Raw genomic sequence first — 70,282 nt, forward strand, 5'->3', positions numbered from 1 at the left:
GGAAGTCACTCAGAGTGACTAATATTCTATGTTGTGATTGGCAGGCCGAGGGGCTGCTGGGTAAAAACAGAAAGCAGAGGTGACTTCCATCGTACCTCAGATGTCACAAGGACAGACGGAAATTGGCTATCGACCATCCCATCCATCCGCAGCAGACAAAAAAGAAAAATCACCAAAAAGAAAATCTTTCTTTCCATTTCCACGTTGCTCTCTCTTGTATTAGCTGTCAAAAAGGGATCGCCACTGTAATAAATCACTGTGTCTGTGGCCTCAATAGGCACACAGTCTTTTCCGTCCGACTGAAAAGTGTGTGGAGGAATCAGTTTTCCCACCTGTGCCTTTGCACTCTATATTCCAGCTGCAGTTCCATCCGTTTCTGTTGCTTAGATTAGGAAAAGCCCAGCAAGCTACTCCACCGAGTTCCCTGAATGGATAGGGAAAATGCTCTCAGCTGGAAGACAGAGGAAGGGGAGGGGGGGGGAACTAAACAAAGATAATTAATGATTAATTAATAGGAGGATTTAACTGCTCGTGCTCTCTCTCTCTGTCTCCCCATGGAGCTAATACTCATTAATTAGTATCTCAATATCAAGAAACAGCTCTGGCACGAGCCAAGGAGAGGGGTGGAGGTGGGGAAAAAAACGGGCAGCACTCGAGCAGCTGAGCTTTTCATCAGAGCAGTGTAGATTACACACGGCTCCTAAGACACTCCACGCACGTGCAGGACAGAATTATCAGTTACATGGTTCACAGGTCTAATCCCTTCCCATGCCGGCTTCAGCTTTCTCCCAGGACCTTTGTGGCTCGTAAGGGCAAAGGGGTTAAGAGATTTCAGTGGAGGAAGAAGGTAGGGAGAGAGAGAGAGAGAGAGAGAGAGAGAGAGAGAGAGAGAGAGAGAGAGAGAGAGAGAGAGAGAGAGAGAGAGAGAGAGAGAGAGAGAGAGAGAGAGAGAGAGAATGAATGAGTTGATTGAATGAATGCAAAAAAAGGAAAATGAAATAGAATCATAAAGTGACCACATAAGGCCAAAAGGAACTAGAATTACCGTTTCACGTGTGTGCAGTACGACTGAATTTCTGGTTGACATAACATTTGGGTGCCAAGGCAATGCAATGCATAGATTATAGAGTTGAAAGGAATCTAACAAGTTGATCTTTTAGCCCAAGTGAACGTTGAAATGATATTTGAAGAATGTTCCTCAAGGCATTTTTGAGATAGGGCAATAAAAGGATGTAGCCAACATGTGTTTACAGTGACACTTTGACCTAAAAAAAATAAAATCAGTAAACATTCATACTAAATTTTAAGAATGTTCCTGAAGGCATTCTTGATATATTGCGGTCACAAGAATGGGACATATATGTGATCACAGTAACCTTGAACCTCTACAGAACAGATGAACGGACAACCCAAAAACATAATGCCTCCGGCCATGGCAATCGCTGGCGCCGAGGAATTAAAATGCAATGGTGTGTGAGCACAGGTGAAAATAAACGACTGTTGGGAGAATGTATGAAAAAGCAAACCCTTCTCTTTTTAACACACCACCTTCCAAGGTCAGTTATGGCACTTTCAGCCTCGTCTATTAAACCACTGACTCAAAAGTCAACCTCAAGAGCTGAAGGAGGAAGTGCTGTTCTGAAGTGTACAAGACAGTTGAATCTCTCTGAAAGAGTCATTTCCAATTGCAACTCTTTGAGCGAGTAGACATTACTTACTACAAAAACATAAATGCGATTTAAATTTGAATTGATACTGTGGGAAAGAAACTGACAATGGACGAAGGAGAAAATATGACAGGGTTAGAGACAGAGAAGAGCGAGAAAGGCAGAGAGAGAGAGAGAGAGAGAGAGAGAGAGAGAGAGAGAGAGAGAGAGAGAACACAATGTCATGGATGAAACGAGGCACCCTGGGGGAGCTGAGACTCATCAAACACTGTGTAATCCAGCAGGTAATGGATTTTGAAGGGTCAGAAAATGCAACCTAAAGACGGTAAGCGCTTGCCGTTTCACACTCAAGGTGACAGTGCACGGACACACCCAGGATGTGCTGACGGAAGCAGGGTCTGCTGCCAAAAACACCAGAAGGGGGCCTCTCACACCCACGGTGAGTCCCCACAAAGTCAGCCGGAGGACGGACCCAGCTGCGAGAACTGCGTGAAAGTGCGGCCTAGCGTCCAGGCAGCAGGCCTCGCCGCACAGCAGTGTCAGCGGTCAGCCAGCTAGCCTGTGAAAATATGCTCACACTATAGAGGCCCCTGTAATAGCTCTACGTTTAATTAAATTCACTCATTTATTTTATGGGCTATGATGTAAGCATCGGACAAGAGGGTAGCAGCAGCTATGAATCCAGTCATAAAAACAACACTGAAACAGACAGGGAATATGAGACAAGGAGATGTTAAATGTTTAGCTTTTAACACAAAAAACTACAAGATTTTTAAAAAGAGTGTGTGAAACAAAATACTCGATTTCAATAATTTATGACAACCCAGAAATAAAAGGCAGTGCTGTTACTATTTCTTCGATATCATTATATTGTTATTCACCCTCATACTCAAGTCAAAGAAATGAAAAGCATCAACTACACCCGACACTTAGCCTGAAGCCCCATGTGGTTGAGCAGAACCTCATCCATAAACATGGGCTATGCACAGCGTATTAACAATTAAAATCCACTACACAACAGGGATTGTTGTTTTAATCCATAGCCTGTGCAGCAGAGCAAAAGTTCACTTTATCAGCATCCACATCCAGCACACTGTTTCCTGCAGATGAGGAGTGATAGAGTGAAGGATGAGGATGAGAGGCAGCCAGCAAAGAGAGAGAGAGAGAGAAGGAAATAGCAGAGGAACGATATGAAACACACAGGAGGGAGCACGAGAGAGCAATGGAGAGAGGGAGGGAAGAGTTAGAGGGAGAGAGGAGGTACAGCTGGTTTATTTCCATCCTGCCACAGACACAGTCCCCCCGACTGAGCCGTCTCCTCTTCACAAATGCAGACGGCCGAGAAATCCCGGCAGGCCACCGCCGCTCGCTTTTGAGGCCGCCTCTCGCCCGCATCTTCAAAGGTCCGCTCTTTGCCATCCTCCCTCCTCCCCCATCCAAGAGCGGGTCCAAAATCCCATTATTCTACCCCGCTCTGTCCTCCAAGGCCAAGCTTTCCAAAAATACAGACAACAAAATAAAAACGCCAGCTGACTGCAGGAAAACTGTCAACCATGCGTTGCATCCCTAAATCAGTTAATGAGCTTATCCAGGCCTGACAGGACCAGAGTCAGTACTTTTTCTCTATCTGTTGATACAAAATGAAAAACTTACTCGAGTGTGTGGTACTCATTATGGATGCTCAAAGGCGGCTCACATCTTGCGTGGGGGAAGGGGCGAAATAAGAGTTAGCCATTTAGTGAGAACAGCACTTCTGTTTGCGAGCACACTGGAAGAGTAATTGTTGAGAGGCACAAAGGATTCTTCACAAACACCCACTGCTCTCTTAGACCTGACACAAACACCAATTATGCATACAAAACACTCTCTCTCACCATCAAACACACACACTGACCCTCCTCTTGCCAGCTTGTTGCATGAACACACATACACCCCAAGCAGGCGAGCTGGCGAGATCAGCAGTGTGGGTGGCTGGACTTTCACCTTTCCTCCCTCTAATGCCCTCTAACCGCATCCTGTTTACCATGCTACCCGAGTGCCACTCCTGGCTGACAAAACCCATCAGTCTGCAAGAGATTGGCTGACTCACCCCAAACAGTACATTGGGAGGGAGGAGGTAAACAACCACATACATTCAGAAAGCAACGGGTCAAGGACCAGCATTACAGGTTAGGCAGGTACGTGCACACCCAGATTTTTACTCTGAATGTTTCGACTTCTAAACTAATCTTTCTAAGTCTTTGAATATGCTCAATATTTCTGTAGAACCTCATGGGCCTAGCTCCCGACTACACCCACCCAACATTTTTGCCTGCTTGACACCCGATAGGGACAATAGTGAATACTTACTGTAAGAGGCTACACCCTTTCAAAGCCAAACCGGGTTATGGCTCTGCATGCTGCCACAACACATCTGACCAGTCATTTCTTCTTACAAATCCATTGGGTCATGCAAGGACATCTGACACAGGATAAAAAGCAGTTTCCCCTTCCAACACACCAACCTGACAAAACATTTTTTATAAAGGCTCTAAATACTGCACTTCCAGCAGCATGTTGTGCAGCAATGTTAAGATGCCGATGTTAATTTGCCAAAGTAATTACACAAGATATTCATTAAATCAGCCCCTTTTATTATTGCTCTTTTTTTTTTTATGTAAAAGAGCTTATATAAGCCTCCCCCACACTCCCGCAGGTTCACACAAGGTCAAAAAGCTAGCACAGGTCAAGTCATGTGTTGTGGGCCTAATCAAGACAATGGAGCCCCTTTTTTCAACTAGCACTCTTTGAAAGACATAACTTAGGCTGTTGGACATACGCAAGTTCTTTCCCCAGACAGATAATGCTTACAAACCCTGCAGAGTCCTTTTTATATGCATTTCCTGAATTTACACACTTGAAGGCTTTGAAAGGGACAACTAGGCCATGTTCAGCTTAGTCCTGCCCTCTACTGGCCATGCACTACAACAACCCTCAGACAATAAACACATCTTCCAATTTTTAAAGAACCACTTTATTTTTCAAAAATATATTACATACACATATACAAAAAAACAGAACAGTCCAGACGAACAAGACCTGTGAAGGAAAACGACACAAATAAGAATCTCATCCAGCTGTGCAAGCGAACTCCGAGAACTCGGATCATTTAACCTTTAAATCAAATCTCAATTAGTTTGAACAGTAACTTGGCAGCAAAAAGGCAAAGCATTTACCTTAAGACACCATTCCCTTTCCACTACGAGTCAGAGGAAGCCGCATCCTGTAACGACATTACATTTTGGCTCTAGGTATACAAGACACTATTGTATATTGTAAATATACAAGACATGTCTTCATTCCTTGTCCAACAAGTCCAGGGGCATCAAACAAAAGGGGATTGAAATCACTATATATTAACTGAGGCCACTTACCAATGGGACATCATTGATAACTATAACACCTTTGTCCACCTCAATGTCACTCTCTGTATTGTTGTGGGAACGGTACTCATCACTGTCTGTGACTATGCTGCTTGGCTGTGGATAGATGGAAGACCGGTTAAGCCACAACATGAGAAGCAGAGTCCCACACACCTAGTACAGATTTTTTTTTTTTTTTTTTAAATCCAGAAGACACCTCATAGTCAGGATCCTCTGGATCAGGTTCGTCCTCATCAGCCAGCTCCTGATTAAGGGCCTCCACCCAGGACTGCTGCTCTGAATCTTCATCGTCATCATCCACATCATCCTGCTTCCTCTTGCTGCCCTTTCCACATGGTTTGGTGGGAGAGGTCTGCACCTCTTTAGGATGATTAAACAGTTCAAACGTCCCATTACAATGCAGGGTAAAACAGATAATAAAAGTAACTTACCCAACGAAAAAGCACTGCACTACTTTTCCCAAATAAGTTAATCAACTATGTTTTGTATCTAGTAAAGACAGAGTTAATTAACTAGCTGAATTTCTACCTGGGGAAACCGTTCGGCCGATGCTGGTGCACACCGGGTAGCCCAAAGCACTCTGAACCCTACATGGCAAAACAGCAAGCAGGACGCGAGTTGCCCGCCACAATCGTTTACGGCCTGTGCGGCAAGGACGGGTCGGAGAGTCACCTTCAGCGGGGGCAATAGGCTTCTCTGGAGTGGAGAAACCGAAAAACCACCAGAAACCACGGAAAGCTCGCATCTACAACACATAAAGTGGAATTGCTTGATAAATGTAAACTTTAAAGACCCCCCCAATACAAGAAAACATCTGCTCTATTATGAATATATTACAGTTACGTTGTGGCAAACATTTAACTAATGTCAGTCAGCATGGTTAGGCCTTCCTAGGCCAGGTTACACTGCTAGGCTAGTTTAGCTAAAGTGGTTTCAGCAAACTGCGAAATTACCGTGAATCTGAAGGGCCAGAACTGGGAGATTCGACAGAGTACAGTAGAAACGACACCAACTCTCTTCTGTTCAGATTTATCCTGGGGGGGGGAAACAGAGCACATGTTAATCAAGTTTATGGGCACCAGAGTCCCAATCACAAACTTATCAACTAACTTTTGCTAGCTTGCCGGATGCCTAGCAAGCAATCACATGGTTCAAGTAACATTAACGTTGAAGTTGACACTTTAGCGAACACTAATGGTCAATTGTAAGGTACAACTTCTATCACAACAAAGACTTTAAAAGACACACAATAAACTAATGGCCCGTTGAGCAATTGCACAGTATTGGTCGTCGAAAAAAAGAAATGCCTATAAAATAAACCTCAGAAATTGTCTTCTCTGGCTCGATCACAACGCTGCTCTGCGATGTCATGATGCTGTCGTTCGGATTACTGCGTGGGCAATGACGGCAGTTTCGTGACCACCGATGCAGGTGTTCGCATAAATCCAGTGCCTGACAAAAGTCAACCAATCACATCTTCTGGTAGGCCTACAATCAATTTGCGGTGATCTCGTTAATTAACCTAATCAGCTGGCCGAAACTGTTCTGGTTTTATGTTTTGATTAGTCTAGCCTGTTTAGAAATAAATATGTGACATTGTAATTTAGCAACTTGTGTGATTTACCGGCTAAGCCTGTATTTAGCCCTATTTTTTAAGAAAATCTGAATAATAATATTGATGGATGTGCACAAGCCCTTTTTTACGGTTATTTACATTTAGTTTGTTCTCATAGACCGCAGGCTACATATAGCTTCAGTGTTTGGTCTGGCATTGTTGATGCTTCCGTTGGAGTATCTCCGTCACATTTACGCACGGCAAGTCTCATTCCTCTTCAGAGAGGCGAGGAGGGGCTTGGGGACCTCTGAATATAAAAGCTCCCCAACAAGCATCTCTTTCACAACACAGACTGTAGGCTAATCACTTTACCATCATTAACAGGAAGCCAGCAACGAACCGATCCGCGAAAATGAGTCGAAGTATGGCAGTGACACGAACTTTCAGTATAGGAAACTGTTCAGGTTCTTCGCGTGCTTCTGATCCTCAGGACATTCAGGGCGCACGTAGACACAGCCTTGTGGGGATGAGGGCGCACATGTGGGCAAACAACAGCTCCCACTCTCTGGGCTGGGAGAGAGTGACAAGCAAGGACAACATTCTCAGCAACTTGGTGACGCCCAGCAGCATCCCACAGTTCACCATTCCACGTCTGGCGGTAGAAGACAGCGTGAGGTCCACCGTTAATGATAAAGAGAGAACAGGGATGGAAGAGGATGCTGACATATATTGGGCAGATTTGGATGAAACTGATTTTGTACACATGTCTAAATCTCTGTCCTCTTCATCGTCATCACACTCAGGCTCCACATCCTCAGGGTTTGGATCCTCCCCTGCGGTGAGTCGAAAAGCCTGCAGGAGCATCTCAGACCCAGAAAGCCTGAAGGGGCCATCCGCACAGCGGAGGATCTCCAGAGGAGCCCAGCAGCACTATGACCCGGCCTCGTGTGCAGCCCTCTCTCTCCCTCACCTCCCCAAAGTCACCACACCTTACGGCTTCATTACACTCAGTCAGAGCCCCCAGATGGCCAGCGAGGAGGCCCTGCTCTTCCAGGCCGGGCTCAGCCGGCGGTGGGGCAGGCTGGAGGAGGAGAGCGCCACTCACCAAAGGCACTTCAAGCCAGAGCTGAGGAGAAGCCTCCCGCACTGCCAAACCCGGCCTGCCACCAGCACCTCCAGCTACACTCACACTCCTCCAGCACCCGCACCCCACCTGCTGCAAGGGACTGGCAATAAAATGACAGAGGGGAGCATGGCACCGAAGCCACATCACCCAGACAACAAAAGCTCAGAGAGCAAACCCAAGTGCAGGCTCTGGGGAGTCCTCCGCAAACACTTTGTCAGCCAGAAAGGGAAGCAGAGACAGGACAATGTATGAGGGAGCACCTCACCGCTCTCATGTCTATAATCATTATGCAGTTAAAGTCGCTCTTGATGTCATGTAGAGCAATGGTTTAGTTTGATGTATGCTATAAATATGACAATACCTGCTGATCAACAAAAAAAGATTGTGAGGTTGTGGATTGTTGCAATAAATGAGGTAAAATAAATATATATTTTATAAGAGACATCATGTGTTACTGGATATATGACTGTTCATTCTCTTCATCTAATCAACTTTATGACCTGACCTGACCAGGTGGTTGTTCCACACTGTTCTGTGGAAATGATAGTCTGTGATTAATTCATCAAATTAATTAATGATTAATTCATTATTCAGATTAAATGAATCTGCATGAAAACATCTATGACTGAGCAAGTGATTTTCCTTATTCACTATTAAGAATTATTATGGGTTAAACTAAATATTTAGTCTGCTGGGAGGAGGTGCAAAAAAAAAATCACACAACCTGGAAAGTTAACAACCCATGAACCCATAGTCTACTTGAAGTTTCTCAATGTACAGTCTTGACTTTTCCCATCAGCCTATACAGTGGGATAGGCTGCCTATCTCACAGAGTATCTCCTATCTCTTTTGCATCCCATTTGTGTGTGAACTGAGCTCCCCACCGTGGTGCTGATGTTGTGGGAGCTGACGTAGGTTTCCATCTCTGCCTGGGATCTAACCCTGAAGGAGCTCTTCAAGCAGAAAGCTCAATGCCTTAATGATGCTGCACTCAGCAGAGCTAAAGGGCCTTTATCTCCCTCCCTCTCGCCCCTGTCTGCCCCTCATTCTCTCATTTGAATCAGTGCTTTTAAAAGGGTCCCAAAAAAAGCTGTTCTTCCCTCCTTGAGCCTTTCAGCATGCAAAACAGCAAGTGTTTCCTACCTGACCATAAATTGGGGGATTTTCAGTTTCATCATCATCAACATCAGTGAATCCCTCCGTCACAATAGACAAGGCAGTTGAATATAATGTTAGCACCAGTAATTCAGCAATGATCAATGTTGTGTGGAAAGTCAATATAGCCTTTGCTCTATTAATTTTCTCTTTTTTTGGTTTTCTGATAGATGCAGATTATTTTATTGATGTTGGTGGAATTTGCAAAACAAAGCCACCATCATTGTTATTCCACTATTTACTCATTTTACAAAACATACTGTGACCACTGGGACATTTATGCATCCTATAAAATTCAGATATTTAAATATAATATAATTAAAATTCATATATTTTCTCAGAACCACTCATTACTCAGTGAGCACAGCTCTGAGAGGGTTCATGCTGAAAGCTTCTTGTGTCTGCCTCCTCACATCGATTGGCTTGCATCATCATCATTACCTTAACTGGGATTGTGAATCATAGCAGACAATGGCCCTAAGGCCACTGACTCATTCCTTCCTTCTGTTGTTCTCTCTCTCTCTATCCCTCCCTCTCTCTATGAGGACCCAGGAGCATTGCCACCTCCTTAGGCGCGTAATTACCAGACGGGGACTGTGCACTGCACTGCCCGAGCAGGCAGTATGTGTAGACGAAAGGGATCCCACTATAGCACCACCTCATGCATTTTCATCAAGCTTGGGAGCCATAGCCTCCGAAGGAGAGCGAAGGCCATTATCATGCTGATCAACATCAGCATCTGGAAAGGCCAAAGGTGACGTCACGGCAAAGACACACAAAGAGGATAATGTACTTGTGTGCTACACTACAGTGATTTATCTGTCTGTGTGTGTGATAGAGTGTGTGGGAGGGAAGGGGTGGAGATAGTAAAGATGAACCAGGTCAGACCTCGAGACCTTTAGGTATGCTGTTTATAGTCTCATGTGATTTTGTGCTCAGACTTTTTTTCTCTGTTCAGAATTTCCAACTTCTGAATTCTGGGGAAAATAGTGGTGGCATCATATCGTGACACACAGTCACAACACAGTCAACCTCTATTTTATGTCACAAATCAGTGAACTTCTTTTTTGACTCAACCATGCTGGTAATCTTAAAGATGGGTTCTGTAGCTGTGAGTGAGAAATCTGTTGAGAACAAGGCAGACATTTAAGCTCTTGCCAGACATTACTTAATGCTTTTGTCAATTATAACATTTCAGTTTCCTCTTATCATTTTGTTAGAAGCAAGCAAAAATAATATGAGTCATTTGAGACCCATTTCAGCCCATTCATTTTACCAAGGTAACTATTTGAACATGCTGTACACATTCTGCAATTCTCTCTCATTCAACCACAGCCAGTGTGGTCTCACAGTCACACACATGCACACATACACACCCACACACACCCACACACACACACACACACACACACACACCCACTTCCCACCAGTTGTCACGCCCTTCCAGTGAAACACATCAGCATGAGACACCACGGCAACACCAACAGACAGGAAGAGATAGCACCAAAAACCACTCCAAACTCACACATGGTTTCCTCTCTGTGACTTGCCAAATGCTTATCTCACAAACAAAAGGAAGGCACTTCTCTTGAAGTACTACCATGTTCTGTGTTAAAGTAAAGTGTTTGTAGACATAGCATAGCCAAGTCTTCAGGACTTTCTGCTTGAAGGGCCCCAGACAGCAGGCATAGGTAAGGACCTGTGCAGCATGCTAAAATAAGATCAGAGAAGTCCCGGTTTGTGTTGTTTTGTGGAATCCCCTGCTCTGAACTGTTACTTCTTGGGAAATACTACCTAAGCAGAAGCAGGGCATTTGCAGCATGGTGACTAGACTTGCAGAAGTCCCGTCTGATTGCACCCTGTGAAAGCAGGAGAATGATGAGATGTAGTATGCTGTAGTTGCTGTGGGTCTTTGGTTGTTCCTCATTTTGGAGTTGAGGTCAGTGTACAGTGTAGATATGCCCCCACACTCACTCAGCACACGCGCTCAGGCGCATGCATGCACACACACAAACACATACGCACACTCAGAGAGTCGCACACACTCGGGTTCCTGTACAAGACGCAGACTTCGGAAGACCACAAGAGAAGATTAAAGAGAGAGAAAGTAAAATCAACTGTAGGAAGGACAGCAGGAACTTGCAGTTGCAGGGGGCAGAGGACACGACCGGCTCAAGTACCGTCGGCGAGCGACAGCCAGCCTACCAATAAGCCAGCCAGTCATCCATCTGTCCATCCCTCCCGCCATGGACTCCTTTTCGAGCAGAGCAGAGGACCTGCCACCCGCCCTGCCAGCCAAACAACGCAGGTAAGACCTGTCAGAACAAGGTCCTCGCTTCGACCTGCTTTTTCAGCACTGGCACCCAATGCCTGCAGATCTCACCACATCAAAGAGATCGACAGAAGGGCAAGTCCTGAGCTGCAGAGGCTGGCACAAATGTGAGATTGTCCCAGAGAGGCGTCTGAAAGTGTTTGTTTTTTGCCATTTAGATGATAAGGATTCCTTGATTAATCACATCCTTAGGTGTGAGACGAATGTGTATTCACTTGTTCAGTTAGTAGTGTGTTCTCTCTGGAATTGTCAGTAAAGTGAGAGCCTTGAATTCACAGTAGACCTCTTTGAAGCACTGAAAGAGTTCATCTGTATGTGTGTGTGTGTGTGTGTGTGTGTGTGTTTAGGAGTCTGTACTCTCGAAGCTCCAGCACCAGCTCTGTTGACCGGAAGTCCAGAGCAAGCTCCATGGTCCTCCCCTCTCCGTTGCCCTCTCCTGACTTGACCCCCGGCTCATTCTCTGTCCCCACCTCGCCTTGCTGTGACTGCTTCGCACCGCAGTGCCCCATACACCACCGCTATGGTGAGTAAAGACGAAACCAGTGCGTATCATGACACAGTAGTAATGTCGTTGATAAGCAATTGAACATGTTATTTTTTCAGAGCAGTCTCTCAGTGTGTTGGCACTGCAAAGTATAACTTTCCAAAAAAGGGATGGCTGTGTTCTTTTGACATGCTTTTTTTTAACGCCTTTGTGGCAAGCACTCCCCTTCCTCCTTTTCCGTGGGAAAGGAATCAAGGGAAGTGACACCTGAAACCACACCTTGACAATACTAGCAGGCCAACCACATCGAGACAAGCTTGTTACAAATCACCGCCATACGAATATGGCTACTTAGCGCTAGCACACGACACCTGGACTGAGACACATAGGCTATGTGATTGAGGCCAAGACCAGACATGTTCTAGGTCATGTGAAAATAGCTTGTTTGTATATTTTCTTTTTTTTTTAGCCACTAACACTCTTTTTCTTTTAGCCACTAACTAATATACGATTAGCGATAACAGCGATAGCTTAGGACTACTTGAAGAAACTCAAATGTTGTAAGAAAGATATTGTGATTTCTCAGAAATGATGATTTTGTTCTTATTCTTGTCTTCTTCATTGTGTGTGTATCTTTTTTCTACTGTAGAACATTCTGATTGCCACCAGGAGAGATATTTCTCAGAGAATACCCCTCCCCCTGTTCCCAAAAAGAGACTGGCCCGCACCATGTCCCTGCCAGAAGAGTTCCCTGGCTCTTCTTACACCCGTCCCACCCTTCTGCCTCAGTTCAACCCTCTATCCAGGTTGTCCCCTCTCGAGGACGCAGTGTTTGACCCAGGCTGCAGTGCCGAAGAGGAGGCTCCTGAGGAACAGCTGGACGTCGCGTCTCCACCCCAACTCCCTCAGCTAGGTTTTGACACTCCAGATGAGCAGCTACCCTGCTTCTTCTCGAACCTTGGCGACCAGGCGCAGGTGTCTGAGAAGCTCCAACAGCGCCTCCTGCTTTTCCTGCGGAGTACTGTGGAAAAAATAGAGAAGGGGGTCGGGATAGCGGATGCCAGCCTGGGGCAGATCCAGCCCCAGGACCTCTTGCTGTGCCAGGATGACCTGTTCTTGCATGCCCAGGACGGCGTATGGCACTACAGAGTGAGATGCCCCAATCTGCATGAACAGGAGTTTGATATCAAGGTGAGTAGACCAGATTTCAATTGAAGTTTTGACATGGGACATTGCTAATTTGTGCGCATAATATGTCAGAAATAGCTTATTGTCTCATCAAATCACAGTCACAGCTTAAAGGCAAATGTGACACTATATACATAGACCATAACACTTCAGTCACTTCCTCTGCGTGTGAGCATTTTGAGGCGTTCTGCTAGTTCTATCTGAGATCAAGTTGGCAAGCTTTACAGCTCTGCAGAGGTAATAACAGTAAGCTGTGATGCTTATCATTTGGAAAGAGATTCTCATGCTTTAGATGAAAACCACACGCAAGCACATTCTCCCATATAAGGAAGGCCTCTGACTACACTATCTGTCATACAAAGCCACTTCCTGCAAGCTGGCAACAGGTGTTGAGAAATCTAACTGTCACTCTGCAAACACATTAATACAGTCACAAGCTACATTTCCAACACCACCACAGTGCATGTTATCATTTGAAAATCATAAGAAAAAATGACCAGAAACTACAATGGGGAGATTATAGATTTTGGTATATCAGAAACACTGATGTTCTGCCCTAATGACCCACCTCTAACTCTCCATTTCAGGTGAGCACAGCATCACCTTTACCTCAGCATCCCCATGCCAATGTTCAACAGGTGGTAAGTCATTTCCCAGGTGGTCCAGTTACAGACCTACTCCTGGCACCAGAGAGGGAAAGAGGAACTTTGTCCCCAAATTGGCCACAAGGTGGCAGCAGTCAGGCAGAAATGCAGAGAGAGCCTTCAGTCCTGTCTCTGCTCAAACAGGATTACCATGTCACGGTCAGCAGAGACGTGCCTCAGGGCGACCTGGAGGGGTTTGTGCTGGAGGGGAGAGCTCTCCACAGCAGTCACCCTGAGGTGTACCACAGGCGGCTAGTCCTCCTGCTGCTTCAGGTGAGCCAGGCTCTCCTGCACCTTATGACACACGGTATTCAGGTGGCTGACCTGGACCCACCTAGCATCCGTCTGTCCTGGGCAGAAAATGATGGTGGCATTGAGAAGCTGAAGAGGAGGGAGACTGGGGAGTCACAGGAGAGTAATGAAGGAATGAACAAAAGAAGGAACAACTGTGAGAGGAAGGACACAGCGGAAAAGCAGGAAGATAAGCATTTGGGGAACCTTGAGAACCTCTGGATGAAGCGGGGGACCCCTCGAGTAGTGTTGACCTTATGCCCTTCTACAACCAATTCATCTCAGCCAGTCACCTCACACCAGATTAAGCTGGGCCGGCTGCTTCAACACTGTCTGCACCTCCCAGATGCCCACAGGAGCTGCACACTACCAGACTCTCCCTACTCTGAGGGCCTCATGTGCCTCCTCTCCCAGCTCCTGATTCCGGAGAACCAGCTGCAAATGACCGACACAGCCCCCTTCCTCCAGGCTCTTCTCTGGGGCCCACGGGCCTCTCTCTTCCAGCACAGCCTCCCCAACCCCACCACTGTCCACAACTGGCTGCTGGTCAAACGCTCCCTCCTGCTTCTCAAGCTGGCCGAGAGAGGTCTGTTCTCAGATCAGTCTTCTGTGGACTGGGAGGCTTACCTCTGCCTTCAATACTTCAGCCTCACTGATGCCCATACTGTGCTTAATGCCACTGCGAAGCTGGGCCTCCACCACACAGAGATATGAGACTGGCTGGCTGGGTTTGATGCTACTGGGGCTGCTGTTGTGATAAATGCCATTGCTAGGGCTCTTCCACTGATCTCCTCTCTGAATGTAACAAAGTTACAGATAAGCTTTTCGTGGAAGGAGCTTGCAGGATATGAAATGTCATAAGAATGCTACAAAACCGAGTAAATAAGTAAACTAAGGCCATGTTGGTTGTTCATTTAGTTTTCTTTTTAACCTTCTTCTGAGTTTGAAGAATCATGCGCTACAGTTGCTACATTCAATTATTAATAACTGCCCCTGACACACAGATAAGTGCTCTGGTTCAGTATTTTCATCTTCCTCAAACAGCAATGAAAGAAATCTGTCCCTGCTGTCTACTCTTATTACTTACCAGATGAACTGGCAAGTTATATATTCATCACAGATGCCATTTAGATTTTTTCTCAAAATTGATGGTTGACCTAAAAAAAGGGCCTTTCTATTTAGAACTAAAGTTATTGTCAATGGCCCACATTTTTTCTTTTTTTAAATCAACATAAATGAATCATTAGCATGAAAGTCTGATGTTGCCTTTCCATAAATCTCACATACTCTGTGGCCATGAGACTTTTAAATAATTTCTGTTGAGTTAGTGGTGCAAGGGAGCCTTATACAGCTAACCTCTCAACTCCCCAACTGGCCAGCCATTTCATATTTCATATCAAACACAGGATTCTGATGTCTTGCAAACTATTCCCCAGCTAAAACTGAGCAGGGATAGATGAGCAATGTGTTTAGTTGTGATGTTGAAATCCAATCTTTCTTATTCCATTACAATGGTCATTTCATGTTTAAGTGACAAAATGGTAAACTACATTTTCTATTAAAGATAATGGTGCAATGGATTCTGAGGTGTTAACTGAACTGTAATGTTCACACCGTCAGGCAAAATAAAAAATACCTTCTACAGCACCTTAGCTAAATGAGACGTTTCAAAAAATTATGCAAGTGTAGTAGTATATTTATGCCTTATAACTTTCCACCTTGGGTGATGTAATATTCTAGCCTGACGAGCCAGACCAGGATGCATCTAGATTTCTAGGCTAGTAATATTCAAGACTTTTATGGGTGGGCAAAAGTGTTCTCAATGCTTACAATCACCTGAGTGAAGTACCTTGACCTTGACCATGGACACTCTGTGAGAACAAGGCTCGATATCAGTTTATTTATTTACCAAAGCTGGCACAGGTACAGGAACCTACATGATCCAAGTCACATCCAGAATTTTAACAGAGCTATATAATCCTCAACCACAGGGCTGAGATAGAGGCAGGTCAAAAGTAACAACTACAATTTAGACGATAGGACAGAACACCTGTTTTAGTTTCATTCATTGCTGTACTTTAACTGAGTGCACGTCAGACAGGCATCACAGACACAGAAGAATTAGCATGAACAAGGTCACACAACCATTAGCAAGAGACCAAGGATTCCAAAGTAATCCCTTTACTCAGAAATGAAACAGGCTACACATCCAATGATAAAACCCATTCATATTAATCTGTTTGAGCACTTTATTCTGTGCACTGTTACAACATGCAGATTTCAGTCTCAATAAAATCACAACTAAAACTCAAGATTCATGCACACATTAAAAAAAAATCAATACAAACATTAAAATCAACATGAAATAGCCATGAGAACAAAACTACTTACATAATGTTTTTAATGTTGCATGGACACCTTCATAAATCATAAATATTACACCCTAGAGATGATTGGTAAAAGCGGAGGATGGAGGGAGTTGGAGGACTAGAGATAATTAAACAGAAACAAACAAACAAATAAGAATCCTGGGGATCCATCCCAGTTCATTGCTCGCACCACCTCCGTTCCTCAAACTGCGTTAGGGTAACTGGATAGGCAGAAACAAAATGGCTGACATTCCACTGGGCCATTTGATAAGTCAAGTGAGTGGGATATCAGCCAGACAGCCCTCCCTCTCCAGTGGCCTCGACTCAGTGGAGGAGGAAAGGCAGGTGCCTCAGTGAACTGGGACAAGCCCTGGTAGGAAAGGTAACAAGTTAATGTGTGCCAGGTGTAAGCAAGGCTTGAATGAGACCCATATCCAGACCCAAAACAAGTGCAAATGTCACGTTTCTACAGCACAACTCCAAAGGGGAGGCGTGAAATGAAAAACAAAAGTCACTGGAAATGTCTACTTAGTTGTTTTTTTTTCTTCTTTAAATTCTTGAATCTTTATCCTTCACTGAGGATGATGGTGGGAAAAAAAAAAAAGGTGTGTACATTAAAGAATGTGTGAATGTGTGTGTGAGTATGCATGTGTGTGTGTGTATGCATGTGAGAGGATTAAGCTTATTCGTCGTCAGATGAGTCTTTCTCGATGCTGTAAGCCATAAAGAAAGCGTCAGGGCGGGAAGGGACGAGGGGATGACCTGGTCGCACAATCTCAAAGCCCAGGAAACTGAACGTCCGAAGCAGTTGAGCTGGGTAGAAAGAGAGAAAGAGTGTAACTTATCTGGGCAATAAGGGAAGTGAGACAAGCAAACCAGGGAGAAGTGAAAGAGGAACCAGACAGATGCAAAACAGTCTGACGGCAGACTCACCTCGGTCGTCTCGGTTCTTGTGGAAGCAGATGAAGACGTGATCCGCGTGAAGCTTCTCCTCCGCAAACTCCAGCAACAGAGCAAAGCTGGAAACACACACACACACACACACACACACACTGACCATCAGTCTAAAGACTAATAAACATGTAATATGAAATATTCGAGGTAGTATATTTGTGAAATTGGTGTGTGTGTGTGTGTGTGTGTGTGTGTGTGTGTGCGCATTCGTGCCCACCTGTCCTTGCTGCCTTCGGGCAGGACACCAGGGGGAATCTCCACATAGAGGCTGGCCCCCTTCAGTGCCGCCCTCCAGGCCGGTGCCTTGGCCTCGGCGCGTTTCGCCTCAAACAGCAGGAAGCGCACTCGGCCAGTCTGTGGGGGAGGCTCCTCAAAAACCAGCAGATGAGAATCCTGCACGGACACACAGAGCAGACAGAGTGTGAGAGCAGAACCGGCTCTGCAGCATAGCAAGGGACACATAAGGAAAAGAAGCGCTCAAGAAAAATCGCCCCCCTCCAGGTTAATAATAGCCCCACCTCTGCATACAGTAAAGGTCAAGGGGATGGCTGAGTGTATAGATATACCGTGCAGCCCCCCGATCCTCCCTACCCAAAGGACATGGAAAAGCCCAGAAGTCAAACCGCTGGCTCGGACTGGCTCATCACAACACACAGCTTTGGGGTGTAATTTCACTTGAGGGAGAGTCACAGACTCCCTTGAGGGTTGTGATGTTGTTCATAAATCTGTCAAAGCTATTTTGGTCTTTCGGTCACTGTGTTCGGTGACCAAAAAAATAAAAAATAAATAAAAAAGGTGTACTCATGAGTGAGACCACTTGGGTTTACGATATCATTTGCAAACAGATTCACTGAGAAATGAAAAAAAACAACAAAAAAAACATTCATGACCGCTAAGCCGGTCGCTCGGGGAGACCGAGGAGCTTAGGCAGGCCACTGTCGCTGTCAGGGCTCTTAACGGGGCAGACAAGCCACCGAGAACAGAGAGCAGATTAGCACAGAGATTGAGAGTGGCTGGACTGGACAGATTAACTGCTGCCAAGAACATGGGAAATAGAGGACAGTACAGCTCAGCCGAAAAAGAAACATCCAATGGCGAGATAGAACACCATGGCCTGGTAGAGACAGTGGCAAAAAGGCCTGGCAGGGCAGAGTTGCTGAACTAGAAGTTCAAGTTTTTTTTAACAGAGGGCATGCTTGCTTTGTTTTGAATAGCTAGTTGGACTAGTCTTTCCCATACATGGATGAAGCCTAATTAAACTCTTGGCAGACTGACAGGAGAGAGTTGGTTAGCTGGGAGGCTGTGTGTGTGAATTATAAGTGTTTACTTACAGAATAGAATAGCTTAGCTGTAAGATTGTGATCCCTTTGGCCTTCCCCTCGCCCACCTGGGATCTTCAGGGGTGGGAGAGGGGCATCAGGAACACCACAGAGGCCCCGGACACGGGTTACTGCAACACCGGGAGCACCGACGCACACTAGAGGAGGGGGGGGGGGGGGAGGGAGAGAGAGAGACACTTCATATTAAATTTACTTCATTTTAACTTACTGTCTTGTGATAAGTTGATTACTAAACATTCCTATATAGGCTGAGGCAAAAGAGGAACTGTTCATAGGGCAAATCTTGTGACTGCTCACATTGTACAAATGTTTTGTTTTGAGGAAGTCAATCAGGCAAGGTTTAGGCTGTTTACTTGTACCGTCAAGCAATGATTAACATGAGGCTACCTTTCCAAAAACATGGGTAATGTTAACAACCACATCCACCTTTCAAAAAGTCGACATGCTTGTTGTATTCAAAGAAGGAGTTCAGAGTGCAATGCACTGTAAACAATTGAGCAAACAAACCTCAAACCTTCTCTTCCCACCATCATTTTATCTAACCATTTCAGAGAATCTCTGCCAATTTTCCATTGTTTACAACAAAGCTATTCTAAGTTTATGGAGCAAAATAGTTGTTCAAGAAAACTAGTACAAATTCTTCAGATGACGGGGATTGGAATCTGGGTCCTGGCTTCACAAAGCCTCAAAACAGCCATCTTGTGGAATGGTGACGCCGACACGATTTGGTAATACAAATAAAAACTGTTGCATTTCCTTGTTGAAACTCATTCCTATTTGGAATTTGGTTTGCAAGTTGTTTTGTTCAGTAAAATAACATCCGATTTCCATGTTAGTGTGTCACTTAACAAACAGCAGCTATGCTCAAGGTAAATAATGGCAAACTACATCTGGGCTGCATTACATGGTGAATTTGCTGAGTAAAGAGCACTTAAAAACACTGCAGGTCCATTATAAATTAATCTGTAAGACTGCAAGCACTAGTTACCGATAACTACAAGTTATATTTGCTGTATCTGTACATTATGGAGCATGCTAGGGTTGAAAGCAATATACTTTTGAATTAACAACATATTTAAAAACACTCCAAATTAATTTGATCGTGTTTGCATACCATGGAGAACTGAGCCTTGGTTGCCAAGGTGGCCAGTGGATTTACAATGAGGTAGTTTCAGAGTGTGGTCTGTCACAACAATGTGTGACTCGCTAGCACTTCTAAGCAATGTGGGATCAGAGTGTTCACTGTACTTGCTCTCTACTCTGCACCAACTGTTCTTGTCAAACATTACCACTAGAGTGTGCCATTTAGAGGGTCAAAGTTTAATTATTAAAACTCTGCTGATGTAACCAATCATAAATGATTAGGGATCTCAGGCCATCCAGGCAGGAGGCAGTCAGCAGGGTTTCAAGCATGAGGAAATGTGGTCATAAGCACTCTTTGCATCGTCTCTGAGACGGGAATGACCATAACAACTTGCACACTCTACGTCATCATTAAGGTGGTGTGACATGTGGAGTGAATGTGTGATGAAATGTCTGAACCTCTATGTCTCACACACACACCTCTTGTCAAGCCCCTAAGCATGACTCATACAAAATCCTACAGGCTCTTTACTGACAAAATAAAATGAAAACCATACACAGATAAAATAGGGCTTAGAAAGCATCAGACAGCTGGGGTGATTGACGCAGAGGACCAGTTTTTTGTTGTGTAATGAATCACAGTGCAGATGAATGAAGTGGCTCGTACTTGGCTGAATCACAAGCATTACGAGAGAGGATTAGAGTGGCCAGAATAACAGTACCCATCCAATCCCATATGTCAAGATGCAAATCCGCCAAAAAACCCTGCACGGGTCAGGAGGGCTCTTAGGAAGACATCCTGAGTAAGGGATGCTGGGAAGGGATTGGCGCGTCATGGAAACCAGTGTAGCAGATGACGATGCATTGTCACTCTGTACTGTCTTGTCACTAAAAGCCACAAACATGCAAAGTGCATTGCCTGCAAAAAAAAAACCTCCTGAGTGCCCAGCTAGCTAGCCAAACAGCACAGCTGGTTAGTTTGCTAACAGAAGGAGACTGAGTACTGAGACACAACTGATTAAAAGCCATGTTCCCACTCATACACGGTATGGAGTGGTACACAGGAGCTTGACTTAAGAGGATACAACTGCCCTACCTTGACCTGGACATAAATATTTAAAGTTATGAGGGACAATTTACCTGATTGCAACAAAATACCATCAGATTTCTTTAAAAGATGCTGTCAGGCTGTAGACTACTAAATGCCATTACATTTATAAGGAACTTCGGTGTTTATAACTATAGACAAGGGACAATAAAGTACCTATTATTTTAACTAACCCCATCTTAACAGCTTGATGCTAGTTATGTCAGGCTACTAGTAAGCTAATCGTATTCCACTTTCTCTTTCGAAGGTCACGCTGAGCATTTTGACGCAAATTTAAGTGTAAACTGGCGTTGCTACAATATGTGTCGCAATATCAATGTTGAAACCAACTCATCTGTGTGATTCATCAGAACTTTGCTTCGGAGTCGCACGTAGGTAGTTCAACACCACATCTGCACGCGGACCACTATGCTAGCGTGTGGACCACTTTAAGAATCTGCGTAGATGAGCTTTAGATTTTACACGATTCATACCGTGTTGGCGGTTACCAACTAGACAAACTCTTTAATTGTTTCCCTTAAAACTGAACGGACTTATACATTTCCTTGAAAATAATCAAGCCCCTGAAATACAAAAAAAAATCCTGCCTTAATTCAAATGATCGACAACAATCATTATATTTAATCAATTGATCATAGACTCGGTGGTATTAAACATGAAGTGTGCTGCAATAATGATGTTTCGATCAATGGCCCATATCACTAATGTCACATTACTTACTTTACTATCTGACCCATTAGGAATTTAGGTCGTCGCATGGTTAGGGTTAACGTCAACTGTAAACCTGGACTTAAAGCGATCGCTATTAAATGCTAAACCGTCTGAAACGTTTAGGCAACTGAGGCTCTAACGTTATTCAATTTCGACCAAACTATAGTAACATTACGTTACATGTCTCAATAAACAAGTAGCAAGTAGATGTAACACTGCAAATCAGAGGATTTGCTTGCTAGTTTAGCTAGTGCTAACTAGCTAGCAGCTAACTACGCAACACAAGAAGGCTGAGGAACTACGAGCACGGAAATTAGGCGAGCTAAAAGATTCTATCATAAATCTAGCTCTACTTGAGGGACAGCAGGTTTGGGCTTTATTTTTATTACACGCTTTCCATTTTAAATATTCAATATTTGCTACCGTGAGCTTCCTATGGTAATCCAGAGGCTAGCATTAACACCACCAGTAAGTACGGTAAATAAACGTTGCCGCAGATTGGACCCTTTGCTAGGACCTAGCCAACAATTTCTAGAATATTCCATGTTATTAACCACTTGTCATGGCATTGTTTAGACCATAAAAGGCTGGATAAATGCCCTTGACTCCCTCAGATGAATTAAGGTTACTTGTGGTCATTATCCATATTCAAGTTCAAGCACATTTTAACGCCAAAATAGCCATCTAACGTTAGCATGTCAAATCGAGTTAAGTAGCATAGCATAGTTTAGCTAGCCGCTAACTACATTTCTAGTATTAACAGTACCTTTATTTTAATTAATGTATACGAATGCAATTAATGTATACGAATGCATTTATACGTGAATAGGTGAGCTACTGTTCATCCCAATAACAATTTCTCCATTTATCAACTACTTTAAGCTAGTCTATGCTAATTAAGACAATCGCACAGATATAGCTGCATACAGCCAACCCTAGACTCCAGAGCTAGTTCACCTAGCAAGGCAAACACGTTACGTTAGCGGGCTAGAAGCTATCTAGTTCTATGTAGCTAACCATGTCCGATTGCTAAATTGTTTTAATAGGATTCTCGACTGGTTAGTCAGCATAGCCGAGCGCTTTGCATTTCAACCATTGTTCAACGTACATCTGAATTGAACTCCGATGACACTTTGGGAAATAAAGCACATACGTGTATTTACCAAAGGCAAATTTAATACTTGCCGCTCAAGTTTAACATACTAATATTACAATATTGGATGAAATGTATTGCGTGTAAACAAGGCACGAGGCCCACAATGCTAGCTAACGTTACCTACCCAGATTCCCAAATCTTGATGAAAAGGCATGCTAAACTGCTAGCTAGCTCAGCAGGATGGCTAACTAAACAGGTAACATAGCAGCTAAGTTGGGCCCATTTCCATGTCAACAACTCTATGATCCACAACTTACCTTTCACTTTCGGGTTTATTACTATTCAGATCGATGATAGGCATTTTTGATATATTTCTCTCTTTTTCGCGCACAAAACAATGGCTATTTAGTATCGTCTGTAGGTTGGATTTAACCATCCGGCCAACGTCCAAGCCCGCAGATCTCTCTCGCTTCTCCACCAAATGACACTGTTTTTCTAACGACGATCAGTTTTCCTAGCAAGGGGCGGGCCCTGCCCGAATGGAGTCATAATGGGGGCAGAGCGCTTTATCTTACGTAAATGATCTTATGCTATATTTTATTGCATAACCGAGATTTACATGCCCTGAAACAACCGTGGAAATTGATTTACATAACATTTGTTACAAATTCAAGACTTAACAATTCAACGAGATATATTTTAAGTTGATGCTAGAGCAGCTGCGGTTTATTTTCTGTTACCATAGGCCTACCGTGCCCGTGTGAATATGCAGGCTAGGTTAACAATAAAATCAACCTAGTCTAGGCCTAGCCTACTATGCAGCCAGATGAGAATGTCCCCTAGTTCGAGGTACCTGCAATATGAGTTTAAATCACATAAGATGAAAACACTGTCCATATCACCGCCAGGTTTTTATTTTTTGCTGCTGACCCAGCTGTGCCCGTCGCTCAGTGTCAAGTGTCTGAAGTAAAATCCGAGACGTGGGTTGACACCCTGATTCTGAAGTCTACAGCTCTTATCCAATCGCACAACCCAACAGTTTAATCCAGGTAGGCCACTTTCATACCAATTCACAAGGTCACGATTGTCTGCGGTTTGTTTGCATGTGGATCAGCATATGTTGTGGTCATAGACGACGGTGTTTATCTTACTCTTGGTCCAATTTGATTGAGCCTGGCTATTTAAAGTAAGTAGTTGTGGTGGGCTACAGTCTTCTGGGATGTTTATCACAACGGTTTCGTCAGCTGCAGACTGAGCCGTTTTCATAGAGACTTGGATATCTTTGTCATTCATTCAAATTAAACATAACGTAGACTAGCATAGGCTACCATTTGCTGAAATATCACAATTTCACGCCTAACAATGCAGTTTAAGATGAATTCTAGTGCATTCACATTATTGTTACTTGAAGCCTACGTTTTCTTGGAAAACGGGACTTGCTAATGGTTTCCTGTTTATCTTCAGGTTCCTTGATTGCTCTAAAGAAGACCTGCCCTCAAGTTTGTTACTTACCTTCATCTTACAGCGTCTAATCTTAAAGTGAAATAGTTTGTTTAACAATAGCCTATACAGTGGTTTTGGGGGGAAAAAACAGTAAACCTAATGCATGCCTGTGTGCAAGCAAAAACATGTCAAATGTAAATGGTAGGGGCCCATGCAGTCCACTCAAACATTTTTCCAATGCAGCTTTGGCTTATTACTCCTACTAGGCATACCTATTAAACAAGGGTAACATTTTGATTTAGATATAGCCTAACAGGATGTGCCACCGTTAGAGCTTGCTAAGTGGATGTGAAGACTATGTGTAGGCATTGATTTCTCATAGATCATGTGATTCATGAGGCCAGAAGGTGCCTGTTTACATGGTGTTGTTATGTTATGGTAGTGCCCTATCGCCGGAAACTTCCTGTTGAATCGTTGAGTCAGGTGGAGAATCCATGGAAAGGCATCACACTGAACCGATGTATTGCCCTGGCCATGATAATTGTGGTGGTCAGCTCAAGTGTTGAGCAAGTGCAAGGTAATAACTCTTTTTACTGTTGTTTGACATGAACTTTGAACATGAACAATTCCATTGGCCCATGCAATAGATGCATATAGAAATGTTTTTTTTTTTACAGTCTACAGGTGTGCACTCCTTGCCAGGTCCTCTGTATTATCATCAAAAACAGATTAGGATTCAGTATTGTTTGTTATCATTATGTTTACCAGGTGTAACTGATTATTTGTGTTGTTGAGCACATGGTTCTAATGTATCCAGCATCCTGCTTTATTTCAGAGGCCCTGGATACCTTCCTGGAGGAGGAGGATGGTCTGAGCATGACTGACGGAACTAATCAGGTAGTTAAAGCCACAGACCTTGCTTGGTTCGAGGTCTCTTTGCCTGGGGAGAGATTGCTTTGGGAGAAATGTACAGGCGCTCATGTACAGTACAGTGTACAGTGGGTGGTGCTGCTTTGATCACATGACTTGCTCCCTCTGTGTCGGTACCAGCCTGGCAGCTTGCTGTGGGACACCTTGGCATTCTGGAACTGGGGCCTGGAAGATGACACGCTAAAGAGACGATCGATACGCAAAAAGATCCATAAACGAGACCCGACCGTCAGACTTCTGAGGGAGAAATCTGTGCTGGAAGCACTGGATGGAGATGACTGAGGGGATAGGGGGTGAAGAGACAGGCTGATAGAGAATGTGATACAAAAAAAAAGTAAAAGAGGGAAGGAAAGGGGAGGGACATGTTGGAAGAGGAGACAATGGTGACAGCGGTGATGACTGAATCATCAGATAGTTGCATGACTCAATAAGCTCAGAAACAAAGCCAGTGACAGGATGTTACTATGCCTCATGCCATGAGGGCAGATTGATCTACCCCAAGATTTCACACTTTTTTTCAGCACTAGCATTACTTAAGCCATTAGAGATTGGACAACAGAGAAAGAGAAGCAATGTTTGCTTTGATAAATCGGTATTTGTAACATTACTTTTGTCGCTGTTAATAAATTACATCTCTTGGTTCAAATATTTTGTCCATCTATGTAAATGTAATGCTATTGCTTCCTATAGTATTTTATTCAGAAGCTACTTGGGGCAAGTCAGTCAATACTTACTACTGTGCGTAGTCACATGTTCTTCAATTTGTACACAAAATTACAAATCCTCCAAACAGCCTTTCACCTTTACATAACTGAAGTGGTTTTAATGTTTTCTACTGAAATAACATCTGTTCTGTGAGACCCTACGTACATAAAAATACCTTTACTGTCATAAGGAATGTGTCAGTTAAAGCACAATTGTGAAAATATGTAGATAGGGAAATAAATACAGTTGTGATGTATCAGCGTATGTACAGCGTAATTATAATACAATTACATGATGGTAGTGAGAATCAAAAAGAAAAAAAAAACCATGCACAAGTCCATATATATTTGTGCACTGTCATGTTAGTGGGCTGTGGTCAGAAACACAAACATCACTCTGAATTAATTCAGCGGCAGCCACATTCCTTGGCCACCATGTTTGTCTTGGCGGAGATGGTGGTGCCATCTTTGTCCAGCTCCACGACCAGCAGGTCTCCATACTCTGTGGGCACGCAGCAGGGGGCGCGGCCAGTCCAGCCCCCCTTTTGCACCATGCTGTTGATCAGGATGGCATGGTTGTTGCCCTTGGGCAAAGGGAAGCTACACTCGCCCTCACAGTTGTTGATGGTGGCCACGGAAGGCTCCAGAAGGAAGGCCTCGAGGGAGATGGTCAAGCTCTGCAGGCGACAGGGGTTGTGCTTTCCTTGACTCTCCTCGCCCCCTCCGCGGGTTAACCTCTGCGATCGCTCGGCCTCCCAGGTCCCCAGGACAGTCTGCAAGGCCTTGAGCAACAGCAGGGCACAGTACTGGACCTCACCGGACTCCCCATCACCTGCAGACACATGCTAATGTCAGGACAATTCTGGCATTGCTGGAAAGGGCAATTTCATCCTAATTCATTAAGAGTTGTGAGTTTATGTGTGAGCATGTGTTGAGGTAGATTAAGTAGATTAAGTTGTGGTATGTTTGGATTAAACAGAGACAATAACTGGGATATAAATCATGCATCTTGTTTCATGGATTAGCCTAGTCCTGAACACAATGAGAAACTTCTCTCACCACCTGATTGATCCATCCCTTCAGCTGGCAAGGCACTAAGATCACTTAGCCTCTTTAGTCTGTCAGTCAAATGCCCACCTCCCACCTCCTCGTGCCGAAACTGGGCCAGCGCGTCGTCCAGCCCCTGCCGAAGCATGGACAGCAGCGGTGGCTGGAGAGAGAGCGCCACTCGGTGGCTGAGCAGCCCAGAGCCCCGTTGGGGGAAGGAGAAAAGGGTCGGCGTTGAGGAGTTCAGTAACCCCAGCAGGAGGCTCTCGCTGGAGGACTCACCCAGGGTCAGGGGTGGCATAGAGCTCAGCGAGGCCAGCGGCAGAGCCACGGCATTTCCGTCAGGTGAAGACAACGCCTTCTTCTGGGGGAGAACATCACTAAGGAACCTCTGGAGCTCACACAAGAACTGGTACGTTCTGGAAGGTGGCAGCACTGGAGATGGGGCACTGTTTAAACAAGGAGGAAACAAAACTCAAACATCCATTACTCCAGTCACACTTCAGCGACGATCAAGTTTCATTTTGCAAGTTTCACTTAACACATAAGGCCGCACCTGTGATCAGTGGAGGTAATGCCCCCAGGTTTATCCTCATGTGGTGACTTGTTTGGAAAAAAGACCAGCAGAGGTCTCTTCAGGGCAACTTCTTCTTTACCACGTCTCATTAAAAAGTTTTGAACTTCAGACAAAGACAGATTTGGCCCTACAATCATTTCAATCACATATAGAGAATTAATATCCATTTTCACATAGGTCAAACTCCAAACAAGAAAAGACAGGTACTTACCCCTGTTTGGTTGCTTCAACTCAACAGTGATTCGTATGGTCTGCAGTCTAGGACTTCCTGTTTCAGGCACTCTCCTGGTCAGCACGATGAACTGAGTTTCCACTGAAAGGCATGCTGTCTGGGAGAAGGGCCATGACACTTGGTCAGACATGGCATATGGGGTAGTATACAGATTCTGCAGTAGCTGACATATTCTCTATTCACTGAGACATTTCACTTGATGAAGTTTTTTTTGCTTTTTTGGGGTGGAGTGGCTGTCTGGCTGACATTTAGTTTGCAAATGGAGGAGATCTGGCATTTGCATCTCTAATGCTGGTAGGGGAGATGTGGGCCTAAGAACACAGGAAGCAGCAGAGGCAGACAAACTGTATTTCTGAGGGGTCTTTTGCAGTCACTGACAAGTTTTATGCAACCGAGAGACCCAGAAATCAACAAGTTAATGCTATTTTCACAAGCAGATGGTGACTAGTTGCTAGGTTTTAGTGCCTGAAAGTTTAGTGTCATTGACATTTTGTAATTAATTTTGATTTCTGGTTCAGTGGAAATATCTCCCTGCTTCAGAAGCTGCATTCAGTTTCTTGGTGTTTAATGCCCCCAACGTTGTCTTCAAGGCAGTGCTGCCTGGAAGGCGCTAGGGTTAGGCATGGGTTAAGGTTAAGGTTAGGGTCAGGGTTATGGTTAGGATTAGGTGTCTTTAAGTCGACGGTTGCAGCACTGCCCTGAGGACGACGTTGGGGACTTAAAACACCATCAAGCCTAAATTCGGTCTTGCTTGGGTAAAACAAAAAAGTTCTCAGAGGTTAACCTGTTTGTTGGGAAAGAGCACATCGCTGCTGAAAGTAACTTCAAGGATCTCTGTTCTTTTGGAGGCAACAAAGAACAGCAGCATCGTGGGAGCCACTGTGCTGAGGTGTGTCCTCACTTCAAAGGCCGGAGGAACTTCAAAGGTCAAAGAAACGCTTCCTGCTTCCTCTCCAGGAACCCAGAGTTCTGACATAACACAAACCCAAAGTAAGCAATATCAATACTCTTACAGCATTGCAGCTATTCATACCATAATGCCCTTTCGAAACAAAATGAACAAAGACCATGTTTAAGGTTTAGAGTTCAACTCTAAAAGTACTCTCCTTAAAAAGGTACACATTGACTTTTTTGTGAGGTAGCTTTGACAGGATATGACAAGTCTTGACAATGAATTTCTTTTGAACATCCTGAACATCCACAACTAAATGTGAAATAAGTACAACGATAACACATGTACCTTTATCCAGATTGGATGCCCAAGGGCCCACACTGTCACCATCTCTGTCTGCAATCAGTGTGGCCAGAGCCGAGAGCCCTGCCTCAGCTGACCCATCTCTCCCAGTGCAAATCCCAAACCGAGTCAGGGTGTCTCTACCCAACTCACTCTCCCTGCTCCAGCCATCTTGCAGGGCAGACAGGGCTTCTTTCAGTCCGTTACCTAAACCTCCAGCCATGGCAAAACATGGTGCTTCCTCAGACTCCTCACTGTGCAGGGAAGGGAAGGGCTTTATGTTGATCACTGGAGGCTGCGTGAGCAATTCCTCTCCCTTCTGTGCATCATCCTGGCCGAGGCTGGATTTCAGGACATCCACCTCCTGATTTCCTTGAAGGCAAAATAATGACCATAATGCATTTCTCGCTAATTGAGTAAAAAAATTGACAATATGGAGTTGTCGTAAGGCCATTACATAAAAAAATTTGCAAACAATACAAAAGATGTAACCACAAAAATATTCTCATAAACATACAGAAATACGATCTAAGAACAGTCTCATCTACAAATCAATATGGCTGATCGACACATACATACATGGAAAATACAGCCAAAAAAATGCAGACGACACACCTCTAGTTCCTCCCTGGCCATGGGCATCATCAGCTTCTCTTCTCAGCATCCCAGCTCCCAAAAGCCCCACATGTTCGTGGAGAGCAGACATAGCAGACGACTGAACTGGCCCGGGGTGATCCGACCTGTGCTTCTGACCCACATCCTGTCTGGGAGGCTTTAAGTTGCGGTCTTCGCGGTCTTCCAGGGGTGTGGTGCTTATAGGGGCAATACCCAGTGGCAAAAGTAGGAGCAGGGGCAGCCACATGTCAAAGGGGTTTTGACTCGCTTGCATCAGTTGTTGTCAGGATGCGCCCCGAGAGAAAGACTGGCTTTATATCAGCCGCAGCCTTCTCCGGGTTCCCCAGAGCGGGAGCTGTCAGAGGAGAGGAGCAGCGCAGGACAGGACTACGGCCTTGAATGGGTTATGGGAGGTGGAGTTTGGGCACTGTCTCATGGAGAGGCATGAAACTTGCTGTCCACACATAGAGGTATTGTTTACTACTCTTCTCCAGTGTGTGTGTGTGGTGAGGGGGAGGCCTGGAGGCCACACACAGACACACACACACCCTCCTGTCTGGCCAATTCTGTTAATATCAGGGGAGGCGAGATATGGGACTCACATTTTTGGAGCTCCAAAAATACTCCCTCTGTTAATAGTGTTAATATTCCTTTCCTTCGCCATGTGGAGTATATGATTTAGTGAGTAGGCTACGGATCTAATAGTAGTAGAACATGAAGCTCCAGTTCTCAAGAAGACTGTCCCACAATGTAACATCTCTTACCACATTTATTACTTAAGTATACTTAACACATTTTTCCCTTAATGCTAACCGAAGGAACTTCACTATGAATCAAATTTTAATACAACGGCACATATTTAGGCTATATTTACTCCGTGAGGGCGTTCAAGGAGTTCTAGATAGGCGGCTGTTATGTAATAAATGTGATTGCCGCTATCAATTCTCCACTCTTTTCTTTCTGTGGACTGAAGTGCATGAGTGGGCATGTGAGCATCAGCTAGAATATAATCTTCAGGGAAAAATGTGTCTCACCTCCGTTCCTGACCAGAGGGAAGACAGCTGCGTTTGTGTTTTGCAGAATCTCAAGGTCTCTCCCCTGTTTCCAGCGGGTGCCGGGTGACAACAGATGTCAAGGTCCTTGCAAAAAAAGAACCCCAGGATCCAAGGAAATAATCAAGAGAAATATGACAAAATAGGATGTCCTATTTTGGGGAGGGAGTGTTTTTCTAACCCTGTCTCTCACAGTCTTCACAGCATTAACTGGAGGAAGATTCATATTTTCATGAACCTTTGAGACCTGTCCTTCAAGGAACCCCCTTTGACCAAGATGTTACACCTCTATTGCCTTTGGATGTGTCCCCTTAATGATTAATATTTTTGTGACAATGATTGAAGCTATAACAGGACTTCTCATACTTCTCAAGTTTACTTGAAACTCACGTGAATAGGCCTACTGTTGGCACTGTTGACTGAAGTGAAGTGGCTCATGAATTGAACAAACTCAAGGGGATACTCTTTCACAATGACCATAGGGGCGATTTCCCAAAACAGTGGGACCCATATTTGGTGAGTATTCTGATAAGGCTCTGCACATACTGTCCTCCCCTGCAGACGGACAAAACAAGCCGCCAGCCATTCCATGCTCAGCTGCAGTGCCAGCACCCACTGCTGTGCTCCCGCTTCCTCACACACAAACTGCGATATCAAACCAATACAATCAAAGGTTCACATACAAAAGGTTCACATTTCCAGCCCTGTTTTTCAAGTTTTTTCTACTTAATACAAAACCCACTTAACATCCGAATGAAAAATTCCAACGCCTGTTCATTGTTAATGTGCAACTATGTGCAAGGGGTTGGGGTCAGGACAACTCTCAAAACCACCAAGACATGTAGCGAACCTTCTGTGCTTTTGGTCACTTGTAGTTTGTAGTAGCGTTGTATTGCAGGCCACAGTGAACATCATGGAACACGAGTAACCCGATAAGGTCACCCCAAGTGACAGGGCAGTAGGGTATTAAAGGGGTGTGTGTGCACACAGTGATATTTGACCACTGGAGTGTTAACAGTGCATAACCCAAGCAACGACCTATTCACAATTACGTGAGACTATTGAGGTGGGCTACCAGTCAGTGTGCAGTAATCCATTTACACCCACATGCTTCATGGTACACCTGAGGGGAAAACGTTGGGTATAAAACACCAGTCTGCTGAGGACTGTATAGCTTTGGACAGTGATGTACAAAGGCAACTACACAAAAAGAAACATCCAGTTATTTCTGAATGTTTAACAAACACAGGCTTTATATGAAGAACCATCAAGATAAAAAAAGGGTATTTTTGGAGGGGTGGTTAGTTGACATTTATACCTACACCCTGAAAATGGAGTGGCATAGATAGAAGACGGAGAGAGAGGCCAGGTTTAAACTGAAGTTTATTAGACAGTTGCACCTCTGTAGCACAGCAGAGGGCGTTCATTATGTTCATAGCTGCATTTTTCCTTGTTTTAAGTGTAGGAGAGCACCTTACTGTCTAAAGAGTATTAAAACCATCTGGATCTCTTAATAAGTCTTATTAAAAGCATCACCATTTGCAATTATATCAAACACGAGTAAAATCAAAGTTGTAACAATTACAATAACAACAATTCATAAACAAACAGAAAAACCCATAAACATAAAAACCCTTTCAGTGCTGGTAATGAAGGACTCGCTTCTCTGGTCCACAGCATGGGTGTGTGTGTGTTGTTCCTGTTGTCATTGTGTGTCCTCGTTTTGTGGGAGATGCAGAGACAGAAAGGCTCAGGAAACATCTCTGATTAGCTAAAAAAAAAAAAAAAAAAAAAAAAAAAGTGTGTCCTACCCCACAGCATTCAGACTGTAAATCTGAGGTGAGTCCGAACTCTCCCTGAACGTGTACAAGAGAAGAGAAGAGAAAAAGAACTGGAAAGAACAGAAATCCAAACCAAAAAAACCTGATGATGGAAACGATTGTGCAGAGAAAGTTGAGTGGCCCACAGATAGCTACACTGATGGGAGAAACAGTCCAAAGTCTGTGTGCTAGTATTTCTATGACAGCTCACATTTTAAGATCATTCACTAATGATGTGGCACCAACACCGAGGCGCTGAAAGTTTTAAAGGTCAGAGAGGCGGGTTTTGGTATCAGATGCGCCAGCTATCACTGGTGTTTTTGATTCCAGCAGGTCAAGCAGCACCACAATTAGTTGTTGACTTTAAGCTCGCTCACGCTATCTCGCTCTCCAGCAGCAGTAAGGCGAAGAGCTTAGCGTTCCCACAGCTGTGTGAGAGAGGGAGCTTTCTGAGGCATGGGAGATGTGACCAGGCTCAGAGGGATGTGAGAAACGAGGAGCCCTGCTAAGGCGCGTGACTGCGCAAGCACCATAATGATGATGGCGGGAGAACTGTGCACAACGAAGACCTGCGAGGCACAACTGTGCAGCACCAGGTGAAGTAGGATTTATCCATGTACATGATGACCCCGTGGGGGTCCGCTTCCCAGAGAGCCGCACAGCGCTGACTGACTAACGACTTTTACAGCACCAATAAATGAGAAGGGTCAAAAGGTTAAAAGGTGAAGGGTCACACCTTAAGAGTTCAGCACCAAAGAAACCATTCTGGTTCTGTGTACTAAGCCTGCCAACCTTCTGGCTGTATAACGTCTCTCTACACCTAGAGAAAGCTCTACAGACACCCGCTGACGTCACATGCACTTGCACATTATCCTGAATGCAAAACAAAAAACACGTCTTAACAAGAACAAAACAAAACATAACGGGTGTTTAGCTATATGCCAAAATACTGTATATATGTACATATATACTCTGTGCCAAACAACATCGCAACTAAGTTTATCGAAACGTGCAGGGACTCTCACACTACGCGCTTAAGGAAATGTCATTACATTATAAATAGAAAACAAACAACCAAAAAAAAAACAAAAAAAACAACAAAAAAAACAAAACACCGGAGAGCCATAAAGCGGCCTCCGCTTCATCCCTGTGAAAAAGAAGCACCAAGAATCGATAATTATTATTACTGATGTTCTTCATATAAATAGGCACAGTCCAGAGTTGTACAGATTGTAGCACCATCTTAGTTGTTGTTTTTCAGTTTTCTTTTCAGACTGTGAGTCAAGCACGCACTTTTTTTTTTAAACAATCTATTGCATTCTACACAATTATACTCTTATCAATAGATTAAAAACAAACAAAACAAACAAACAGAAAAACATAAGATAAACATATACACTCGCGCACACACACACACACCATCACCTTTGCTTGGGAAGAGACTCAAAAGATAAATACACTAAATTATGCACAATTACACAGTATGAGAAGACCTCCCATTCACAGTACAAGATTCGTTAACATTAGAAAAGGAATTACCCACCAACAAACATATAGAACAGAACAGACCAAAAGCAAAAGAGTGACTATCGCCCAGTAGTTTTGTGTTTTTTCCCCTCTTTTTCTTATTATTTTTTGCATTTCCCAGTGTGTGTTGTGAGGGGTGTGTTGTTGAGGCTATATGAGTGTGTGTTCAGTGTGTGCTGGTTGGGCAGACAGGCGGTCAACAGGACTGCCATGGGCATCGGCTTCAGTATGGGGTGGTGGACAGGACTAGAACAGTGTTTGGGGGGGGGGGGGGGGGGGGGGGGGTAAGGCAGGGTTCCCGTAGCGATTCCTTTAAGCACCACTCTAAATTTATACAAAACCCAAATGATTACCTGAAACATTAGACTGAGCAGAAACACAACCAGTCTCGAAGGGCTCGTAGAACCTTTTCTAACAGCATGGGGTCAGCAGGATGCTCGCCATTGCGTTTTGTTGTTCAAATAAGGAAGTTGTCCGATAAATAAAGTCTTGCGTTGGAATGGTGGTCTGTCCAGCCGCAGGAAACAGCGTAACCAGGATAGGGAAACGGCAGTTGAAGTGGCAGACCTGATAAGACTGTCCAGCTGAATTTAGTCTGTCTGAGAATTCCCACAATTCATCTTCCCTAGCCAAACGCACCATGTGAAAAACATTTGTATGTGTGACACAGAGACACGCAGGAAAACACAGAAAACAAAGCACCTTTGAAACACACAATCCCCTTCTCACAAGAATTCCAAGTGTGTGTTGTGTGTGTGTGTGTGTGTATGTGTGAGCTTAAAGTTGAATCTGGCTGTGCTGTGTCTGGCTGAGTATGCTGGAAGTCAAGAGACATATGTAGCGGAGGACAAACCCATTGGTATGCATCAGTGCAGCATTACACTAAGCCAATGCAGCTGTAAGGGCGTGTTAGGTCTTAGGGAGGCCGTTGTGAGACCGAGAGACAGACCCACAGAGAGAGATAGACGGACAGACAGAAAGGAAAGGAGGGGTGAGCTTCTTTATGCTTCCACATAAATCCCTTCTCTCCACTCCTGTACAACACAAGATAACAGAAACACCAATCGGCTGAGAGGAGTGCAGAGGACCAGCACAGCAAGTAGAAAGGTCTTTGAAGGAAGAATCAGAGGGAGGATGGGAGGTGAGGTGAGAGTCGAGGAGCGCTGAGAGCTCTCGTTGTTCGCGACAACTGTGTCGGCTCACCTAGCAGACACAGCGGTCACACAGAGCCTACTTCAGCTACACAGCACAGTCACTGTCAGAAGTCTGAACACACACACGCACACTCAGAGAGACACACACACACACACACACACACACACACTCAGAGACACACACACACACTCAGAGACACACACACACACGCGCAACTGTGCCAAGTCCTTTCTGTCCTCTCGCCGGTATGCTTTACAGTGACCGTGCCTGTGTGTGTGCGTGTGTGTGTGTGTGTGTGTGTGTGTGTGGTGTTGTCCATGCCAGCGTTGGGTTTCAGTGGAGCGGTGAGGGTAAGGTCAGAGCAGTGGCGAGCGGCGGGGTGGCAGGATTGGCTTGGTCCACACCTGTCCGTCTGAGCTTTGCATAGGTTTCTGCTGGGTTGAGGTAGTTTTCTTCATGTTCCTGTAAAGGAGAGGAGCAAAGCCGCTTCAGTCAGAGGGAGGGGTGGGGGAGACTCACTGATCATGTTACTGTACACTACAACAAGGCACTGGGAAGACATGCTGAGACTATAGAACAGATAGGTGAGCTGGCTGTGTACTAAGACAGATGACTTGTATTACAGGACAGACAGGGGTCATTAAAACAGTTCCTGTTTATCTGCATCATGAGTTTGGTGTCCTACTTTGTGACATTGAAGATGGGGTATTTTGCATGAACTAGTCATTCTGACATTCTACACAATTGCAGGATTTACAGTACACCAGGGGCCTATACAAATGTACCATGTCAAAGAAAGATATCACATATTAATATCCTAGCATACATGTTGGAAGCCAGTACATTAATACTCAAAGACAGGGTTTTGGCACCACCTAGTGGCAATTCACGAATGTGAAACCAACGCCATTCATGCATCTAAACAAATGAAAACAACCCTTCCCTCAACCCCACATACCTTTTTTGGAGAGACACACCGTCTGGGTCAGCACCCTGACCCCCTCCCTCACTGCCCCTCCTCTCTTCCTTTCTGTTCCCTCCCTCTACCTCCCTCCCTCCCTCCTTCCCCACACCTTTCCCCACCCCCCACCCGCCGGCTGCTATCTGGGCCGGCTGGCCGAGGCCTGAGCCTGCAGCCCCACAGTCCTCCAGGAGCTGCCCGAGCCCGACGCTGGAGGCAGTGGGGCCAGGTGCGGGGGGTAGTGCATGGTGAAGGTGGAGCGTGAGGAAGAGGAAGAGGACATGACAGAGGAGGACAGAGCGGCAGAAGCATTGGCAGCAGCAGCAGACACTAACGCAGAGGAGGAGGAAGAGGAGGAGGAGGAGGAGGAGAGAGACACACAGGGAGCAGAGGACACATGCATCCTGTGGTGGTGATGCTGCTGCAGCAGCAGCGCCGTGGCGGCGGACGAAGAGGAGACATTGAGCAGAGGGGGCGGCGGGGGCAGGGAGAGCGCGAGGGCCGAGGGCGTGTGTAGGACGGACTGCGTCCGGCTGGGCAGCGGCAGGGGGGCCGAGACCGAGGCGGGGGCCAGCGCGAGGAGGGCCAGGCCGGGGCCAGCGCCACCTCCTTTGGCCTGGGAAGAGTCCTGCTGCTGCGCCTGCAGCTGCTGCCGGGGCTGGGAGGAGGAGATGGAGGAGGAGGAGGTGGAGGAGGAGGACAGGCTCAGCAGGGAGCCCAGGCCTACGGAGCCAAACGGAACAGCGGAGCTTGAAGCTGGCAGCGTGTGGTGAAAGATACCTGTGAATACACAGCAGACAGGGGGAGGGAGGGAGCCAGAGAGAGAGCAAAGGAGAAAAGACAGACAGAATGGGAGGGAGAGAGAGAGAGGGGGGGGGGGAGAGAGAGGGGGCAACAAAAAAGACGAGAGGGAGACAGAGACAGCAACAGTGACAGAGCCAGAGGAGTGACAGCGAGACAGGGACAAAGAGACAGACAGACAGACAGACACAGGTACAGAGAGAAGGAGAGGAAGAGAGAGAGAGAGAGAGAGAGAGAGAGAGAGAGAGAGAGAGAGAGAGAGAGAGAGAGAGAGAGAGAGAGAGAGAGAGAGTGGACAGAAAGAGAGACAGAGAGGGAGAGAACGGGAGGGGGCTGAGCCAAGTTGTGCATAGCAGCAAGCAAGTCCACAAGCACATATACGAGCATAACATAGAAAGCAAGAGAGGCATTTCACAAGTGAGCCAAGATCCTCCACATACACAGCTTCTTCCATCTGTTATTTACTTTTTTTGCAGATTCATGTTCAAAGGTTAAAAATGCTCAAAGAGGATCGGGCCACCTGTTAAATGTCTCTATTTTTATAACAACCATGACAACACAAAGCACTCACAGAACATGTGACTGCTGTCTAATCACTTCAATGTTTGACTGAGGTTTGGGTACATTTTGATTCTCTCAGTCACACCATACTTAATACTGAAGCATGGGGACATGCATCCCACTCAGCATGGGGCATTACCTTAAGCCAAGGGGATGCAGTTTTAGTCTCAGTGTGGTCTAATATAGAAGCAACACTGCAGCACAACACAATACAGCACAGCGCAGGGCAGGGCAGGGCAGGACAGCACAGCACAGCAACACAGCGAAGCACAGCTATGGGCAGCCAGCAATGGACAGCTCTGCCACTTACCTCCACCTCCTGCCCCTGCTCCCGCTGGCGGAGCACCCTCCACCCCTTTCACCTCTGCGACCTTTTGAAATCTAGTAACCTACCCAAATATCTCCCCAAACCCCACCCAAAAGCCCTACTGCAGTGTCTCTAAATGACCCCCTTCCCTAACAGTAACCTTTGACCCCCGCAGCTCGCATCTCACCTCCGGCCGCCCCTCCCGTCAGGCCAGCGCTGGAGAAGCTGCTGTGGCCGTTGACCAGTCGCGGTGCCACGCTGACCGGGGGCATAGCCGCCTGGCTGCCGAACAGAGACTGCAGCACCGAGGCGCCGCCCAGGGGGAACTGGGCGCCCACGTACTGGGCCCCGGGGACGCCCATGCCTCCTCCTCCGCCGGACGTGACGCCCACTCCGGCCGCGCCCATCTTGCCCGCCAGGATGCTGCCGACTCCGCTGGTGGCGGCGGAGATGAAGAGGTTCTGGCTGACCAGGCCTCCCCCGGCACTGCTGACCCCAACGCCACGCTCCCACTCACGGGATTTGGCTTTGGGCAGGCCGCATGCTGCGGGCCCCCCCTGCCGACCGGCCCCGGGGTCTTGACTGAGGAAGAGGTTGGAGGGGAGGCAGCGACCGGGGCTGCCCCCCATCGCCGCTCCGGAGTCGGGCCGCTGCTGCTGGCCAGCGCTCGCCTTGTTCTCCGCGTCAGACGCCCCCGCTCGGAACGGGGAGCCGCCCTGTCGGAGGTCTGAGGCCGTGGGCTTGGGGTCGGAGATGGGGGAGAAAGTGGACTTCCACTTGCTGGTCGATGAGGAGGAGGAGGAGGAAGAGCAAGTGGACGAGGAAGAGGAGACGTCACAGCTGCCCCCTGATTTACGGCCCAGAGAGCCTGAGAGACACCGATACAAAGATGGACAGAGACACAGTGCAAATGTGAGTTCGCAGGTGGACACAGTTGACATGGTATGACATTTAGAAACAGCAAAAGTACAGCAAGCAGAGCGAGTATCCTGCACTCATTGGCTTCTCACCTCTCTCACCCTCCCCTCCTCTCCCATCTCTACTTTCCAAGGAAATGGTGGCAATCTTCCTTTCAATCCTTCAGCAGATATGATACAGAACAGTCAGTCACATCAATAAAGACTGAAATCACCTTCTATATATGTCTGGCCTTTACACCTCTGGCCATGAGGACCTACACATGTTCCCCAGTGATAACATTCCCTGAGAGGAGCCGAAGGGGGAACTGGGTGTCTACCTGGAGCTGGAGCTGTCTGCGGGGTAGCCGGAGTCCTCGTCCTCGGAGCTGGGGGTGGAGGGGTAGCGGCTGGAGCCATTGAGCTCCAGAGGGCGCTCCCTCTTCAGCACAGGGGGCTGGTCCAGGTCTCCACCACAGGGGCTGCGGCCTGACTGCTCTGGGGAAGAGATGGCCGAGATCTCCAGAGGCTGGTTGATGTTGTTCACCTGAGGGAAGGAGATGGCCAGACATGCTCCGCATATAAGAACTTTCAATTCAATTGGAGGTAGCTGCTGGTATTCATCCCTCGTGTGTGTGTGTGTGTGTGTGTGTACACAATAGAATGCAATACAGTGTCAGGAAAGTGAAGAGTGTGATATAACATGAGATATTTTCTCTAGCTAGTAGATCTCACCATTGAATTGATGTTGAGTGGTGAACCAGAGGGGTGTCCGGTGGAGCCAAGCCCAGGGAAGGACCTCCTCTTGGGGGATGTGGATGCAGATGGTGCCCCGGTGGAGCTGCGTTTACGGCGGCCCCGCTTGCGGCCCTCCTGCGTGCCAGGCGAGTGGTGATGGTTGATGTTGTTCTGGTGATGCTGGCCGGCCTTGGCCGAGCCGTGATGCAGGCGTGAGGAGGAGGATGAGGATGATGAAGTGGAAGAGGAAGAGGAGAAGAAGTTGCGGCGTGCCGCCTCGCTGTCCGGGCCCTCGCCCTCTGACTCGCCTACAGCGCCACAACCGTCCTCAGGGAGGATTCTGGGAGGGCCGTCAGCGTACTGCAGCACCCCTCCTGTGGCACTGGGGGAGTTGCGACCTTGCAGGGCCAGCAGGGGGTTGGCGTGCGGCGGCTGGTCCTGGTCAGATAACAGCGCTGAGTGTGGCCCACCATTCACCATCCCTGAGCTGGATGAATACCCTGAGGACACACACAACCAAGGACAAATAGACACATTAAGACCTATTTTTTTAAGTATACCTTTTAGGACTTTTGCCTTTAGGATAGAGAAGTGTGACAAAGTAAGTGGGAGAGAGAGAGATGGGGTGGGATCAGGAAATGACCGCATTGTTATTTTAGAAATAAACTTCACGTTTGGTTTTCTTGGAAATGGGAACAGGCAGGAATTTGACTTCGGTATGGACAGGTAGCAACCGAGGGAAACGGGTAGGTTATGTGACAGCCTGGGCTACAAACACAGGATTTATACTGTTCCTTCATAATTATTGCATTGGACACACACAGTGGTGTCATGGTCATGTAAGGACCCTGTTCATGTTGCACAGCACTTGTAATGACACTTTGAGTCGGTCAAGAGGCACAAAGGCACAGTTTAGTGCCCATTAGAGCTAGCCGGCTAACTCGCGTCAGACAGCATCGATTTTTTCTTCACATTTTTTTTCCAGCTGACAGTTTTCCGTGAACATGATCAACTGAGCTCTGTGTTAAGAATAGCCGGAGTTCTCCTTTAAGGGGAGATACACACCTGAGGTAGGAGTGAGAGGCTGCTTGCCATTGGTCTGTCCGGCGGAGGGGTCTCGTCCCTGGGACACTGGACTCGGTGTGCTCCTCTGTCAAACAGAACCCAAACAGCATCACATCAGATGTGGGGTCAGCTTGAAACAGTAAGTCAGGCTCCCTGCAGTTGACCACCCTGATTTGCTTATTCGTAACTCCATAAAATCACGTCTACTTTACAATTATTTGACAAATCACAAGTAGCAACTCGTTCACACAATAAATTGCTTACGATTTAAATCAAGTTCTCTTTTGCTAAATTTCCAACACTGATTTAACTTGAGTGATAACAGGTGTGTTTGGGGTTGAGATGTCCCGGCGGTCCTCACCAGTCTCTCGGCTCGGCTGGGCAACACCACGCTGGCCAGGGGGATGCTGACGGGCAGCTTGTTTGGGTGCACCGTGCTGAGGGGGATGCTGATAGGCAGAGAGGTGATGGTGTCTCCACCTCCGGCTGGACTCCTGGACTCCTTCCCCGTCTAATCACAAAGGCAAAATCACTTCACATCAGCATCAACACACTCAATATCACCATCCGCAAAATACACCACCTTGCGTGGTACATTTTATTCCACTCTTTTAATGAACTGAGCAGACATTTACATTCGAACAGGGCTTAAAAGAACACGCCGATACCGAGTTAGAATAGATGATCCATACCCTTCTCGTCTCTGTGCGTGCAGTAACTCAGTCTGAAGCACCCACCGATAGCATAGCTTAGCACAGTTCATTGAGGTGGGCAGTTCCAACTAGCCTATGGCACATAAAAGATAAATATAGGCTACAAATAGGCGGTTTTCTAAGCATATACAAACTTGGAACTATGTTCTCATTCAAGAAAAACACTGCTACTTTAGCAGAGTGATTTGCACGCAGCACCTGAAAAGCTGCAGTAGCAGTGCTTCGCCTGAATGAGAATGTAGTTCAAAGTTAGAAAATCGATGTGTTGCATTTTACATTGAAATTTGTACACATTGTAATTATACTAGTCACAACATGAAAATAGAATGTTTGAGTGCTTTTGTCACTGTTTCAGACTGAGTTGCTGCATGCAGAGACGAGAAGGGTATGATGGCATCATCTTCTTGGGGAGATGGTGAATAAGCTAATTTCCCAAAATGTTGGCATGTTCCTTTAAAGCAAGGGACATTTCTGTGCCATGAGAAACATTTTATCTGTTACACATGGTCTGTTTTCAAATGTCAAATGGTCTGGCCCATGCCTGACTTACAGCCCAGTGCCTGCCCTGTGCCAGCCCTGACTCAAAGTGCAAGTAATGTTTTATCAGTGGATGCGCTCCCATGGAATTGACCCTTGGTATTGATCTGTAGCAACCCAACAACAGATTTACCAGCCAACTTAACCAACAAACAATGGCATTAAAGCCAAACACATGCATAAAAAATGCATCTCTCTCACACACACACACACACACACACACACTTATACATACCCTCTCTGAGCCCCTGGTATGCTGGGGATCCCCTAGGCAGGAGGAGGGGCTACCCTGTTTCACTCCTAATGGAGGAGACGAGACCGCACTCAGATCTCCCCTTTAACACACACACACACGAAATGGTGAGAATCACAAGGTCCACAAAAACAAAAACAATAAAATCTTTCATAGTCTCATAGAATTTAGCAGAGGGGATTTATTACTATTTTCTGGAGTTGGCATCTGCTAGACTAGCAGAGCAGAGTGAGAGCAGCCATCTTACCTGTGCGTGGTCAAGCCACGCAGTGGGCCGGAGTCCTGGTTCAGGTGGCGGCGCAGGGCGATCTTGGCCGGGGAGAAGCGTGTGTAGTCCGGCAGCGGCTGGCCCTGGTGCCTCTGTCGGCCGTCAGGCGTCGGGGGCACAAGCTCGTGGTCGGGCGAGATGGGCAAGTAGCGCGCCAGGAGCTCGTTCTTGGCGCCACGCTCGAAACACGGTGAGGCCGTGCCGTTCATGGACAGCTCCGGGCTCATACCGTTCAGGGCGGCGGTGGCAGAGCCCAGGCCCAGCTTGTGGCCATCGTGGGAGTCCAGGGAGGACCTCTGGTCCAGGCCAGGCAGGCTCTTGCGGTAGGGCGAGCCATCGCACGAGCTGTAGGACTTCAGCTGAAGCAGCTCCTGCTGCCGCTGGCTCTTCTCCAGCTCCACGATGCTGATCTGTGGGTCACACAACAGGGGGCGCCATTAGTAAGCACACAGTATCAACGCACTACACACTGTGCAGCCACTGTTCCACTGGTGGTGGTCACTTGTGACAGTTAGCAATGTTGCCGCTTCAGAGGGTTTCTCACCATCCTCTAACCTACATTGTATAAACCACAGTGGTTATGTGCTGCTGACCTCAGATCTACAGCTCACAGTCTACTACTACAAGGTACGTGGATATCTACGATTATATTCTAGGTTTCATTACGCAGCACAACAAGAATTTCCCCTGGCAGCTTGGGGTGTTCTCTAAGTTAGGACTGAATCATAAGTAGGGCTGAAACGATTCATGGAGTTACTCGAATAACTCGATTACAAAAATTACTCGAGGCAAAAACCCTGCCTCGAAGTCTCGTTAAATTCCTATGACGCGCACTATACGTGCAGGGATCTGATTGTTCCACACAGATCGTTGTTCAGGAAGCACACCACTAGCGTGTGAATCGTGATACATTCTGAATTTAGCTGGCGCAATGGCGGAGTCAAGATGTCCATAAATGGCAGAGAATGTCTAAAAAACATCCACTCCATGCTGTTTCAAGCGTCAATGAAGTAGGCTATCTATCAATCTATCTAGCCTATCTACTGTATCTATCTACGTAGCAGCCTACATTGATGTTGGCTGAGTTTAATCACATACTGTATTTGTAGCGATGTCATGATATAATGTTTAGCTTTGATGTTTTTAAGTAGTAAACTTATTCACGTTCAATTGCAAGACAGTATGCCTAAAAAAAGAACCCCTTATACACACATGCATGCACCCTCACCTTCTAACACACACACACACACACACACACAGGTTGCTAGGTTACCATAGCAAATAGGCTCACCCCAGAAATGATTTTTTAGTAGCCTAATGGTAAAATTATTTGTTAGTAGCCTAATGGCAAATGCTGCAGGTGTAGAAATCTACATAAAACAGATATTTACTTTGATGTCAGGTCTAGATTACAGCATGAAACTTGTTGTGCATATTAATACATTAAATTGCTTTCCCTCTTCTCCCTCCCAGCACTTCACAGCATAGTATGGACAGCTTTGTTCGCCCAGCTAAGTCATGCACAAGAGGCTGCAATTTTACAGAGAGCATTTTGAACATTATTTAATTGTTGGCACTGGCACTTATAAAATGGGTAAATTGCAATAAATGGGCTTAGTTTTGGAGCCAAATGTTGGAGTTAGAATAAATACCTCTGTGCCAGTTGCTTGATCATTTTACAGCTATGTCATTTTCGTTATGCATTATTTGTTTTGGTTGTTTAAAAATGCAAAAAAAAAAAAAAAATGTATCCGATTAATCGATCAAGTGCTAGATTAATCGATTAATCGATCAAGTGCTAGATTAATCGATAACAAAAAGAATCGATAGCTGCAGCCCTAATCATAAGTGAAATTTTCACAAATTTCAAACACTTCTACGATGACCCTGGGAGATTTACAACCTGAAAAAACGTGCCTCCATAGCTCAAACACAGAATATCACCGCCATGCAGTTGAGGTCTGTGTAATTAATGCCAAATTTCTATTGTGGGCTATAAAATAATAAATCTAACAGTTGTTTGTATGACTATATCCTATTCTCAGAATCAGCTACAGCAAATAACATACCCCAAGTATTTCAAGTGGGTGTTTCAAAAATGAAGAAAGTTATGACAAAAAGCAGTGGAGGAGGAAATGACCACTGATATGACACAAGCTGCATCATCCAACTCCTCACTTGACCTTCTTAAGGCTATTAAAATGGCTATAACTTGAAGTCACTGAGTAAACACTCCTCCAGGGGTCAAAGCAAAGTGTAGAAGTGCAAGTACCTGCAGCTCCAGGCAGTGGCGCTGTTTCTCAGAAATCTGGCGGCGGAGGTTCTGCTTCTCCTTCAGCAGGCTCTCCATGCACAGAGATCCCCAGTCCAGCTTCAGCTCCTCACAGCGCGCCTTCAACTGAACACACACACACACACACGATATGATCAATGGATGTGATGACACACTGTCCAACAACACTGAAGTTAACAAAGACGTCACTGACAAATCGATTAACAAGAGCCCAGTGACCAGAGAAAGGGCACATGAACGGGCTTAAGTTGTTTTTCCATCATATTTAAAAGGCAATTATATATTTACACTGGTGTTGTTGGCATATGCCCAATTTAAAAAAAAGTATTTCCCTGTACTTCACTGTGGGTGGAAAGGTGCCCTGTGACGCCTGAAATACGCCTTCAGGCGACATGGTCTTTTAAAACTGGAAAGAGGTGACGCAGGCCAAAATGACACTGTGTGTGTGTGTGTGTGTGTGTGTGTGTGTGTGTGTGTGTGTGTGTGTGTGTGTGTGTCCTCACCAGTAGCAGGCTCTGGTCCTTCAGCTTGGCCATATCTCGCTCCAGCTGCCGGGTCTGCTCCTTCAGCTGCTGGTTGTGGGCAGAGATCTCCTTCTGGGCCTGCAGCAGGTCGTCCAGTGTCAGAGCCTTCACACCCAGCTGGAACAGGGAGGCAGACAGAAGCGTCTCAGTCAGCGGTCAGGAGTGGTGGACATTCAATCATGACTGAAGCTTAGTTCTAACTCAGTTGTATGATAATGACAAAATGACCAATAACAAATAGCTTTAAATGAACTAACAGTTTAATACGGCCATGTTCACACACACATAATATGGTACTATGTGGAGCAGTTATGTGCAAAGCAATAGATGTGTGATGTAATACTCACCTCATCCAATTTTGCATGGAAGAGCCCTTTGATCTTATCTTTATGAGTCTGACACACATTCAGCAACTGCTCCGCCTGACCCGACAGCTCATTATGCCTTACCTAGATAGACAGAGGAAGAGAATGTGAGTGAGGGCCGATGAAGCTGTATGAGAAAGAGAGAGAGTGTGTGTGTGTTTGTGTGTGTGTTGGAGTGAAAAAGAGGTAATAAAAGCAAACACGGCAAAAAAGGGAAGGGAAAAAGGAACACTTGCACAGTCCAGGGCAGACCATAAAAGGTGTTTGCCTGTGTTGTGTGTTTACCTTCTCCTGCTCCAGAAGCTGCTGCAGGTTGGTACGGTACTGAGGAGTCTTCATGTAGGCCATAAACTGCAGGTACTGAACCTTGAAGTTATCTGCGCAAGAACAGTAGGAATGCAATATAAGCCACTATTTGACAATAAAAGATAAAGGCCTATTTGACCACACATTAGACCTTCCAGAAGATAGTGAGGTATATATGTAAGCAGGGGGCGTAGATTTGCGTGGGGACCGAAGGACGTGTCCACAGCAATGTCAAATTACGACTGAAATGTCCCCACCCAATATTCAGGTTGAAATGGGGGAAAAAAGCGCTCACATGCGCTACACAAAAAAGTTAAATCATTTCTCACTTCAGTGCTGCGGATCATCTCGTACAGATCTTGTAATGTGCAGTAGCCTATAAGGGTAAATCACTGATTTGAAGTTACCTATAATAACTACCAGTGAGCGCTTCAGCTTCACTACAAGGCATATGAAGGGCGTCCAAATTCACCCATTCTTTCAGTCACGTGAAAGAGCCTTTTCTCAGCTTTTAAAAGGTGCTAGCTTGCCACTATTTGCTGTGATAAACAGTTCGCTAGAAAAATAACTTCTAGATTGAATAATTATTCTCTTCGCCCATCTCCACATCCATTCGTTTTGGTGGAATATCGTAGGCCTACACACTCTTCACGCAACACATGACAAATCATATCAGAATAAACAGCAGACCTTACCGAACACAATTGTGTAATGCATTCTCGTGTATAGTTAGCTGTTCCAGAGTAATCCGGGTTTGAAATAAATTGTAGCAAAATTCAACATGGTCTTTCAGCTTTAAGCATTTCTTAAAACTGAGCTGTGCTTACATCGCCTAGATATCTGTAAATATTAGAATCAGAGAATATATAGGCAGCTCACGGTTAAGAGTTTGTCAATGTAGCCTTAATGATTTCTTTTCACAAAATGCTAAGCGTGCATGTATTTAAGGTTCTTAAAACTGAGCTGTGCTTAAATGGGTCAATGAACAGACCAAATGGAAAATAAATGTTAAATGTTAAATATAGCCTACATATCTATACATATTAAAATCAGATTATGTAGGTTACACAGTATAGTTAGATCAAGTTGTAGCATATTTTAATCATGGATAGTAGTTGGACAGTAGCACATTTTAATAATTTTATATATCTATAGTGGCTGGTGAAAGAGTTGAGTTTGGTGGTGGTGGGGGGGTTAGTGTGTCCCCACCAAAGCTAAGACCAAACCTACGCCCTTGTATGTAAGTATGGTGGCGTCAAGTTGTGAGGTTAGAAAGCATGAGACAACACTCCAGAGAGAAGAGAAGAGAAGAGAAGAGAAGAGAAGAGAAGAGAAGAGAAGAGAAGAGAAGAGAAGAGAAGAGAAGAGAAGAGAAGAGAAGAGAAGAGAAGAGAAGAGAAGAGAAGAGGATATGTGAGGAGGGTTCAGCATACCCAGCAGCTGCTGGAGGGCCGGTGGGGTGGGCCCCTGCAGAAGCTGGCTGGAGGCGTAGTGCTGCACTTTGGGAGGTAGCTGGTAGAAGGGGCTCTGAGATGACCGGAATGCATCTGCAAAGCCAACCAGAGACAAGAGGGAGCAATGAGTCCGTCTGCAGCACACCGACCTAAATATACCCCTATTACACCAAATCAAGGTTGAGACACAAACTGCTCTGGGCAACATACTACAGACATACAGAGTGGTGACCTACTGTCCATCAGTAACAGGCTATAAATAAGGGCAGGCTCTAAATAAGGGCTCCAGCTGGTACCAGGATAACAGGAACAACAGACTATGCTGGAATGCAAAGATGCATGAGGGTGAAGAGAAACGACGACCAGGAGTAATCTGCCCTGACACTAGGTGGGTTTACATAGATTTTTTTATTTGTTATTCTGATTAAACATTCGGAATGAAAACTTTGTGTCATTTGTTTACATGGGGTACATTCCACTCCGATCAGGTAGTTGTAAGCGCTCTTGAATCTTTGATCGGAATAGCTGTTGCTGCTTTACTTTTCCTTGAGAAGCTACAACAGGCAACTCGATTTACTGTGCACATGGCTGTTCAATCGGAATAAGAACCGAATACACTTTCATTCCGATTACGATTCTAATCGGATCGCCGGTTTGAGCCATTATTCCGATTCTAATGATATTAAAAGTGCCCATCTAAATCAACCTACTGACATCCTGTACATGGATCCATGGACCTAGTCCTACATTAAAGGAAAACTTAAACTATTGAAAAAGTCTTTATCGTCTAGGGTTGTAGGTAATCCATGAACAGAGAACTGGTTGATAACTATATCTGAGTAGAATGTGTTGTGCTCTAACGTGGAAGACTGGCATGACAAACTGCCCGGCTGCGGCGCCCAGCTCACCCTGAGATGGCACGGCGGACAGCGTTTTGGCGTGCAGTAGCTCCAGGGCGCTCTGGGCCTTCTTGTTTTTGCGCTGAGTGGTGGCCACGCCGGGGACAGCGCCACCAGTGGCACACGCCGCACCGGGGGCCTTCTTGGGGCGGCCACGCTTCTTGTTGCCCAGCTTGCGTCCCTTGGCGATGAGGCGTGAGCGGCGCTTGGGCGAGGGCTTGGTGGTGTTCAGCAACCCCGGCCCCTCGTCCTCCCCGCACGAGTCCTGCTGCTGCTGTTGCTGCTGCTGCATGTACACACACACACCCACACACAGACAAGACACACAAAACAAAAACAAAACAAAAACAAATACACAGACACACAAGTCAGTGTACACACACACACAGAACAGATGGACAGACAGACACAAACATGCACAATCACACACACTCAGAACCGTTATTTACGCCTCCACAGAGTCACCCGCTGAGGACGTTTGAGGTTGATGCAGAACTTAGAAGAGGAATGAAAACCAAAACTCAAAATGAACACATCAGAAGCTGTGGTGTGGATTGAATGCAGAAGTACACTAGTGTGTGTGTTTGTGTGTGTGTGTGTGCGTTGGCTGCACTCTGTACCTTCTGCTCCCGGGCCTTGGTGGGGGTGGTGGTGTTGCTCTTGCTGTCCTTGTCCTTCTGTTGGCGCCGCCTGGCCGCCTCCTGCTCTTCCTGAAACACAGGCCGCACATAAGCCAACACATTCAACCAAACACACACATCCCCACGTCTGAAGGTCTCCAAAGATCTACCCATCCTCCTACACTTGTGTACCATATCCTCATCTCATCAGAGGTAGACAAAGAAGAACGATGGACTCACCCTGAGTTTAGGATTTTTGAGACTAGAAAAATAGTTTTCAAGCTGCAGAAGACAAACACAAAGCCATGATTAAAGTGTGATAAGACAGACCGGAGCTCTTAGCTCTGCATGAGCACACAGGATTAGATGCATGAGTGAGAGGGCGGCAGAGACTCACTATGGTGCGGTCTATCGTGTGGAGATAGTAGGAAACTGGCTTCCCAGTCCAGGACACCGAGCCCCTTAGGGGGGAAAGCTCCACCACTCGCATTATCGTGCCAATGTCTGACACAAACACACACAGACGCACACACACACACAGACGCACACACACACACAGACACACACACACAGAGAAAGAGAGAGGGGGGAAAAAAAACAGCCTTTACACTCTGGCTCATAGCCCTATGGCAAGACAACACTGACCACAGCACCCCCCTCTTCACTCACCACTCAAATTTCGACTGTTGATTCTAAAGTTGAGAGGTGCAAAGGGTTTTGAGGATACAATTTTTCCACCTATACAAACGACAGAAGTACATGACTGTTAGACGGCAAGTACAAAGCACAGGCAGCCTCAAATCCCCCTAAAACAGGACAAACACTGCTCATGTCGTTAAGATACTGAAGGTATTTATCACTGATGATCCCTGTTTGGCTACATAGTGGACAGACCAAACCCATCAAAGGAACGATAACGATGACTATAACAATATTAACACAGACTGACCAACAATAAGGAAAGTCTCTAATCATGTTGGTGAAAGTGATGTCTAAAATTTGATGGATTCTGATCGGATGGATTCTCAAAATTGCTCTGATAGTGATACCTGACAATATCATTCTGCATGGGGTCATCCTTATAATTTCTGTGTGGACGTTGTTATTAGCTAGAGTAATACTTTTTTGCAGTTAACGTTAGTTATCGTTGGTGTGAACGGCCCATAATCTTCAACATACACCAGGGCTCCATTGAGCACTTCTCAGTCCTTTAGAAATGGATATGATTGGAGTCACATGAGGCAGCGGGTGGTAATAAAAGTGCTGGCTATAACTGAATTTGGCCTGAGCACAAGAGACAGACGGGCTGCAAGGAGGAGCCTTTTCCCAGCTCCAGTGCTACCCACCTTCCTTCATGTTCGCAAAGCGCTCCTTCAGCTGGTGGTCCACCTCCGGACCGAAGGCAAAGTTATTCACAAAAATAACACTGAAGAGGGGAGAGATAGCAAATCAGATCTCACCCTTCCACAGTGAACAGCACAGAAATGAAATCACTGAAGTTAGGTGGAATATAGAATATTCTGAGATAAATCTGAAAGTTATGACTGCTGCGCATCTCATATTATCGATCTTATCTTGGACAAATCTCCTCTAGCACTTTCAGTGGTGAAGACACACTGCCAATACGCTAGAGGTGACATAAGAGAAAGAGGAAGAGGAGGCCTTCATACCTTGTGTTGGCTATCCTTTCTCTCCACTCTTCTGAGAGGAAGTCACCCCTCTCTAGCTGAAAAGTAAATACAGAAAACAATGAGCACACAGAGGTAGCATGCATGGCTGATTACAGGAGGAAGTCCCTTTGATTAGTCGTTCAGAAATGCACGTGCACGGATGGTCTCTCACCGTGTACTCTCCATGCTTCTTCCCATACCACTTCATCCACTTCCTAAACTCCCTATCCATTGCCTGCACAAACACAGAGTTAAGTCATTCACTACTGCACTTTACAGTATGAAAACAGTTTGAAGTGTACTTAACTGAAGTGTACAGGTATGACGGGAGGTCTATAAACTATGTAAATTCAGGTCAATATACCTCTCCGTAAGTGGCAGGGGTCTCTGCTTTCTCCACTCCAAAGTAGTGTTTACAGTTGGTCGCTGCGGCAACCTGTAGCACTACCTGGCCCACACCTGCAATGATGGAGCATAGAACAAGGCCATTCAAACACCATGTGTACAGTTCACCAGGAATTATAGTATTATAAAACACAGGGAAATGGCTCTTTGTCAGCTTGAAAGACCATTTGAACTGACCACTGCCAAGGTCCACAAAGGTGTCTTCCTCCATCAACTCCACCTCGTCGATGATCTGCGCCACCAGGTCGAACGAGGTCTCGCCGTACACTTCGGGCGAGAAGGGCTCATAGTTGTTGAGCTTCTCGGGGTCGGTGATGGAGTGGTTGTAGACCTGCTGCAGGATGTGCCGCAGCAGCCCGTTCGACGGCCGCTTGTTTAGCTTCATGGGCTGCGTGGTGCCTTTCCACTGTGAGACACACAGACACAGAGACAGACATAAACACAGAGACAATATCATCAGTGAGCAAATAATCATATATGCAGAAATGCAAAGAACAGGAAGTACACGGGTGGCGCAGATGGAAAATCCCCAGAGGACCTGTGTCAAGCTCGCCCTTTTCTGGGTGGAGGAATAGACGGACTATTTACTCCAGCATGGAAAATGCAAGACAGCTCATGGGGGAATTGCTATTTTTTTCGAAGGCCCTCGGCAGCTCTTAAAAGGAAAAACTGCAGATGCCTGCTGACCGTTGACTAGTTTTACAGGCCATGAGGGTTGTGTAGGAGCTGAGAGAGAGAGAGGGAGAGAGAGGGAGAGAGAGAGAGAGAGAGAGAGAGAGAGAGAGAGAGAGAGAGAGAGAGAGAGAGAGAGAGAGAGAGAGAGAGAGAGAGAGAGAGAGAGAGAGAGAGAGAGAGAGAGAGAGAGAGAGAGAGAGAGTATGAGTTGACAGTCCTGAAATAGGCAGACGGTAAGGGATCTTCACATTTCTGTGTGAGAACTCTGCTCTGCTGGCAATGGCTCCATCCTGCACTGCAGGGAAGGCGACTCCAGCAGGCCACTGCCAGGGAGAGGGGAGCAGACAAACCAACACTGCACAGGGGCTCCTACCAGTGGCCTGGTGTTTTGACAGCAAAAGCCTAGGTGTCAGGTTCCTGCTCCCCAGTAAGAATAAGTGTGAGCATGAGTGTGTGTGTGGGCTCACCAGCTGGTGGATGCTGTCGATGGCCCGGTTGTACTTGTCGCACAATCTCTGCATGCTCTCAAAGCTGCAGGAGCCAAAAAACAATTGATCAGGAAGGAAGAGCAACACAAGACAATCCACAAGACACTTTCATAGGGCCAGTTTCAACTACATGTATTTAAAGATAGCCCATACAAAACAATAACAATAACATCTTTGATCTTCTATCTAGGAACAAACGCCTCAGATGAAACATGCCCAAAACTGGCCAAGAGGGACCGTAGCTCACCTTTTGGTGTCGTAGTCAATGAGAACATAGTTCTCCATGGCCAGCTTAAGATCAGGGATCTCCTCACAGACCCACCTGCAGATGGACAGATAAGAGAAACAACCATAAGGCATGATGGACCTCCGAGGTCTGATCAGATGACAATGAACTGCATTGAGATGGTCACTCACCTGATGGTCTCGATGATCTCGTGCGCAGCATCATGGTGCTTGTCCTGAAGAGAAGGAGGAAGGGAGGGTTACAAACAATTCCCTTGACCAATTAGGTGTGATTAGAGACACACAGGAAGACACTTAGAGGTTAAACGTTAACAACAGCTCATTTCCACCCCCTCATATCCTGCCAGGCCACACAGACTGGCAAAACAGAGCAGCATCAGAGTAAGTCTTCTCTCTACAGATCCACACACACACACACATCCCCACACACACACACACACACACACACACACACACAGCTCCGTGAAGGACAGAAGAAAATCTCTGCACGGTGTTTTACAGAGGTCTGTTGAGGGCGGTTGTGACCCAGGGGTGTCGAATATAGTCCTGCATCTTGAATATAGTCCTGCATCTGTGTCCCGCGCACATGGCGTGCGATTAAAATTGCGTCATCAACGTGTCATGCAGGGGTGGCCTCGTGTGCCTCCCAACATATGGGAACCCCGTCTTTGACGTGAGACGAGCCCTTAGACGAGAGACTCAGTCGATCAGCGAGCCGGAGCGATCTGCGGCCTTCAGTTCCCTTTCCGGCGCGTCACTCAGTAGCATGTCCAGTGCCAGCGTGTGGGTGTGTAGGCGTTTAAGCGTGATTGTGCTACTGTGAGCGTGTGTTTACAGCGGGTGATCTTACAGAGAGACTCCAATGGGGCTATGTGCCAAAAGGACCAAGAGTGACACACGTTTATGAAAATGTTATGAACATGTAAAATGAACAAATGCAATTTATGAAACCATTAGGGGTGTTTTCTTAATAGAGCTTTTGGTGCAGACTGGGATTAGTTCAAGCAGACAAGCAGTCAATAATATGTTAATGATTTCAACTCGGGTGTGCACCCTGGTACTGTGTTCAACAGACAGGTTTGGGGTACACCAACTCGTGTGTGGTTCCTATTTGGTGTGAAAGCTACCGGATCTAAAACAACGTCAATGCTATTGCCACTGATTGATCAAATTCTCCCACATCACCATTAAATGCAGTTTTCTAAAATACTGACAGTCGCACTAATATTGACCAAAGGACAGCTACCTAGTCATTCATACTAATGGTATGGTAATGGTATACATATGCGCTCTGCAAATTAATACTGCATTGCCGCCTTATTTAGCAGCAAGAAAAGGACCAATTAACAAGCAGATGAGAGAAAACAAAGGCATTCTATTTTTCCTCCCTTATTTTGCACGTTACACATTGCTTATGTTGCTTGTTGATGCCAAACGGACCCTTGTGGTTGATGAGAAAAGGACCGTGGGGGGGGGGAAATAACCTCACTCTAGTTTGGACCTTGGAGTTGTTAAAACAGGTCTGGACGACTCAACACCTCAGGTATAAGAAAATCCCAATGCATCATAAGCGAAGGCCTGCGGTGCAGTTGAGTGGCCCGTGGCCCGTGGCCCATATGCTCTGGTACACCTACTCTGCTAACATCACGCTAGGCTGAACAGAAAGCTTTGCTCACACTGGCTTTACTTTCCTCCAACACACGTTCATTGTTTTGTTTTGTTTTGCTCTCCTTCCCTCTCACTGGAGTGCAATATCTGTGAAGCAGGACTGACATGTCAACATGAGCAAGTTTCAGACCTGTGGGAAAACACTGGAGTCAGTGAGCCTGTTTGTGCTTGTGGTAAAGGAAACCGTAAAATGAGAGAGTGGGGGGGGGGGGGGGGGGGGGTGGAAATGAGGATAAGCAGTGAAGAAGAGGAGGAGGAGGAGGGGGGTGAGGAGGGGGACGGAAAGGAAGGGGAGGGTACACTGGGAAGGGTGGACCTCTAAAGCTGAATATGGAACGGGTGAAAGAAGGCAGTGCATCGAGTTCGCTCTCAAGCTGCTCCACAGGATTCTCTTCCCGCTCTGCCTGACCCAATGACCTACTTTCTGGTGCTGCTGCTGCTGCTGCTGCTGCTGTTGAGCGCCAGGCTAGGACCCCTCCTGCGTGCCTCAGTCCAAATCCAACCCCTTTCTTCCAGCTCCGGCCAAGTCCAGCCCTCCTCCTCCTCCTCCCTCCGGCTGTGCGCAGCTCCTGCACGAGCCCCACACCACCACCGCTGGCTCCAGCCAGCCTCCTACGGCCCCTTCCTGCCCGCTCCAGCCTCAGAGCCTGTCCTCAGCTGAACAGCGGCGCTCTGCCGCAGCAAGACTCCTCCTCTGGGGAGTGTCAAAGTGTTCCCGCTCAACATTGCCGCGCGAACACCATGCGAACACCATACACACACACAAACACACAGTTGCAAACACACACACACATCCTATTTGAAATCAAACCGTTGTATTTGCACACCCATAGACAGCCTTGCCAGGAAACACGCAGACAAATATTAAGAGCAGCTCTGTTACAAACGGCTAACGTAGAGCCAGTGCTGACTCCCAGGTCTCAAGTCTGCTCATGTCACCGAAGCTGCAGCTCATGTGGGTCGTGAAAAGTGCAGGGTTAAGATCACGGCACCCACATCTCAAAATGGAGGCCAGTGTAGACACAGAGAGCAGAGTATGTGAGCAGTACACACACACGCAAACTGTGTCGTCAGTGTGTGAGTGGGAGGTGTTCCTGCTCCTACTCACTCACCCACCCCCCCCCACACACACACACACACAGAGAAACACACGCATGCAGGCTCACACACTCACGCCGCACAGCAACACTAGTGTGGCAGCTAAAAATAAACTCTGGCTGAGAAAAGAAACACCCAAAGGAGGGGGAGGGCGAACGAGAGAAAGAAATAGAAAGTGAGTAAGAAACCATGACAACCAAATCAGACCCGCTTTCTCTTTTGGTCTCCTTAACTGCACCTCTCTCTCTCCCTTATTAAAATAAGTGATGTCGTGAGTGCCGTGTTCCGGATTTGACACACACACACACACCTCCTCACCAATGGGCACATGAGTCACAATCGAAGGCGTATGTCTGTGTGTGGGGGACTACACCTTGCTACTATGCAGCCCACAGAATATGTGACTAACCAATACGTCAGCAGCGCTCTTTCATCCGAAAAACAAAAAGGGCAAGAAATTCCTGTCCACCACGTACTCTCCACCAAACTTCTGTCCTCCCCTCACCACACCTTGCCAGATGACGACAGCACTCGGCCCTGACGCATTCCTGGCTCGCATGACCATCCTCCCATGTGAGACAGAGCTCGGTAGACTGAAGAGTCTTCGCTTTGTGCTTATCAGTATGTTTGCAGGCCACAGTCTGTCTCCATATGTCAATGTATTCACTCCACAGACTTGTGTCGTATCTGCTTAAGTAAGGGGAAAAATCACATTTTCAGATGTGGGTGGTGGTGGGGGTAGCAGAGGTAATGATGTTATTCATTTCTGTGCAGGATAGCAAAGCAGTTGCCGTACTGGCACAAACTGCAAGGTAGGTTTAAAAAAAGAAAACAGTAGGGTCAGATAGGGTCACAAAGGGTTCGAAAAGAAGGCATTGGGGGAAAGGAGTCCATCATGTGGAAGCACTTGCAGATGACTAAGGTCTGTTGATTGATTGAAGATAAAGTATGTGGGCTGGGAATCAACCAGTTTGCATGGCTACCTCACAGACTGGTCTTAAAGTGTGTGTGTAGTGTAGGAAAAATATGAAGAAACTCAATTTTATAGACTCCATACATGCAATCCACTCTAAAAGGGATGCTACACCTGGTGCGCAACTGAAGCGTTCAGTTTGCGTAGCGTAAAAACAGCTTTACAAGATTGGTCTAACTTTTTCGAACGTACGTGCCACTATCACATATGGTGTAGCCAGTTCTATTGATTATAGTGTAAGTTAATTGTCAGAGTGAACCGCTTACCGATTGAGCAATTTAGCCGACACAGTTCCATGGACCCAAGTGTGGTCTGTCTGTGTTTGTAATCTGACAAAGAGCTACCAAGACAACCGCAATCTCCGCTGTGTGTACTTCCATGGGAGTGGCTGTTTTTGGAGCATTGGTCTTATCAGTGGCCAAAGCCTTGAGATGATGCCGGGCTGGGCTTGTTGGCTTGAGCACAATCGCGTTCACAGCACCCTTGCGTGCTTTTGTGCTTGAGTGCACAAGGCGGCAGATACAAACCACACCACAGGCAGCAGAGACGCACCTCCACTTTCTCTATTAAACCTCAAGCGGTTGTGTTTTCCTTTTAATTTGTACGGTGTGAAACTCATGTCTGACTCTTTGCCAGTAACGTATGACTGCCTGTGGAGGCTATGAGTGTGTAACTGCAGAGGCCACAGCTGAGGCACACATGCTCCCATTGAAGAAAAAAAAAAGCCTCAGCCTTTCATCCACTCCTCGAGTGTGCCACTTTTTTCTTTGAATCGGGTACCACTTACTGCACTTATAGCTTCAGTGTGTTCCAAGAATGGATTTTGTGGACCACACACACATATCCCACACATTTTATAATTAAGGACTTTTCAAAATAACAAAATACAACTGATACATGAAATGAACCTGCACATAAGTGCATGTAATAAAACAGTTCAGAATAGTTTTAGAATGGTGCAACAACCAAAAACCATAAGAAAACCCATTCAGTACGTATGGCTACCACACTGCTCTACCAAATGCCTTACATTGAATCTTGGGATGAAGAACTACTTCCACTGAGGGGGAAAAAACTATTCATGGAATGTGCTCCTGCCCACAGAAACCCCTTCAGTTTCACGCATTAGGGTTGCACTCAGTAACTTCAACAGGACCATTCTTCATTCAAGAACTCTATTACCAGTCATCCCACAGGACTTGAGCATGGTTATAATTTCTCCTTCACAACGTACACCCATTTTCCTGTTTGGGGTGGTTTTACTCGGCAGTCTCCCTCTCACTTAGCATTCCTTAGCTGCAGGCAAGAGCTCTTTACAAATGCATTATGTCTGAGACAACGGATAAACATGTGTTACCAATGAGGAACAACACACTGTAGCCTAGAACGTTACATCTAACCTCATACCTCACTCTTTGCACCTAATGCTCGAATGTGTTGCTTTGTTTAACAGAGGCGACATTTGCTGGTACGACTATTCTGCAAACACCGCCAGCCATAATTAGGTTGCAGTGGGGTTGCTTAAGGTAACCACTGTAGCCAAAGCAAATCACTAACTACTATATGCGAACAATCTACATGACATTGACTGCCATGGTTTCATAAATGGACCAAATCTTTATCTTCCTGGTATGTTTGAAATATCGCTTCTTCGTATGGCATACCTCCGGCAGCTTTCAGACCCGACAACGGGACACATGAGTGCTATGATTGCTATGTAAACAATGGGCTGCCTGGGAAAGCCCTACTAGTTACAACGAACCAAATCGTTAGTTAATGCGTTTGATCGAGAATGCACTAATCAAAAATCTATTCATTTACAATGGCAAATGATAAATATTACGACAGACATATGTTTCCTTGGTCTAATTTCCCCGCTCGACAATGGAGTGCCATCACCATTGCCTGCCAGAGCAAAACAAAACATCTGCTGACTCGTAGCGTTAGGTAGCCAGACAGCTAACACTAGCAAAATAAAATCCGCACAACACATACTTAAAGTTAATGGAAGGCAATCCACAAAATAATAGCATTATCTATATGGTTACAATCATACTTTGTTCCGTGTTGTCAGTTTCCTCTATTGATAAAGTAACGCTACCAACATACACTCAATCCACCTCAAAGCTAGAACTAGTAGCTAACCTTTCAAACCACAAAGTTGGCAACAACACAAAATGTAAACGACTGTTGTTGCTGTAAAGTGGAGATGTTACGAAATGTTACAACACGATGTTACTGTATTTCTTGAAGAGAACTGTTTGTTTCAAGATAGCAGATAGCAAGCTAGCTTTGTGACTAGTTGCCTGGTTGTTATTTTGTGGCTTTGGCTTGATCCACTTCACGTTAGCCAAGTTGGCTAGCTTACGGAGTTTAAGTATCAAGAGATTTGTTTCTGCTAACGTTGGGTAACGTTAACGCTAGGCACATAGCCAGCCAAGTAGAAACCTAAGCCAGCCAAGTAGGCTAACGTTTCATTAGACGTTTAACGCTATTGCGTTGAACGTGCGACCGTCACCAAATCACAAAACATGCCATTGATGCTTTGACAATATTTGACAAGACTACAGCACGTATAATTTTAACGTTCCACAAAGGAGACTACTACGTTGAGATGTGACAGAAGGCATCTCCAGCTTTGACCTGCTAGCTAACTAGCTAGTGTTATCCCTGGGATTCATACCATGGGCATCTTTTGTTCAAAGTGTAGTTGCCTACAAGCTATACTGACGACAAAAAACCAATATAACGGGTTAGTACCGGTTTTTGCGTTGAAGCTTTGTAATGGATAGTGACTGAATGCACGTCCACTGATAAAACTAGCGCAGCTTAGTCCGGGTGACTTGACAATGTTTATGGATAAACTAGATCGTCAACAATCCAGCGACTGAAGTATGTTGTCAGCTGTCTGAACTTGATGGCGAACCAGTGAGAGCCTGTTTTACCAGCTTTTCTTTCAAATTGAATTAATCTTTAAACCAGTTTAAGCATTTGAACATATTATCTGTATTTTGTTTCATTAGACACAAAGTAATTACCAACATTTGCTATTTCCTTTAATCTAGCGCAAATTTATCGAGCATACTCCGTGACAGTGACCAACCCCAGCCTCTACACATTAGAATCACATTAGTGAGCTAGGGTAAGTTAACAATCACAATCAGATAGAAGCGATCGGAAAAGTAAACAAGCTCACTATCATAGAAAGCTAACGTAACCAGAACAATTTAAGACACCATAACTAACGTTATCAATCTCGCAAGCGAGCTAACGATTTGGTTGTCTACTAGGGAGATAACGTTACTCAAACACGTGCAATGTTAACTCAACATTAATGTTCATAAGTTACCCTACAGCAATAGTTTCCCCCATGCATAAACTGAGCGGAATCATGGTGCACACGACTAAAATCTACTGCACATAATACACTCGACTCGTGTTGTAGGTTATGGTGAACGTTGAACAGACTACACAGCTAGGTTGACCATGACTACATCTCTCCCTCACTCGATGTGAAATGGAACAGTAACCTAGAATCTAGAATCTAGCTCGGATAGGTCGTTAGCTAGCTTGTCAACCAGTTACCCCTGTTATCATCCCGATTGAGTGTCGACTCTTTCTTTGTGATTTAGGGGAATTTAAAGAGCGACAAACTGAATACTTACATATACTGGTAATGGCCAAGGATAACCCGCTGCTTCGGCTCCAACCGGCGATTTTAGCTTCAGTTCTAGCTTCTCTCCCATTCTACAGTACTTTCTCCGGCGATTTCTAACGTTAGCTATGCTAGATGACCGACAACTAGCAATACAATTTTAACATGCTGAATGATTTATAAATGAAATATTTAAAATCAGATTGAAACTGATTCCAAATTGTTATCCAATTGAATACGTATATACGAAGTCCGATTCCCACGGTGAATTACTGAATATTCAATAAAAAAATGTTCACGCCGAGCGGCTGCTTTCCCTCGGCACAGCCGCCATCTTGACCGGCGTGAAAAAACACTGTCTGTTTGGACACTACCAAAAGACCAAAAGCGACGGGGAGGAACTCTCTATGCTTAGCGCAAACACCAGGGACATCAGCTGTAAACATGAATGTGCGACCGGGTTGTTTCATTTTTAATACCTTCACTCAGCGAGGGGGAGGCATTTTCTTCCACTAGAAAGTTTTGAAATAAAGTTCCCGGTGGCTGTAACGGTCAATGGCGGGAGGTACCACTTAATATTATTTTAGATCTAAACATGTGCACTCACTCACTGGAAACAATAGCAGTTTAGAGGTGAATTTCGTTTTTAGATTCTCAATGTTGAGCAAGGTATTATACAGTGATACAAGTTGAATAGGACTACCATTTCAGTTCGAAACCTAAAATATCGGTACACAACATAGGCCTACTTAGGCTTCACTACAGCATGCAATGAATATCCTGTTGACCATGCCCCTCATTTAAAAAGACTGATACACTTCTCTTGAGATATGTATCAGTCTTGTGTGCCCTGTACAGTACAGCACTCATCAGACAGACAGAAAACGTTGATAGCAACAACACCAACGCCCAAGCATCTCACTAATCACTATAATCAGAGACCAATACAAGGATACAAGGAAGTTTATTGTCACATGCATATAGTAACTGGAAGTAAGAAATGCAGTTACATTATGTCTGGTGTACACAACATCACCAAAGTGCTCTACAAAAGACACATACAAGACTGCAGCATCTTCAAACACAGAGGTTCCATTATTTTTGTTTCATTTCATTCCATTTAGCATTTAGGGTCTTGGGACTCACAATTCATGTGGTCCATGGGCATCTAATACTTAAATAGCCTACTGAAATGTGGGACTACTTGTGTAAGTGTGGGGAGCATAGACAAAACAGACATAGGGCTTAACCCCACTACCATCTAAAATTCTGGATTTAGAGTTGGGCTAACAACAAAAAACAATGCTTATAAAATAATAGAGAAGATGTTGTACCCTTGCTAGAATGGAGTAGCCTAATTCGAATGTGATTTTGAAGTTGTGTTTCAGTATCACAACTCGTCAGAAATAGGTTGACTGCCAAGTTTTCACACAAGGAATGACTGGAAAGACTGATTGCCATCAGGAAGAAACTGCTTGAGGTTTTGATCCTCATGGGCCACAGTGTCTTGCCAGAAAGAAGTTTTTCAAAAAGTTTCTGTCATGTGTGAAATATGTATTATGCCATGATATTCCCTGTTTGCTTCAGGTTCGTGGAGTCATGCAGGGCCTGGGACAATGGCAGATTGCAACCAATCACCCTCTATGCAGAGTAAATGACGCACTCATCTTGTCCCTGGCAGTGGAGCAGGTACCACAAAGTGATGGAGCAGGTGGAGTCATAGTCTTAGCTGGGATAGTCCTGCCATAGGGTCAGAATGATAGTGCTGAACACAAAGCTGAAGTCCACAAACAGGATCCTGGAGTTGCAGACGAGTTGTCACCTACAGAGTCCAGGTACTGGAGGATGAAGTGGATGGTCATGTTCACTATGTGTGTAGATCTGTGTTGAATCGGTGGGCTAGGTGCATGGGGTCCAGAAGTGGATCAATAATGGTGAGGTGGAATAGCACCATGTGCTCAAATGCTTTCACTGGCACAGTGGTCTGCAGCCATTAAGTCGCCATGTAGGCTTTTGGAAGACAATGCTGACTACTTAACTACTTATGGCGGAAAATGTGAAACAAGTATCCATATCTCCATTGGTGTTGGAGTTGTTGATGAACATCAGATAGAGCCTGGTTATTCTGCTTTGCAGGGGCACTATAGCCTGACGAGCCAGACCCACATTTAAATGTAGGGTCTGGGCACTCACCGTCCGCAGTGCTCAGTCCGAGGGGCGGGATAATCGGTTGTCTTTCAAATTCCCTCTGCACGCAATAGGACAGCGCTGAGTCCCATGAGTTTTCCCACCAGCGGAGCTAGTTGGCTAGTTCAAACTTTTGCCATCTTAAAACAAGCTTAACTCGTGTCACACTGTTGGCCAACAGCAACATCCATCTTCTTTGTTTTCAAGTAGCAGGGAATTCAAGCCAAACCGTTGCAACTCAATCATTATGTTAAGCCCGCCTAACGACTCTATACACGATTTGACTGGCCTGATAGAAGTTTAATTTTTCGAGCTCACAAGCCAACGGAGAGTTGCTAGACTAGCCCTGGCAGCAAATTTAATTTGCTGCCGCTAGGGTGCGTCTAGATTTCTAGGCTAGGGGCACTATCTAAGTATATATAGTATATATACTCTTTTGATCCTGTGAGGGAAATTTGGTCTCTACATTTATCCCAATCCTTGAATTAGTGAAACACACTCAGCACACAGTGAACATACAGTGAGGTGAAGCACACACTAATCCCGGCGCAGTGGGCTGCCTGCTACAACGGCGCTCGGGGAGCAGTGAGGGGTTAGGTGCCTTGCTCAAGGGCACTTCAGCCGTTCCTACTGGTCGGGGATCGAACCGGCAACCCTTCGGTTACAATCCCGAAGCCCTAACCAGTAGGCCAAGGCTGCCCCAAAAATCTAATAGTCTGTGAACCTCTCTGAGATAATAGGGTGACAGTAAGTTGTTGTTGGGTAGAAAGGAGGGAGGTCTCTGATGTGACCAGCTGAATGATCCTGGCATGCTGAGGCAGGAAGCTGAGCTGGAAGATGGAGTTGATGCTGATTGCTGAGGTTTTAGGTGATGGTGTCAGCAAGATTAATATGAAGGGATTAACTTCAGTATAAACAAAAAGTATTCAGGTCATTGGCCATATGCAAGTCGTCGATGGAGTGGTGAGTGTGGTGCCTTAGGTTTGTGGTTTGGGATCTATCAGATTGTTTCCAGAGGCAGAGTCAGGAATAGTTATTGATGTTTCAGTCGTTTAGCCTCTCACCTTATTGCTGAATCTGTATTTTGCCTTTTTAAACCTGTCTTTCTCCTTGATCCTGAATACCTCCTTTTTCCAAAAGCTGCTGTGTTAATTTAGCTGTGAACTTGGATTAGTCATTGTTGGAACTCACCCTTGTCTGTGTTATTCCACAGCAAAGGGGATTTACAGTAGGATGTCATGGCCTCTGTACTCACCCAGACAATTAGACATCCAGACCATCCAGAAAACGGCAATACCTACATGGAGATCCTCCACAGGTTCACTTTTTCAACTTCTTCGATGTCCTTGCATGTTTGCCTGTGGTGGAATACACACTGACCATATGCGGAAGGATGTGAACTCCCAGGGTGAGTTGAATGGTTTGCCGTTTAAGAAAAACGATTGAAGAGTTCAGGTAGCCTACAAGTTACCGGTATGCAAATGACCTCCGACAATGATGATACTTCAGGTTGTCCATCCTGCAGTCACATTGAGGGATTTGCTTAGTAAACCTATTTTATGCTTTGATCAGACCATCAGACCATTGATCAGATTCTCAAAGTAGGCATGGCTGAGGTGCAAAAAGGGCTAAACAAAGCTAAAACATAACTTTCATAACAAACTTTCAACATTTATTTTCTAAAATATTAGTATATAATTTTAGGTTCAGAATATTTCTGCTCATGTTCCTCTAGCTGTCAATTACTGTGAGTGCTCTCAAAGAATTCTGGTGTCTGCACTTGGCCGTTTGTAAATGAGACAAACACAGGAGTACTAGGACAAGCTTCAGGAGTACTGAAGACAGACGTATTTTCTCAGGATCGAAGTCTTCACCCAACTAAAGCTATGCAATGCATGACACACTTACACACAGGTTTCACATGTGTATGTCACTATATGTTTTTGTGATATTTATTTTCAAGGTCTGACTGTGTCCAACATCTAGCATCTCCTCAACAGGATTATGTAATGGATCATCAATAAGTGATATGAATGAACAAGTAACTGAAATGAAAAACCATAGACATTTCTTTAGTCCAATAAAAGAAAGGATCGCCTACAGGAATTAATCTACCTATTAAACTTACATTACATCTATATTACCTGCAGTAAATCACACAAGGATAGAGCACCATTGCATGAAGATCTAAAATTACCCCAGTAATATTGCAGCAGGGAATAGGATTTGTACAAGAGAAAGGCTGGACGTCTGTAAGTATAACGTTTCTGAAATAGGCCATCTCTGTCACAGGAGGACACCTTGAACTTTGCGTGGTTCTTTGTATGGTTCCCTGCTTTCCCGTCTTTTGACCTTCATATCTCTCCATGGACTCTTTTATTTGGGTCATTTTCCTTTCTGTCATCGCTTGCCTGTTTGCACAAGAGGGTTTAGGTCAGGTCTTAGATCTTGAGCTGTGAGACAATGTTCAGTACTGATGCAAAACAAATAAATAAAATGTAATTTAATTGAGGCAGTGTGAATCACGCAATTAAAACGGAGAACACAATCTCTCAACACAATGACAAGTGAAATCAAAAGTTGATTTATTTCAGTAATTCTATTCAAAAAGTGAAACTTGTATAATGTATATATTCATTCCACACAGACTGATATATTTCAAGTGTTTATTTCTTTTAATTTTGATTATAACTGACAACTAATGAAAACCCCAAATTCAGTATCTCAGAAAATTTGAATATTGTGAAAAGGTTAAATATTGAAGACACCTGGTGCCACACTCTAATCAGCTAAGTCTAGTTCTCTACACAATCATGGGGAAGACTGTTGACTTTTGTCCAAAAAGACGACCGACACCTTGCACAAGGAGGGCAAGACACAAAAGGTCATTGCTAAAGAGGCTGACTGTTCACAGAGCTCTGTGTCCAAGCACATTAATAGAGAGGCGAAGGGAAGGAAAAGATGTGGTAGAAAAAAGTGTACAAGCAAAAACCCATTCAAAAATGTGGGGGAGATTCATAAAGAGTGGACTGTAGCTGGAATCAGTGCTTCAAGAACCACCACGCACAGACGTATGCAAGACATGGGTTTCAGCTGTCGCATTCCTTGTGTCAAGCCACAAGAGACGGTGTCAGAAGCATCTCGTCTGGGCTAAGACAAAAAGGACTGGACTGCTGCTGAGTGGTCCAAAGTTATGTTTTCTGATGAAAGTCAAAGTTTCCTTTGGAAATCAAGGTCCCAGAGTCTGGAGGAAGAGAGGAGAGGCACAGAATCCATGTTGCTTGAAGTCCAGTGTAAAGTGTTAACAGTCAGTGATAGTTTGGGGTGCCATGTCATCTGCTGGTGTTGGTCCACTGTGTTTTCAGAGGTCCAAGGTCAATGCAGCCATCTACCAGGAAGTTTTAGAGCACTTCCTGCTTCCTGACCAACTTTATGGAGATGCAGATTTCATTTTCCAACAGGACTTGGCACCTGCACACAGTGCCAAAGCTACCAGTACCTGGTGGACCATGGTATCCTTGTTCTTAATTGGCCAGCAAACTCACCTGACCTTTACTCCATAAAACATCCATGGGTATATTGTGAAGAGGAAGATGCAATACGCCAGACCCAACAATGCAGAAGAGCTAAAGGCCACTACCAGAGCAAACTGGGCTCACATAACACCCGAGCAGTGCCACAGACTGATCGACTCCATGCCACGCCACATTGCTGCAGTAATTCAGGCAAAAGGAGCCCCAGCTAAGTATTGAGTGCTGTACATGCTCATACTTCTCATGTTCATACTTTTCAGTTGCCCAACATTTCTAAAAAACTTTTTTTGTATTGGTCTTAAGTAGCCTAATGTTCTAATTTTCTGAGATACTGAATTTGGGATTTTTATTAGTTGTCAGTTATAATCATCAAAATTAAAAGAATAAACATTTGAAATATATCAGTCTGTGTGTAATGAATGAATATAATATAGAAGTTTCACTTTTTGAATGGTGACATAAACATACTGACATACTGACATAAATCAATTTTTGATGATATTCTAATTATATGACCAGCACTTGTATATTTACCGAAATAAAATCATTTCCTCCCTCTTTTATGTTCCCATTTTTCTGCAATTTCCCTTCCCTGTTCTTCTCCGCGACCTAATGTTCCCCTTCTCCCCTAACCCTGCTTTCATTCTCATTCCCATCAGTATAATAACTCATAGTGATATGTATATAGCCCAACACTCTATTTATCAGTAACCAGTGGTTCCCAACACCTTTACCCACAAGATAAATCATTTGTCCTTAATTTACCTTGTTGGTCCCAAAACCAGGAAACCTTATTGCAAACCTTATAAAAACACAACTAAGCAATAAGGACAGTAGAAGATAAAGAATATGCTAAATATACTAAAATACAAATTATACTAACTAACACTAAATCTAAATCAATTCTAAAAATAGTATCCACATAGTGGTGATTAATCAATCAGCGGCGCTTGTAATGGCTGAGGCAGGGACTGAGCCTGTGATTCTCTGTGCATAGTAAGGTAAGGTAAGGTGCTCTGTGTGAATGAGTGTCATGGTGATAGTGCAAATGGCCACAGTTCGGCTGTGGCATGGAGGGAGGGGTTATGCATATGTGCTAATGTGCTAATATAGCACGCAAACAATGAGGCAGAAAGACAGTGGTAAAAGTGGCTAGTGGACAGACAGTATCCAAACATGGAGGGGGTGAAGAGGCAGACAGACTATGCAGAGAAGTCTATCTCTCCTCTTCCCTTAAGTGAAGCATTGAACAGTTCAATGGCCCTGGGGACAAATGACTTTCTCAGTCTGTCTGTTGTGCAAGGCAGTGAGCGAAGTCTCCAGCTGATCAGGCTCTTCTGCTTAACAATAGTGCTGTGGAGTGGGTGACACTCATTGTCCAAGATGTTGATCAGTTTGTTCAGGGTCCTTTTGTCAGATAGTGAAGTGATGCACTCCAGTTCAGCTCCTACTACAGAGCCAGCTTTCCTTACCAGCCTGTCAATTCGCCCTGCATCCTTCTTCCTTGTGCTTCCTCCCCAACATACTACTGCATAGAAGAGGACGCTGGCAACAACAGACTGGTAGAACATCCTGAGGAGCTTGCTGCACACATTGAAGGACCGCAGCCTCCTCAGGAAGTACAGCCTGCTCTGTCCTTTCTTATAGAGTGCATCAGTGTTGGCTGACCAGCCCAGTTTATTGTCCAGGTGGAGACCCAGATACTTGTAGGTGCTTACCACCTCCACATTGACCCCAACAATGGAGACTGGTAGCAGAGCGGGCTTAGACCTGCGGAAATCCACCACCATCTCCTTGGTCTTTGAAGTGTTTAGTTGAAGGTGATTGAGTTTGCACCACTGCACAAAGTCCTCCACCAGGCTCCTGTATGTAGGTCATTGTAAAAAAAAAGGGTAGATCATAGTTTCACTTTCACTTTGGGAAATCATGTGACTTTAGCAGTATGCTTTGAATCATTATCATGCTACAATGTTCCTCTTCAGCTAAACTTTTGGGGACTGGGAATCATCTTGTCAGACAGTATTTTGGATTATCCACAGACATTCACTGGCGTTTATAGAAGGCATGGTGCCATTGGGACCCTTGGGGCATCCATGGCCTACTGATTATGGAATTGGACTTGTGACCGAAGGGTGACTGGTTCAATCCCTGACTGGTAGGAAAAATGTGGGTTGGGGAAGTGATTGAAAAGTGCTCTCCCACATTGACATCCACGAATATGATGCCCTTGAGCAAGGCACCTAACCCCCAACTGCTCCCCGGACTGCCCACTGTTCTGGGTGTGTATGTGTGATCCTAGTGTGGATGTACACTAGCCCCTGGATGGGTAAAATGCAGAGAACTTCCTACAGGATTAATAAAGTATAACTTAACTCAGCGTAGCCTGGGCCCAGGTATAGCACCCGATGCGCAATGGATGCACTGTGTTATTAACAGGGGAGTGTCAAGGCAGCTTAGTTAGTCCCGACCTACATGAGATTTTGAACATTGTTGTGAGAGTGATGAATTTCATCAAAACCCGGCCCTTAAAAGCGCGTCTATTCTCCGCACTTTGCGAAGAGATGGTAGCTGACCAAAAGGCTGTACTGTTTCACAACGAGGCAAGGTGGCTTTCCCGAGGTAAAGTGCTGTCGCGCGTGTTTGAGCTCCGAGTCGCCTCTTCTTGGAGGAAGAGCGCATGTTTGAATCTGCAAGCACGTTCACTAATGAAAATTTCTTGACGAAGCTGGCCTATCTTAGCGATATATTTGATATATCTTAGCGATACATTTGAGTTAAATGTCCAGTTACAAGGCAAAGACAAGCACCTACTGTACCTCACCTAGCAAATAAGATTACTGCATTCACCAAAAACACTTGAGTATGGGACAGGCGCCTCGATCGCGACAGTATTAAGACTTTGAGATTTCTGAGCGAAATCGCTGAAACGTCTGATTGGGAGCCACTCTTGTGATCCCATGTATTAAACAGTAGGCCTACATCACATCCCTGCAAAGTTTATTTCAAAAATATTTCCCAACCAGCAGTGCTCAGTATGACTGGATTATGGATCCATTTAATGCAGCATGTTGGTATTTCATTGAATATATTGTAGGCCTACAATGCTGTAAAATGGCCTATGCTTCCTAATATGTTGCTGGAAAACAGAAATATGTGTGTTATATATTTATTTATTATTATATCTGCAGCACCAGCTGATTTTAACTCTGTTGAAGAGGATATATTTAGAACTTGTCATTATTTCAATAAATTTGACAATTTTAAGCTTGACCTACCACTTTCTTAGAGCGATGAGGGACAGGTGGGGCTCGAGAATGCCCCCTTGATCAAAGTGGGGAATGAAAGAAAAAGTTGGGTCGCGATAGTCTGTCATTTTTAAAAAGTAGGTCCCCAGAAAAAAAGTTTGAGAAACACTGATTTAATAAATGTCATCTCACCAACACCTTTTGCACTCATACAGACATATCATCACAGCCCATGCCCATGTTTCACTGTCAGGACTGCATACACTGTGGTAGCCTTAGCCTACACCAAAAACGCTGGACCCCTCTTATCTGAGCCGAACAGCTCTTTGGTACCAAACGATAAGAATAAACTTAATAAGAACATGAAAAGAAGTCTATGGAAGCACATTCTTTAGTCATATGAGACCAAGAGTTGCATTTTAGTTTGCCATGTTTTTCTGCTGGCTCATTTACACATTTACTTCCTTTCGAACCATCAAAGATAAGTCATAGGCCTACTCCTTGTCTGTCATCATAGTAACTATGGAAAAATATTGAAATGCACAATTGAGCTATATCTTACTACAATTAGCTAGCAAAGACTATCATTTATTTGTATTATATACATAACATTTTCTAAAATGTTTATTTGAATCTTTAGATGAATGCCAGCCCCCTGTCAAAGACAATTCGGAGCATGGACGGATTATGAACTTTCGGGCCCCTGGCCTCAGATGTATTAAGGGCCCCCACTAATTGTCGCATATGTGGGAGGGGGGGTTTGGGGGTCCTCCCCCAGAATTTTTTTTATTTGTTTGATGTGATTTCCTGTATTCTGGTGCATTTTGGGGATGGCCAATACTACATTCAATCAGATTCATAGCCTACATCCTGATTTGTTGATATTGAGGCAATGATTCCATGCAAAAGCTTGGGCTTCAGGGCCCCCTGACCCCTGGGCCCGGTAGGCCCGTGCAGTAATCCATCCCTGATTCGGAGGCATATATCAAGTAGGCAGGGTAACCACGCTTTGCTGTGACGGAGTGGAGTTTAGCGCCTGGTTGCCAATGGGACTAGAACCACCTGAGGCTTATAGGTTCCAGCATGCTTCCTGGATTATGAAAAGAAATGGATGCTTCCATGTTTCTATTAGGCCTACAGCCCATGAGGCTTGCTGCAGATGACATGAAGTTTGACTTTGACAATTGAAAGTTTGTTTTTAATGTCGTTGCACTCCTCATATATTCTACTGTATTCCACCAATAGCTTAGTTTGTGTTTTGTGGTCTACATTGCAAGGTGTAGATGTGCCAATGTAGCATAATAAAATCCACCTAAAATTCCAGAAAGTGATATTTTTCACAGATGCAGCTTCTCAGGTTTCTCGGAGGACATAGGCTTATTTACTCCATCCACCCAGCCTACAGTACATGGAACATAGTGACAGGCAATGCTCAATAACTAATAAAAGATGTGATGGAGTAGAGATGTTGTATTTGACTGTTTTGTACTACATAGGAGGATAAACACAACAGTGATGATGTCTGAGCCAAATCACTCAGTGAGTACACATTGGCGGAGGTCTAAACAGTTATACTTTCAGCCATTGAATGCAGCCTACAGTTCAGTGAATGCCAGATCTGCCTCAATAAATGTGATTCCAATCGGAATGGACCCCCTGACCTTGGCTATAGCTCTGCCATTTTCAAAAGCATCACAAACATTGCCTGTTAATTCAGGCACTCTTTATCTGCCAGTCGAGCTGTGATGTTCTTTATGCATCGGGTGATTAATTATTATTAATAGGTAACAAAGGAAGAAGTGTGACTGGCTGAGTGACTAAATTTGCATCTCAAACAGGAGGTGCTTTCACAAGGACATTAGGTTAGGATCACACTAATCCACTAGGCCTATGTAGGCTACAAGTCGCTATGCCCCCCGAGAATACAAGCAACATGACGAATTGAACACTGCAGTAGCCCACGTCCCTGTGTCGAAAGTGACTGGTCGCTTTAGTGGGTTCGCACTCACGTAATGCA

General features: G+C 45.3%; 5 protein-coding genes across 10 annotated transcripts; 1 reads left to right on the top strand and 4 right to left on the bottom strand.

Annotated features, from left to right (window-relative positions):
* Nucleotides 1-4,661: 4,661 nt before the first annotated feature.
* org (oogenesis-related gene) lies at nt 4,662-6,565 on the bottom strand. The gene is made up of 7 exons (XM_042112013.1): nt 6,410-6,565; nt 6,043-6,123; nt 5,618-5,834; nt 5,286-5,449; nt 5,081-5,185; nt 4,883-4,929; nt 4,662-4,745 (listed from the first exon to the last, which is right to left on the bottom strand). Exons 1-6 carry the CDS (start codon nt 6,458-6,460, stop codon nt 4,906-4,908), a joined length of 642 nt encoding a protein of 213 aa, XP_041967947.1. The 5' UTR covers nt 6,461-6,565; the 3' UTR covers nt 4,662-4,745; nt 4,883-4,905.
* Nucleotides 6,566-10,348: 3,783 nt separating this feature from the next.
* peak3 (PEAK family member 3) lies at nt 10,349-14,931 on the top strand. Its single transcript, XM_042112011.1, has 4 exons — nt 10,349-11,233; nt 11,605-11,780; nt 12,391-12,932; nt 13,517-14,931. Exons 1-4 carry the CDS (start codon nt 11,172-11,174, stop codon nt 14,576-14,578), a joined length of 1,842 nt encoding a protein of 613 aa, XP_041967945.1. The 5' UTR covers nt 10,349-11,171; the 3' UTR covers nt 14,579-14,931.
* A 1,168-nt stretch (nt 14,932-16,099) lies between these two features.
* Nucleotides 16,100-23,025, bottom strand: oaz1a (ornithine decarboxylase antizyme 1a). Its single transcript, XM_042112012.1, is given in 6 exon segments — nt 16,100-17,046; nt 17,167-17,252; nt 17,405-17,580; nt 18,519-18,605; nt 18,607-18,664; nt 22,843-23,025. Coding segments are annotated over 6 exon segments (657 nt in total). The 5' UTR covers nt 22,962-23,025; the 3' UTR covers nt 16,100-16,915.
* Nucleotides 23,026-25,693: 2,668 nt separating this feature from the next.
* Nucleotides 25,694-29,671, bottom strand: amh (anti-Mullerian hormone). Its single transcript, XM_042112009.1, has 7 exons — nt 29,308-29,671; nt 28,699-29,064; nt 28,243-28,427; nt 27,438-27,555; nt 27,206-27,353; nt 26,662-27,098; nt 25,694-26,434 (listed from the first exon to the last, which is right to left on the bottom strand). Exons 1-7 carry the CDS (start codon nt 29,579-29,581, stop codon nt 26,010-26,012), a joined length of 1,953 nt encoding a protein of 650 aa, XP_041967943.1. The 5' UTR covers nt 29,582-29,671; the 3' UTR covers nt 25,694-26,009.
* Nucleotides 29,672-31,724: 2,053 nt separating this feature from the next.
* On the bottom strand, nt 31,725-59,703 carry dot1l (DOT1-like histone H3K79 methyltransferase). Of its 6 annotated transcripts, none has more exons than XM_042057494.1 (29): nt 59,311-59,703; nt 52,078-52,121; nt 51,908-51,982; nt 51,640-51,703; nt 50,675-50,903; nt 50,457-50,551; nt 50,265-50,327; nt 50,093-50,148; nt 49,769-49,848; nt 49,092-49,160; nt 48,820-48,926; nt 48,663-48,704; nt 48,423-48,503; nt 47,812-48,091; nt 46,883-46,996; nt 45,429-45,520; nt 45,126-45,227; nt 44,758-44,895; nt 44,234-44,359; nt 41,941-42,371; nt 41,676-41,775; nt 40,552-40,701; nt 40,191-40,275; nt 39,123-39,625; nt 38,729-38,934; nt 38,502-38,569; nt 37,679-38,359; nt 35,820-36,602; nt 31,725-35,323 (listed from the first exon to the last, which is right to left on the bottom strand). In XM_042057494.1, the coding sequence occupies exons 1-28, from the start codon at nt 59,389-59,391 to the stop codon at nt 35,962-35,964; spliced, it is 4,803 nt and encodes a 1,600-aa protein (XP_041913428.1). In that variant the 5' UTR covers nt 59,392-59,703; the 3' UTR covers nt 31,725-35,323; nt 35,820-35,961. The 6 variants fall into 6 exon arrangements, with proteins under 6 accessions (XP_041913428.1, XP_041913429.1, XP_041913426.1 ...); XM_042057495.1 differs by having other exon boundaries at nt 47,812-48,088; nt 59,311-59,702; XM_042057492.1 differs by having other exon boundaries at nt 48,423-48,512; nt 59,311-59,702.
* Between the last annotated feature and the right edge of the window lie 10,579 nt (nt 59,704-70,282).

This window comes from Alosa sapidissima, chromosome 12 (assembly GCF_018492685.1).
Source record: "Alosa sapidissima isolate fAloSap1 chromosome 12, fAloSap1.pri, whole genome shotgun sequence".
In the NCBI taxonomy this organism is placed as follows: Eukaryota; Metazoa; Chordata; class Actinopteri; order Clupeiformes; family Clupeidae; genus Alosa; species Alosa sapidissima.

Excerpts from the sequence above, each read along its gene's own strand:
- amh (XM_042112009.1), bottom strand. The coding sequence starts at position 29,581 with ATGCAAGCGAGTCAAAACCCCTTTGACATGTGGCTGCCCCTGCTCCTA. Across the intron at positions 28,428-28,698 it reads GGCATCCAATCTGGATAAAG|AACTCTGGGTTCCTGGAGAG; the intron begins GTACATGTGTTA and ends GTGTTATGTCAG. Across the intron at positions 27,556-28,242 it reads TGCTCTTTCCCAACAAACAG|ACAGCATGCCTTTCAGTGGA; the intron begins GTTAACCTCTGA and ends CCCTTCTCCCAG.
- peak3 (XM_042112011.1), top strand. The coding sequence starts at position 11,172 with ATGGACTCCTTTTCGAGCAGAGCAGAGGACCTGCCACCCGCCCTGCCA. Across the intron at positions 11,234-11,604 it reads CTGCCAGCCAAACAACGCAG|GAGTCTGTACTCTCGAAGCT; the intron begins GTAAGACCTGTC and ends GTGTGTGTTTAG. Across the intron at positions 12,933-13,516 it reads AACAGGAGTTTGATATCAAG|GTGAGCACAGCATCACCTTT; the intron begins GTGAGTAGACCA and ends TCTCCATTTCAG.
- dot1l (XM_042057492.1), bottom strand. The coding sequence starts at position 59,391 with ATGGGAGAGAAGCTAGAACTGAAGCTAAAATCGCCGGTTGGAGCCGAA. Across the intron at positions 49,849-50,092 it reads GAAAGGATAGCCAACACAAG|TGTTATTTTTGTGAATAACT; the intron begins GTATGAAGGCCT and ends TCCCCTCTTCAG. Across the intron at positions 46,997-47,811 it reads GTCCGCCGTGCCATCTCAGG|ATGCATTCCGGTCATCTCAG; the intron begins GTGAGCTGGGCG and ends TTGGCTTTGCAG.
- org (XM_042112013.1), bottom strand. The coding sequence starts at position 6,460 with ATGACATCGCAGAGCAGCGTTGTGATCGAGCCAGAGAAGACAATTTCT. Across the intron at positions 6,124-6,409 it reads CAGAGAAGACAATTTCTGAG|GATAAATCTGAACAGAAGAG; the intron begins GTTTATTTTATA and ends TCCCCCCCCCAG. Across the intron at positions 5,186-5,285 it reads CAGAGGATCCTGACTATGAG|CCAAGCAGCATAGTCACAGA; the intron begins GTGTCTTCTGGA and ends ATCTATCCACAG.